The 51,647-nt window shown below is 40.2% G+C and overlaps 1 protein-coding gene across 1 annotated transcript; it reads left to right on the forward strand.

Moving 5' to 3' along the window:
- Nucleotides 1-9,597: 9,597 nt before the first annotated feature.
- On the forward strand, nt 9,598-29,760 carry CCL28 (C-C motif chemokine ligand 28). Its single transcript, XM_070736384.1, has 3 exons — nt 9,598-9,698; nt 27,085-27,211; nt 29,526-29,760. The coding sequence occupies exons 1-3, from the start codon at nt 9,638-9,640 to the stop codon at nt 29,722-29,724; spliced, it is 387 nt and encodes a 128-aa protein (XP_070592485.1). The 5' UTR covers nt 9,598-9,637; the 3' UTR covers nt 29,725-29,760.
- Nucleotides 29,761-51,647: the final 21,887 nt, after the last annotated feature.

Consider the following 51,647-nt stretch of genomic DNA (forward strand, 5'->3'; position numbering starts at 1 on the left):
GGGCCGGCAGGGCAGGACCTTCTCTGTGGGTACTCCGTCTCTTTGGAGCCAGCTACCTCTTGAGATCTGGACCACCCCTACTCTACTGGCCTTCCAAAAAGCCATAAAAACCTGGCTTTTCCAGCAAGCCTAGAGTCTGATTGGATGGCATACCACTTCTATGGGCTCTTATTGGTCGCTGGGAGCTATGTGGTAGGAGGCAGTCTCAAAGATAGTCTGGCCCTAAATCATGTAGGCCTTTAAAGGTGATAACCAACACCTTGAATGTGACCAGGAAAGATATGCATGGCTGTTTTTTAACTCTTTAAAATTGTAAATTGTTGGTTTTATACTGTTCTGTACTGTTTTAAGGGATTTTATACTGTATTTTATGTGTATTTGGTGTAAGCCACCCAGAGTCCTCCATGAATGGGTCCGCATATAAATCCAAATAAATAAATAAACCAGTTTACAATTGTTAAGAAAAATATTCCAAGACTCTTCTTTGCTCTTAATTTATATCAGTATTGGAAGGAAAATCCATCTGGTTTCATTCCCAGCTGGGAGAAAAATTCTGAAAACAACATGGAGGATGATTGGAAAGAGCGGTTTATTGATGAAGCAGAACCACCAATCATGTTTGTTTGTTTGTTTGTTTGTTTGTTTGTTTCATTCATTCAATTTTTTAATGTCGCCCTTCTCCTTTGATTCAGGGCAGCTTACAACATGTTAGCAACAGCACTTTTTAACAGAGCCAGCATATTGCCCCCACAATCTGGGTCCGCATTTTACCCACCTCGGAAGGATGGGTGGGTTTTTATACCTTCTTTGGGCTTTATATTTGAGCTTCCTGTTCCTGTGCAAGAACAAGCCCTTTAATATTCTCTGGGCTGTTGTCAGATTTCTATGGGGTCCGTGTAAGGGCTATGTAGAGGTCATAGCTGGCTTTATTTTTTATTTATTTATTTTATTCTTTGTCCAATATACAATACATATGGAAGAGAGTAGGCATTAAGTAATATATATATAAAGATAGAAGGAAAAAGAGGATATATATGATATAAGAAATAAGGAGAGAATATATATGATATATGTATGTATATATATGTAGATAGATAGATATATGTAGATAGATAGGTAGGTAGGTAGGTAGGTAGGTAGGTAGATGATAGATAGATAGATAGATAGATAGATAGATAGATAGATAGATAGATAGATAGATAGATAGATAAGGGAAGGGAAGACAATTGGACAGGGGACAATAGGCACATCAGTGCACTTATATACGCCCCTTACTGGCCTCTTAGGAACCTGGAGAGGTCAATTGTGGAGAGTTTAAGGGAGAAATGTTGGGGGTTATAGGCAAAAGAGGAAATGCAAATCCTAAATGCTTGTCTGAGCTAATCTAGTTAACCTCTGGCTTATTTTTTACCTGAGATCCCAGGTTCCTGTGGTTTTTTTTAAAATTGTGGCTAATGGCATTCATCCTGTGTGGGATCTTGGGTGAGGGGCTACTTTCTGATGCTACCATTCTGTGAGGAGTTTTAAAACGTCCTGTCCTGAATGGATTTCTGCCAGAAGTATTTGTCTTATCTTATGAATAGAGCTATTCATAAGCAAGACAGATGCTTATGAGGAAGTTGTCTTCGTCTTTCAATAAACTCTTCATCGCTGAAGTGCTGGCATCTGCTGTGGGCTATTAAGAAAGACTTGGGGACTGCTTCCAGCCTCTAAAAACATATTTCTCCACTTTTCCTTTAGAGAAATATAATATTCTGCCTTTTAAACATTTCCCAAAATATTTCATTCTTCTGGGGTGGAGGCTTCCCACATCAGTGAAAGGACTGTCCATCCGAATTTGACACCGTATTCACACATTGTTGACTTTGATCCTGCTGTTTTCAAAACTAGAAACCAGCAATAAAATACAGAGGAAGCAAAAAGGCTCAGGAAGACACATCGCTAGTCCATTATTGCCATAGGAAAAGCTGGGTTTCCCAGATTTTAATTTCAGCCTTATTGTCCCTGTATGAATTTCCTTGGACGATTAATGTTTTTGGAGATGAGCAGTAAAAGAAATATACAGTACTTTATATTTATTTGCATTGCATACATGAATCTGTCGATTTGGATAAAGAATACCTTTGAAGTTCAAGCAAAAAGATCACTGGTTCCTTCCTTCTTGAAAGAAACCCATTTAAGAAATGATTAGATGACTTTCCATTTACTATTAGGGTTTCAAGATGTTCGAGGCAATTTTTCCAATCTCATAACTTCCATTTGTCCCAGTCTGTCTGTTTTTCATTCCTTCTGTAGCTAGTTTTTATTTTTTATTATTTATTAATCAGATTTGTATGCCGCCCCTCTCCGCAGACTCGGGGCGGCTCACAGCAATCGCCATACAATGTAAACAAATCCAATATTTAAATTAATTTTAAAACACCACAAGTTAAAACCAATCATACACACTAGCATACCATACATACATTTTATAAGCCTAGGGGGAAGGAACATGTCAATTCCCCCATGCCTGAATATGAACTGACTATTTTCTACTATGGTATATTTGGACATCAGGTCAGACATGTTTATAGCCTGTTCCAAATTCAACCAGATTGGTGGTACCCTATTTGGCCAGCAGCAGATGATTTTCAGCTATTTGGGGCTTACTTGCCTCCTTCTTGTATGTGTCTAAACAAATATCCCAGTATTCTCTTCCCCAAAAGACAAGAGAACAAATTGCTAGCCTTTCACTATATTTCTCTGCTTGTCGGGGTAGCAAATCTCACTTGCTATCAAAACTGATATTGCTGGCACAATGGCAAATTTAACTATAATTCAAGATCACTGATAAAATTGGAAGCCAGGAACTAGATGATAAGCTGAGTCAACAATCTACTTCAGTGAGTGTAAACACAGGTCTTCAAGCACAGAGGAAAGTGACGTTTCCATTCTGAACATATCAATAGAAAAACAGATTTGTAGCTCAGGACTGAGCCGTGAGATCCTGGGTGCCCTCATTACCCAACTAAATAACATCATTAATGCATCACTGATGGTGTTACATCGTTGGGTAATGAGACATTCTCAACGGCCCCAGGCCAGCCAGCATAGCCAGGTTTTTAAGGCTTTCCAGAAGGCCAGTACAGTGGGGGCAGTATGGATCTCAGGACGTATCTGGCTCTAGAGAGTTGGTGCCACCGCAGAGAAGCCCTCCCCCGCTAACTGTCATTTCTTAGCCGATGGAATCCAGAGAAGGCCAACCCGTGACTCTAAAGTGTGCAATAGGGTTGATATTCCTGGAGGCGTCTGTAATATGGTAAATGATTTAGCTTTACTAGATAAATGGTCAAAGCAATGGAAACTGCAGTTTAATGTTTCCAAATGTAAAATAATGCACTTGGGGAAAAGGAATCCTCAATCTGAGTATTGTATTGGCAGTTCTGTATTAGCAAATACTTCAGAAGAAAAGGATTTAGGGGTAGTGATTTCTGACAGTCTCAAAATGGGTGAACAGTGCAGTCAGGCGGTAGGGAAAGCAAGTAGGATGCTTGGCTGCATAGCTAGAGGTATAACAAGCAGGAAGAGGGAGATTGTGATCCAGCTGTATAGAGCGCTGGTGAGACCCCATTTGGAATACTGTGTTCAGTTCTGGAGACCTCACCTACAAAAAGATATTGACAAAATTGAACGGGTCCAAAGATGGGCTACAAGAATGGTGGAAGGTCTTAAGCATAAAACGTATCAGGAAAGACTTAATGAACTCAATCTGTATAGTGTGGAGGACAGAAGGAAAAGGGGGGACATGATCGAAACATTTAAATATATTAAAGGGTTAAATAAGGTCCAGGAGGGAAGTGTTTTTAATAGGAAAGTGAACACAAGAACAAGGGGACACAATCTGAAGTTAGTTGGGGGAAAGATCAAAAGCAACATGAGAAAATGTTATTTTACTGAAAGAGTAGTAGATCCTTGGAACAAACTTCCAGCAGACGTGGTTGGTAAATCCACAGTAAATGAATTTAAACATGCCTGGGATAAACATATATCCATCCTAAGATAAAATACAGAAAATAGTATAAGGGCAGACTAGATGGACCATGAGGTCTTTTTCTGCCGTCAGACTTCTATGTTTCTATGTTTCTATGTTATTGGTCATTGGGAGTTGTGTGGCAGGAGGCAGTCAGGCCCTAAGCCATATAGGGCTTTCTAATTGCCCAAAGCTCCTTCATTGCATCATCTTAGTTGCACCACTTCCAGCAGTTCAAAGTTCAACCAAACTTAGCTCAGACAAACACTTAAGATTTGTACAAGGTCCCATGGAAGTCTGACAGCAGCTGACAGAATACAGGTTCTTGCACAAAAACAGGAAGTTCAAACACAAAGCCCAAGAAAAGGTATAAATACCCCCCCACTCTCAAGTCCATGTGGTCAGCTGCTCAGAACCACCCAGGTGCTTCTGCTTCATCAATAAATGGACCCCCTTTCCAATCAGTCTTCACCTTCCATTTTGTCTCCAATGTCTTTCTCCCAGATTGGAACTGAACCAGATGGCTATTTCATCCAGCAATACAATAAAGTACGATGTCTTCATTTTCTTTCTTGAAACTGCTCTTTCCACTTTAAAAAAATGTTCAGAGAAAAACGCGACAGAGCAAAAATCAATAGAGTCCAAGCAATAAAAGTACCATGGAACATTTAAAACATACAACAGTGGTACAAAATGATAAACCTTAAAGATCATAAAACAATAAAAACACCAATTAATCCCAGCTTGCTCAAGTGCTGTCCTTCAAGATCTGGGCAAACCTCAAAATCTTGGCATGGCACCAGAAAGGTACTGTAAAATATAAGCATGATTCCTTCGGAAAAGCAACTTTATGTGTGCTGAGCCTTTCTGAAAAGGTTTCTTTGTATTCCACCTGCTTGGTTTCTGAAATGGAAGAAATTGGGGCAGGGGCTCTGATGATGGTGATGTATTTGAAAGAGAACTGGTGTTGGTGTGTGGGTATGGGTGGTCTCAAGCTACACCACATAGGGCAGGGGAAAACAATCAGCAGGCACATTTGTAGTGGATATGGGCACTTCCACTAAACAGTAACTATTTTCTATTTATTTATGAAAACCATAGCCCATCTACCCAGTTGCAAATGGATCCATTGCTATCTGCAATCCCCTTTATCACCCCTTTTGTTCTGCCGGCGTGTTTCAACCGCCTGTAATTACAGGGTAATTAGTCCAGGAAGACACACACCACACGATAAAAGGAAAACCCAAAAGTTTTTATAAACAGAAAAACAGAAACAGCTCCCTTTTTAAATGTCAAAGGGATTTTCTGGTACACACGAGGCACAGGTTAAATGCAATCCAATTGCTCACCCAATAACTGGGAAATTGAGTCAAATTCTAAAGTCCAGAGAGTCCACACACAATCTTGAACAGCACAAAAACCACAATCTTGATGAAACAATGAATCAGATAAACTGCCATGAGGCTAAAACACCAGGTTGCACTTTTATCTGTAGCACTAATTACAACAGCCCCACCCAACCACAGGGGGCCTCGTTTTCTCTTGTAATAATCCTTCAGTTGTTGTCTCCTATGCATCACTCTACGCATGCGTTGATGTGTCATTAATTATTGTTCAGAATCCAAGGATGATACAGATGATTGGTCTCCTCCTGGGCTGTCTGCCAAACTCCCCTCTTCCCTGTCACTCACACTTCCTTGGTCAGAGGAGGCTTCGTCGGCAGATTCCATCGGGAGCAAAACAGGCCTGCGGCATGTGAATGTTTCCCCCACATCCACCTGCACATTCCTTGGGGCAGGAGCTGGGCCAGAGCTAACCACAATACCTTTAATACTGCATTAATACACTGCATTCAGTTTTGGTCGCCATGATGGAAAAAAGGATATTAAGACTCTAGAAAAAGTGCAGAGAACAGTGACAAAGATGATTAGGGGACTGGAAGCTAAAACATATGAAAAGCGATCGCAGGAACTGGGCATGACTAGTTTAATGAAAAGAAAGACCTGGGGAGACATAATAGCAGTGTTCCAATATCTCAGAGGTTGCCACAAAGAAGGAGTCAACCTGTTCTCCAAAGCACCTGCGGGTAGAACAAGAAGTAATGGGTGGAAAATAAACAAGGAGAGAAGTAACTTAGAACTAAGGAGAAATTTCCTGACAGTCAGAACAGTTAATCAATGGAACAGCTTGCCTCCAGAAGTTGTGAATGCCCAACACTGGAAGTTTTTAAGCAGAAGTTGGATAACCATCTGTCTGAAGTAGTGTGGGGTTTCCTACCTAAGCAGGGGGTTGGATTAGAAGACCTCCAAGGTCCCTTCCAACTCTATTGTTGTTGTTGTTGTAATACATAATACATATTTTTATAAGAAGAAAAAAAGTGATAACATAAAGCATAGTCCTTTGGCTTTATAATGTTTTTTTTTCTTAACGGTGGCTGGCCGGTGGCAAGCTGGTTGGGGAATTTTGGCTGGGAAATTCTGGGGGTTAAATTCCACACAGCTTAAAGTTTCCAAGCTTCTTTTTAATTAAAAGGACACCCATCAAAGTGGGGGGCAGGAATGCTGGCCAGGATGCATATAAAATGGGCATTAAAACTTAATATTGAAATTTGTAGTCATGACAGTCAGATTTGAACTCATCTAAGGTAGACAGGTGTTCACTTACTATCTTCTTCCCTATTTTAATATGTTCCTAATCTGTTTTTTGTGATGCTGTTTTTGATAGGTTGGACTGTTTTTTCCCCTTTGTGTAAAGATAGATGCAAAAAATGAGGTAAGTAGTTCTGCTTTATCCCTGTTGCTTGTCACCTTCTTGCCATTTTTTCCCAGCAATGGACCAATTGTCTGTTTGACCTTTTTCTTGTTTTAACATGTTGGAAAAAACTCTTTTTTTGGTTATTTTCTTTAACTTTTGTTGCAAGCCTTTGTTCACTGCGAGCCTTAGCTTTCCTCACTTTATCTTTACAGGCTTGGGCTATTTGCTGATATTCTGCCTTAGCTATTCACCCCTCTTTCTACTTTTTATACTTGTCCTTTTTGTCTTTAAATTTGTCAGAGAGTTCTTTATGCAGCTATGATAGTGTCTTTTGAGAAACTATTTGAGAGCTATTATTTTTCTTCTTCATTGGCATTTTGCTAGACTGGGCTTTTATAATCTCACTTTTCAAAGTTTCCCAAGCTTCTTGAGTTGTTTCCCACTTGAGGATTCTCATCCATGGAATCATTCCCAATCTCTCTCTCAGTTAATTGAAATTAGGTCTCTTAAAGTCCAAGACTCTAGTTTGACTTTGTTCAACCGCTTGTGTTTGCATAATGTTGAATTCCAGTAGTGCGTGATCACTTGCCTCCAAGGTTCCTGTAGCTTCAATACCATCTATCATTGTATCTCTGTTAGTGAGAATTAAGTCCAATATGGCTGATCCCCTTGTTCCCTTCTCTACTTTTTGGGAAACAAAGTTGTCTGCTAGGTTTGTTAGGAACCTGTTGGATCTTTTACTTGGTACAGGGTTTGTCTTGCAGTTGATGTCAGGGTAGTTAAAATCCTCATTACTATTGTGATGTGCTTCCTACATACCTTAGTTAGCTGACTAGCAAAAGGTTCATCTACTTCCTCTGTTTGGTTGAGTGACCTATAGCATAGACCTATGGCAATGTCATCTTTTCCCCTTTAATATTGACCCAAATGCATTCAAGATATTTTTCATCATTGTTGCGCTCTATTTCTGTAGAGATGCAGTTATTTCTTATATACAATATAGTGCAACCCCACCTCCTCTTTCACTTGATCTATTTCTTCTAAATAATTTAAATCTCTCTAGCTGTATCTTCCATTTGTGGGTTTCATCCCATCAAGTTTCCCTAAGGGCAGCAATATCATGTCTGCCCTCATTCTGGGACTGCCTTCTGCCGCACGAATCCCAGCGACCAGTTAGGTCCCACAGAGTGGGCCTTATCCGGGTCCCGTCAACTAAACAATGTCATTTGGCGGGACCCAGGGGAAGAGCCTTCTCTGTGGCGGCCCCAGCCTTCTGGAACCAACTCCCTCCAGAGATTAGAATAGCCCCCCACCCTTCTTGCCTTTTGTAAGCTCCCTAAAACCCACCTCTGTCGCCAGGCATGGGGGAACTGAGATATTCTTTCCCCCTAGGCTTCTACAATTTATGTATGGTATGTTTGTATGTATGATTGGTTTTTAAAATAAGGGTTTTTAGCTGTTTTAGTATGGGATTGTCACATGTTGTTTTTACCACTGTTGTTAGCCGCCCCGAGTCTACGGAGAGGGGCGGCATACAAATCCAATAAATAAATAAATAAATAAATTTGAATTTCTAATTCACCCTGTTTATTCCTCATACTCTGTGCGCTGGTATATAGACATCTGAGTCCTTTTTGATTGACTTTGTGTTTACTGTCTACATCACCTGTGTCTTTGCCTGACTGCCCCTACTTTCTTGTCACTTGTTTGATTAGTGCATTTGGTATGACACTCAATATTAAGTGCTTGGTTTTGCTTGACAGCAAGGTTGATAATCTTACTCCCACAAGCATCTATGTTACATGGACTGATAACCCTATTAATTTTAGATTGCCAGGGACAGAAATGTTCTATATCGATTAATTCTCTGTCCCCACGGCTCAGTTTAAAGGTTTATCCAGAAAATATGTGAATTTAATGCCAAGTAACTCAGTCCCTTTCTTTGATGGATGCAAACCATCTCTTTTGTACAATTTTTTCATTGGACCAGCTGCAGACATCATGACTAATAAAACCAAAACCTTCCCTTTTACACCACTCCTTTAGCCACACATTAAATTCTGCTACATGCTGGCCTTTCCCTTTTCGTTCCTTATATACTGGTAAAAGCTCTGAAAGGATAAGCCTATAACTCAGTGGTTCTCAACCTGGGGGTCAGGACCCTTTTGGGGAGATCAAATGACCATTTCATGGCCTAAGACCACGGAAAAAGACAAATTCCCCATGGTGTTAGGGACTAAAGCTTCTATTTGGGCACCTTGGAACATATTTTTACAGTCTAACCAATCAGGCATTTACAAAGGGGGTGTCCCTCTGACCTTCCTGCCAATCAGCTTAAAGCTCTGTTGGGAGAATTGGCGCTAGATTTAGGGTCACCACAACATGAGGAACTGTATTAAGGGTTCATAGCATTACAAAGGTTGAGAACCACTGCACCTATACTACTAAGTTCATACTCCAAGCTCTGGAAAGTATTCTGTAGTTACCCCAGCAATTTCTACTTTAGATATAAACTGAGCTTTGAAAGAGAGCAACATGATTGAAGTTTGAAATTCCTACCTAGTAGGGCACTTGCTTTGACTTCATAAAAGCATTCAACCCCTAACACCTGTGATTGAAAGGATGATACTAGAAGAAGACTGCTGGTAGGTTACAGAAGGATGCTTTAGATGGACAATGATGTATTGAGGAACATAATCACTTATTTCTTTCCTGCTGAAAACTCCAAAAATCCCTAGTCAGCTCTAGACAATGTTTACACTTTGCTAGGGGTGGGGCAGCAAAGAGTCTTTGTAAGTCTTAAGGAGGTAGCAATAGCCTTTGCAATCCACTCACTATCACTTTCAATACCTCCTGTACTGTATATAAGGAAACATGAATGTTCACCTTATCCTCGTCGCATTTGGGATTGTCCTAGTTGATCATATGTCTGACGGTAAGCATAAAATTCAGATTATTTTTTGCATTTGGGGGCCTTTTTGCAATGCACTTTGCTGCCTTCAGAAAAATAGTTAAGTCATGCAGTAGTCATAATTGTCACCTTTGAATGAATGATTTCATTTTTAAATTTACCAGTGACATATTGGAAGTCCATGTTCTATTCATAAAACCATAAACAGGACAGCCATACTGGAAAATCCTTGAATTTAGAAGTTGGGAGTGGAAAAGTAGCAGTTTATAAAGGAAGCACAAGTGGTCAGTTTATCAATCTGAATATTTATATCAGTACAAATGTGCTTAAAATAAAAGAGTAGATATGTCTTCATTGGCAATTTCATATGCAAAAATATGATGAGTGGAGAAGGAAGTAGAGATCAGACTATTTCTACTATGCAGTAGTTTATTTTAAAAAATGATATTCTATGTCAATTAGATTTAAAAGAAACAGTGAGAGGTAGCAAATGTTAGAAAAGATCAGCTGGGGATGGTTGTTAAATCATTTCTTTTAAAACACATTTTGTAGTTTAAGCCACCTATATTAAAATTTTAAAATTCTTTAAAAGAAGTTATTTTAAGTACAGCCCTTCGTAAGAGATTATATTAGGTAAAATGAACAGATGTAGAAAGTTTTCTTTGAATTAAATCCTTTCTCCCTTACCCACAACATTGTCTAACATGTGTCTGGTTTGGCGGAGTAGACTCGTGAGGCAAACTCCTGCTAACTAGCACTACGTGTCCATGAAGTGAGGTGTGTTCCAAGAGTTTAAAACAAAGTATTTCCTGCTATTGCTTATTGTCCATCTGTGTATTTTATGTGCCCAAATGATTAACCTGTCGTAACATTATAAACAAGACCTGTGCTATAGAGCTGAATGATTTGGGGATGCATCAAGTGAAGACCTGGCGAATCCATATTTCCAAATAAGTTCTTTCTAAGCATGCAGACTAATCAATTTCATATATTGCCCAACTATTAATAATGAGCATGACCTTCAGTGACTTTAACCGGAATTTCCTTTCAAATAAAGGTCGTAAAAATAATTATCCTTAATTAAGGAAATGTGCTGGTGATATAGGTGGTTATTTAATCATTATTGCCTTTTCCTTCAGTGCCTGGTGAATAAGGATGTAGTCCATAATATGCAAATCTTATGCTTTCTTTGCCTGGCAAACCTCTGTTTAGCATAAACTGGTTTCATGAAATATGCAAGAGCCACCTGTTGGCTAATAAGAAAAGAAAATAATTCCTAAAATACTGCAATCTTGACAATTTGGTAGCTTTACTGGCTTGGGATTCTGGTAGTTTACTCTACATCTGGAGACCATTGAGTTGAAGATGGCAAAAACAGGAAGAAAACTTACTTCTGCACTCACAAATATGCCAATTTATTTAATGATGATGATAGCTTTCTCACCTGATACTCATTGATTCTTTTAAATGAAAGGCACAATGGGATTATTGTATTGTTGTTTGCTAAGATTAGATTAGATTAGATTTATTGGATTTATATGCCGCCCCTCTCCGTAGACTCGGGGCGGCTCACAACAATGGTAAACAAAACATAGTAACAAATCTAATATTTCGCAATCTAAATTACAGTTTTAAGTTAAAAAATCCAAAAGAGCCCCAATATATAAAAACAAGCACACAATTGAATCATACACAAAAACTACATGGGCAAGGGGGAGATGTTTCAATTCCCCCATGCCTGACGGCAGAGGTGGGTTTTAAGGAGTTTCCGAAAGGCAAGGAGGGTGGGGGCAATCCTAATCTCTGGGGGGAGCTGGTTCCAGAGGGTCGGAGCCACCACAAAGAAGGCTCTTCCCCTGGGTCCCGCCAGACGATTCTTCTTTTATACATGTGCCTCTTAATTGGGTCTTTGGCACTCCTAATCAAAACCTGGCATGTTTGTCATTCAGAAATGTTCAGGATGTCAACTTAATAATAGGGCTTGTCACAGCTTGACTCCCTAAGATTATCTATCTAAGATTGACTATCTAAGATCAAAATTCTCAACGCTAGAGAATTTGGTTTGGAATTTCACATGTTGTCTTAGAATTCTTTAATGGCCAAGTGTGATTGGACACACAAGGAATTTGTCTTTGGTGCATATGCTCTCAATGTACATAAAAGAAAATATACATTTGTCAAGAATCATGACATTTAACGATAGTCATAGGGGTCAAATAAGCAATCAGGAAACAATCAATATTAATAAAATCTTAAGGATACCAGCAACAAGTTACAGTCATACAGTCATAAGTGGGAGGAAATGGGTGATAGGAATGATGAGGAAAAAAACTAGTAACAGTAGTGCGGACTTAGTAAATAGTTTGACAGTGATGAGGGATTTATTTGTTTAGCAGAGTGCTGTCGTTTGAGAAAAAACTGTTCTTGTGTCTAGTTGTCTTGGTGTGCAGTGCTCTGTAGCGACATTTTGAGGGTAGGAGTTGAAACAGTTTATGTCTAGGATGCGAGGGGTCAGTAAATATTTTCACAGCCTTCTTTTTGACTCGTGCAGTATACAGGTCCTCAATGAAGCCAGGTTGGCAGCAATTGTTTTTTCTGCAGTTCTGATTATCCTCTAAAGCAGGGGTAGGGAACGTTGGCTCTTCTATGACTTGTGGACTTCAACTCCCAGAATTCTCTGAACTAGAATGATTGGCTCAGGAATCCTGGGAGTTGAAGTCCACAAGTCATAGAAGAGCCAACGTTCCCTACCCCTGCTCTAAAGTCTGTGTTGGTCTTGTTGGATTGAAGAACCAAACCAGACAGTTATAGAGGTGCAGATGCCAGACTCAATGATTCCTATATAGAACTGTATCAGAGTTTGTTTAAGAGAGTTACGACCTGCAACAACCATAAGGAGAAATTTCCTGACAGTGAGAACAATTAATAAATGGAAGAGTTTGCCTCCTGGAGTTGTGGGTGCTCCAAAGATTGGTTAGCCATTTCGCCAGGATGGTGAGGATAAGGTGTCTTGCTTTGGGCGAGGGTTTGATTAGAAGACCTTCAAGGCAGTGGTGGCAGTCTGCATTGGTTGCTGATCAGTTTCTGGTCACAATTCAAAGTGTTGGTTATGACTTATAAAGCCCTTCATGGCACTGGGCCAGATGATCTCAGGGACCGCCTTCTGCCGCATGAATCCCAGCGACCAGTTAGGTCCCACAGAGTGGGCCTTCTCCGGGTCCCGTCAACTAAACAATGTCGGTTGGCGGGGCCCAGGGGAAGAGCCTTCTCTGTGGCGGCCCCGGCCCTCTGGAACCAACTCCCCCCAGAGATTAGAATAGCCCCCACCCTCCTTGCCTTTCGTAAGCTCCTCAAAACCCATCTCTGCCATCAGGCATGGGGGAACTAAGATACTCTTTCCCCCTAGGCTTTTACAATTTATGCATGGTATGTTTGTATGTATGATTAGTTTTATAACAAGGGTTTTTAGCTGTTTTAGTATTGGATTTTTACATTCTGTTTTTGTCACTGTTGTTAGCCACCCCGAGTCCATGGAGAGGGGCGGCATACAAATCCAATAAATTAATTAATTAATTAATTTAAAAAACTGTTTACTACCAGTTCTGTGGGTGTGGCTTGATGTGGCATGGCATGGTTTAATGGGCGTGGCAAAGGAAGGATACTGTAAAATCTCAATTCCCTCCCCACTCCAGGGGAAGGTTACTGCAAAATCCCTATATCCCTATTTCCTCCCAATCACCTAGGACTTGGGAGTCTTAAGACTTACAGAAGGCGAGGAGGGTGGGGGCAGTACGAATTTTGGGGGGGAGCTGATTCCAGAGGGCCAGGGCCCCCACAGAGAAGGCTCTTTCCCTTGGCCCCACCAAGTGACATTGTCTGGTTGGCGGGACGTGGAGAAGGCCAACTCTGTGGGACCTAACCGGTCGCTGGGATTCATATGGCAGAAGGCGGTCCCAATCAACCAGTGGAACGGTCTGCCAACGGAGATTGTGAATGCCCCATCACTTGACACATTCAAAGGGAAATTGGACTGCCATCTGGTTGGGGTGGTGTAGGTTTTCCTGCTTGAGCAGGGGATTGGACTTGATGACCTGCATGGTCCCTTTCAACTCTAACAATAAGTAAGTAAGTAAGTAAGTAAGTAAGTAAGTAAGGAAGGAAGGAAGGAAGGAAGGAAGGAAGGAAGGAAGGAAGGAAGGAAGGAAGGAAGGAAGGAAGAAGTAAGTAAGTAAGTAAGTGTAAATAAGAAGTAAGCAAGCAAGCAAGCAAGCAAGCAAGCAAATAAATAAGTAAGGAAAGAAATAAAGAAAGAAAGAAAGAAGGAAGAAAGAAAGAAAGAAAGAAAGAAAGAAAGAAATCTGGCCCAATGTCATGTGGTTTCATTAACTGAAACCAGCTTCATCAATTGAATTTGTCAGAAGCCACAAATTTGCAAATTGTGTCCATATCACTACAAGGTGATGTAGCTGTTGTAAATGATTGCCAATTATCCGAATTGAGATCACATGACCATAGACTGAGGTCATAGCTTGAGGGAAAGGCCATAAATCACTTTTTCCAAACCTATTGTAACTTTGAACTGTTATTAAACAAACTGTCATAAGTCAACAACCACCTGTATGTTACATGCAGCAGCCAAAGACCAATTACATCCTTTTGGAAGACAGTACCAAATCTTATCTCAGCTGTATAGAATTTGGCTCTCTCCCCAACAAATTGAAAAGCAGGAGGAAACAAAGAGGCCTGAGGCAAATTTGTGAAACCTATGGTCTCCTTGTTTATCTCCACATACAATCTCAACCCAATCACCTGTCACTGTGAGAATTAATAACATTAATTCTTTTTCAGAAGGTGTCGTGAAAATTTCAATATTATTTGTTCTTCACTGTTTGGTGATGGCTTGAATCTAACTTTTATTTGAAGAAAACTTAATAGTTTAGAAAAAAAGTATTTGTTTTACTGAGCTTGCAAGGCAGGTCAAGTTGCTTCTGGGGAACTGAAACAAAGGCAGGCTATTTTTACCCATACAGTACTGCTAATCCAGTTATTAGAGATTTTCTCCAATGGCTGTTGAGCAACCTTGTACATTTGACTCACAAAGCCTTTGTAAATGAGCTTATGGATCAGATTACAGCTCAAATCTATAAATTGTTCTGATTTCAGGCTCATGCAGAATATACACGAATCCCAGCGACGGATTAGATCCCACAGAGTGGGCCTTCTCCGGGTCCCGTCAACTAAACAATGTCGGTTGGCGGGCCCCAGGGGAAGAGCCTTCTCTGTGGTGGCCCCGGCCCTCTGGAACCAACTCCCCCCGGAGATTAGAACTGCCCCTACTCTCCTTGCCTTTCGTAAGCTCCTTAAAACCCACCTTTGTCGTCAGGCATGGGGGAACTGAGACATCTCCCCCGGGCATATACAATTTATGAATGGTATGTGTGTATGTATGTTTGTTTAGTAAATGGGGTTTTTAAATATTTTAAACTACAATTTAGATTTGTTATGAATTGTTTTTATTCTGTTGTGAGCCGCCCCGAGTCTGCGGAGAGGGGCGGCATACAAATCTAAATAATAAATAAATAATAAATAAATAAATAAATACTTGGAATAAATGATTTCTTAATGCATCTCACTGTAAAACACATCCTCTTTATTTCTCCTTAACACTTCAACTTGCAAGCAGTTTTCTTCTCTCATCATTTCTATCTCAGCAATTAAGTAGATAAACTTGGCAGCAACATAAAAAACATTCCACGAGTCATTCTAAAATTTATGGCTAATTAGGGCTAGCCAGGAGTCATAAAAAAGCAAGTAATAAATCACATGATAGTTTACGCTTCCGAGTAAGTTCGGAACGCGACCATCTTTAGGTTGCAAGATTGAACGAATTCAGCGTCTCTTCCGTTTTACAACTGGATGCGAGGTAATTTATTAATTAATTCTTCTATAACATCTCCTCCCTTTTTCCTGCAAGCGTTTCTGAAAACATCTGAAATGAGCATCTCTCCATCTGTTCTCTCCTCCATTTGAGTCACCCGAACTCATGTCTATGTCATTAGCTCCGTGGTCTGCACTAACATTGCTAACTGTTGGTAGAAGAGGGGAATTTATGATCTCTAAATCCCACTCATCCTCCGAATCTGAAAATTACACAAGCTGCAAGGGAGTATACATTTTTTAAAAATATATATTTTTATTGGTTTTGCACAGAAGGTTACATGAAACAAACATAAAACTGTGCACAGTGCATGTGCCCATCACCCGACTGACAATGCCCTCCACCACCACCACCAATTGCGGGGGGTTCAAATATTTACTAGATTATGTTCTTTTATTTCCTTAGCTCTAATTTGCATTTGTTTACTATTCAAAGAGTGATTGGAGTTTATTTTTCACATTTTTGTTGCAAATTCTACTCAACATATAATCTTTCACCTTATTCCATCGTACCATCAGCTTCTCCAATTTATTTTCATCAAAATTGTTTAATCTTATTTCCATGATTTCAAAATGAATGTGATCCACCATGTACCAGTACCAGTTCTGTAATGTCCATTTTATAGACTCTTTCCAACCCAATACCACTACCGCTTGAGCGCTTTCCAGTGCTGCAGTTTTTATTTCTTTAAAACCTCTTAGTTCTCTTTGTTTAATTAATATCGCTATTTCTTTTGTAATTATCCAATTAATATTTAGCATTTTATTTATTTTGTTCTGCACTTCCTTCCAAAATTTCTGAACTTCAACACACTCCCAGAAGCTGCAAGGGAGTATACACAACATAAGTGAACTAGGTTTTTAGTACGCATCTTTCTTGTTAGTACCAATTTTAATGAATACTTCAGCATATCTCTCAACGGTTCCAACCAATGAATAGGCCTTGCACGGTGTCATTCTCATTGCTGCAAACTGGAATTTGACCATTTCTTTGATAGTGACAGGAGAGTAAAGGAGGAAACCATAGCACATTTTGTAATCTTCCGCATGCCTACCAATCTGTAAGGTAGTGATTTACCTTTTCCTTTCCTCTTTGGCTCACTATTTTGAACAATGACAATCACTCTTTTAGAAAGAAAGAAAACGTACAAGTTGATGTTTCTTTTCAATCTCCCAGATGATATGCTGGGGATAGCCTCTATTTCAGTATTTTGGAAACTTGGCAATTTTAAAATGTGTGGAATTCAATGCCTAGAATTCCCTAACCATGCTGAAGGATTCTGGGATTTGAAGTCTACACATCTTAAAGATACCAAATTTGAATAGCAATGATCTATTTTAATAAGGTGATAAAAACTTGTGGAACAATTTTTTTTTTCTCCTCTCCCAACTGTTCTCCGTATATACCTAACTTTTATAAGACACAATTCTCTTCTTTCTATAATTCTCTTCTCCGACTGCAGAAAATACGACTTCAGCAACAGGTAATGTATATCTAGAATACATTACCTGACTCTTTGATTTCTTCTTCAAACCCCCAAAAAACTTTAACCTTAGACCTGTCTACAGTAGACCTAACCTCATTCCTAACAGGTCTGTAAGGGGTGTGCATAAGCGCATTATTGTGCCTACCGTCCCTGTCCTACAGTCCTATTGTCCTAATTTACCTGTACCTACTTTGCTAATGTTTATGTCTGTGCCAATACCTGCTATATTGTACATGTTTGACAAACAGAGTATGTGTTCACAGGCCCAGGATTGGACCCCAAACTGGGGTACCAGTTTTTGCAGCTGCATGTACCACTGGAACAGTGAAGGGCTACCAAAATCTTTACTACCACACTGTGGGTGTGACTTATGCATGACGCCCTGCATTTTCTGTCAACATCTTTCAGTGCAAATTGGGTGCTCTAGGGTGGAACTCCATTTTCACTACCCCACTGCGTTTCCCCCCACCCTCCAAATCCGGGCAGTAGCCCACCCCTGCATTGAAACCTCCCTATTCATTGATCATAGTTGTTTGTTTTACAGTAAAAAAAGATGCTTTTATAACTGTACGTTCCTGCAAGCATGATTTCATTGAGGGCCACATCAGAGTTATGTGTGACCTTGGGGGCCAGGGTTGGTGTGGCCAGCTTGACGCCACATTGTTATGAGTTGTTTAAATGAATTTTTTATTATTATTATTATTATTATTATTATTATTATTATTATTTATTAGATTTGTATGCCGCCCCTCTCCGAAAACTCGGGGCGGCTCACAACAGTAATACAAAAACAATATAACAGTGAGACAAATCTAATATTAAAATAAAACATATCTAAAACCCCAACAATTTAAAAACCATACATCACATACATACCAAACATAAAATATAAAAGCCTGGGGGAGGATGTCCCAGTTCCCCCATGCCTGGCGATAAAGGTGGGTCTTGAGTAATTTGCAAAAGACAAGGAGGGTGGGGGCCATTCTAATCTCTGGGGGGAGTTGATTCCAGAGGGGCGGGGCCCAACACAAAGAAGGCTTTTCCCCTGGGGCCCGCCAAACGACATTGTTTGGTCGACGGGACCCGGAGAAGGCCAACTCTGTGGTACCTTATCGGCCGCTGGAATTGCAGCAATTATTAATTTAGTAACATGGTTGTTAAGGAAATCTGGCTTCCCTGTGGAATTTGCTTGTCAGAAGGTTCCAAAAAATAATCACATGGGGTGGGGGGTGGGGACATTGCAATAATCATAAATAATGAGCCAGTTGCTAAGCATCTGAATTTTGATCATGTGATGCCATGGGGTGATAAACAGGGGTGGGCTGCTGCCTGGATTGGGGGGGGGAACGCAATGGGGTAGCAAAAATGGAGCTCCACCCCAGAGCACCCAATTTGCTCTAAAAGATGCTGAAAGAAAATGCCGGGCAGACTGTATTAGCCACATCCACAGTGCAGTAATAAAAATTAGGTAGCCTTTCACTGGTCATAAATGTGAAAAATTGTCATAAATGGTCACTTTTTTCCAATAATTTGTAACATCCAACGATTTCTAAATGAAAGTTTATAAGTTGAGGATTTAAAGGTACAGTACTTTAATTTTCTGTTTGGATTACCTGTTTAAGATTCCAGGCAATTCCCTATGACACTCCTACAAAACTGGATTCTATTCCCATTTTCTAGATTTTTGCCTAATCTCCAGCAGTCAATATGTTTTATTTTGCCACAAAACACACAGAATCCTCTGTTTACAGAGTCTGTTCCTTAGGATTTTTATTTCTTTTTTATTATTATTAACATTTTTGCATAATGACAGTACAAAATAGAGGGGCGGCATACAAATCTAATAAATAAATAAATAATAAATAAAACAAACATAGAACATAAAAGGGGGATTATTTACCTCCCCTCTCTTTGTCAGAAGTTGTTTTCGGAGCTTTAAATCCTATATCAAATGCAGTACTTATACATTTACAACATTTCCAAGACATTCTTTGCATACCATACTTATTTATTTATATTATTGTGTTCCATTCACTTTATTGTTTCAATTTTAGATTACTCTTTCTATTTGTATATAAATTAGTTTCATATACAGAATTGTTTCTTTTTTCTAACCAGTTGTAGAATTTGTCCCATATTATGTAATACTCCGATTCTTCCTGCCCTTTTAACCTTCTTGTCATCATGTCCATCTCTGCACATTTCCAATTAGCACTACTCTGGGGATTATTTCACTTTTCCATTGCTGTGCAAAGGTTATTCTCGCTGTCAATAATATATGTATGATTAAATATTGGATTTCTTTTTTATAATTTTTTAGGGAAAATACCTAATAAAAATAATTCTGGAGTTTTAAAAATCTCATTATTTGTAATTTCTTTCAACCATTTTGGAATTGTACACCAATAATTTTTGGCTTCGGAACATGTCCACTATTGATGGTAGAAGGATTTTTATTTCATCCATTTTTCCTCTGCTTTGGAACACCAAAAACAGAAGAAATGGAAAATATCCCTTTCCAGTGAAGGGCTACCAAAAATTTTACCATCACACTGTGCGCGTGGCTTATACAGGATGCCCTGCATTTTCTTTCAACATCTTTCAGTGCAAATTGGGTGCTCTGGGGTGGAGCTCCATTTTCGCTACCCCACTGCATTCCCCCCCCCCCGGTCCGGGAAGTAGCCCACCCCTGCCCATTTCCCTGAAAATAAAACCTATCCTGATAATGAGACCTAGCATATTTTTAGGTGTGCGCCTAATATAAATCCTACCCCCAAAATAAGCCCTACTTAAGTGTCTGCACAGCTGTCCGCCTGCTCATTCCATTGCTCATAGCGCCGCAACCACGAGGCAAAGCGGGGTGGTGGTGAAGCTGCCCCGTGCACGCATCACTGGCTTATTTCAGGGTCCCTGAAGCCAAGTCATCCATGCCATGACACCTATCTCACAGCGGTGGAAGCACCAGCAGTCATGCGCAGCAGGAGCCTATGTGACCGCCAGCCAATTTGTTCCGCTTGCTCACAGATGCAATCGGAGGCCAAGAGGTGTGTTACTGCTATGGCCACGAAGCAATGCTGATGCCAAGGGGTGGATGGGGGCTCTCAGGTAAGCCGGTGTGGGACGTGTGTGTCAGCTTCACACAGACACACCACCTGCCACAAGCAAATAGAAGAATTGAGCCTGTTGTACAGTGTGGGGGAGACACCCCCCACAAAAAATAAGCCCTAGTGCTTATTTTGAGGCCCAAAAGAAAGTAAGACCCAGTCTTATTTCCAGGAAATAATCTTGTTTAGAATTGTTTTACAGATGCCAGAGAAATAAGATTTTTTCTGGGATTTTTTTTTTGGTAAAGACTACAGAAAGTGCCAAAATACATCCATTGCATTCTCTCTCACTAATCCAAAATTGAACCCCAGCATTTCTAATGATTCCAGATGCATTTTTGAAACTGCTTCCAAAAAATGATCCAGAGAGGGGCGTGGTCAGCATCTCGGTGGAGCGGTATTTCTTTCGCTCCTGCGGGGAAACGCCGATTTCCTGTTGTTTGGGGGTGCCAATTCGGTTTGAGTCAGCCCAGAATCTCCCTGGGTGGGGGGGAGAAGGGGACTTGGTTTGGTCCCATTTTGGGGTCAGCATACCCCACAGTGACTGGACTTGGAGCCTCCACTGACAGCGGTGGGAAGGCGGTCAGCCGCCATTAGCCGAGGAGACTGCATGCTGGAAAGAGTTGTTGCATGCGTGCATATGTGTCCCAGTGTGTTTTTGCTTCTATGCATGTGCAGAAAGAAAAATCTTGTGAGGGGATGCACGTGCGGGATATTTCAGAGATTTTTTTGCTTCTGCGCCTGCACAGGAGAAGCAAAGCTGCGCACGCAGCTCAACTTTTGCTATTGGTGCAGCACCGTTTCCCGTTTCCGTAGCAACTACTACTCTGATGAGAAAACAAGTGACCCCCGGATATTTCTGAACCACTAACTTTCAGAAGCTCAGCCAACATGTCTGACAATGAGGATGCTGCGAGTTGTAGTTTCATAAAAAATATTCTGCATGCAAATAAGTACATCCCAGTTCAGTTCCTCCCACCCCCCTTCTGTTCAATTGTGTGCAGTTCTCAGAGATTGGCTGAACAAATATCTATAGTTTTCTTAGCAAAGCTAATTTCCCCCCCAGAAATGGCTTGCTATTGCTTGCTTCCTAGAATTGAGAGTGACTGGCCAAAGGTCACCCAGCTGGCTTCGTACCTAAGGCAGGACTAGAACTCATAGTCTCTCAGTTTCTACTCTGATGCCTTGATCTCTATACTAAACTGGCTCTCTCAATACAATATACAAAAAAAGGTGCTTTTGCCAAATAGCAACTGGACTTTGTTGCTTTTTCTTTGAAAACATTTCACTTGCCATCTAAAAACCTTCCTGAAAAGCAAAATATTTTTAAAAACAAAGTCCAGTTGCCTTTTGGGGTGGGGAAAAATCACCTTTGGTCCCTGAATAATTGGGACTCTCCATAGACAAAGGTGATAGTGGGAAATATTTGTATATAGAAACTGACTGGTTGTTTGATTATTTGCCATCAAATCACTGTCAGGTCTTACTGACCACAGACATTTTCTCCATGACAAACTGTCCCTAGACTGGTCTTTCAAGTTTTCTAATGTTGCATTGATGTCTACTGTAACTGAATCTCATTGTTACTGCTGTAGTCCTGTTTCCTTCCACTTTTCCCAGCACTGAAGGCTAATCCAGAGAACTATGTAAAGTTAGGTAGTATTTTGAACAAGCAGTGTTTTTCACCTTGGAGTTTGCAGAAATTAATGGATTGTGGAGAAGTAGATTTATCTGAATACAGGCAATATTCTATATCCATGATGGCAAACCTATGGCATGTGGGCTATAGATCAGTGTTTTTCAACCGGTGTGCCGCGAGACATGGTCAGGTGTGCCGCGAAGCTCAGCTTCCGAGACCGGAAGCTGAGCTTTATTCTTCATGCCCAGCTCAAGCTTCCCTGGCGAGGGTGGCAACAAATGTCCTTTGGGGCCCAGCGGGAGGGCACTGGCAGCGGGAACGGGAGGCTGCTGGCTGCAGCGGCCCCGGGCAAGTCACCAGGGGATGGCGGCAGCGAGAGGGAGCTCCAAGGTGGAGGCACCAACAGTGGTGGACATGCTGCTGGACGCTGTACATGCTGGCACTGCGGGCTGGCACTGGCTCGCTGGCTGGGCCGGAGGTGCCAGCCCCGCAGCGCCAGCATGTGCGGCGTCCAGCAGCACGTCCAACTGCCACCATCGGTGCCTCTACCTTGGAGCTCCCTCTCGCCGCCGCCATCCCCCGGCGACTGCCTGGGGCCACTGCAGCCGGCAGCCTCCCGTTCCCGCTGCCATTGCCCTCCCGCCGGGTCCCAAAGGACAAGCAGCACATCCAGCAGCACATCCAGCTGCCGCTGTCAGGGCTCCCGCTCGCAGTCAACCGCTCTGCCGCCACCCCGGCTACTGCCCGATGCCGCTGTTGCCGGTGTGGTGTAACGAGAGAGAAAAAGAGAGAGAGAAAGAAAGAGAGATAGCAAGAGAGAGAGAGAAAGAAAGCAAGAGAGAGACAGAAAGATAGCAAGAGAAAGAGAAAGAGAGATAGCAAGAGAGAGAGAGAGAGATAGCAAGAGAGACACAGAGAGAGAAAGATAGCAAGAGAGAAAGAGAGAGAGATAGCAAGAGAGACAGAGAGAGAAAGAGAGAGAGAAAGAGAAAGCAAGCAAGAGAGAGAGCAAGAGATGGGGGAAGGAGGGAGAGAGAAAGACATAGAGGGAGGGAAGGAGGGAGGGAGAGAGAGGAAGGAAGGAACAGAGAAAGAAAGAGGGATGGACAGAAAGGAAGGAAGAGAGAGAAAGAGGGAGGGAGAGAGAAATAGAGTGAAAGGGAGAAAGAGAGATTTTTTTTGTCCAAACTTTTTTTTAGCCCCCCCCCCTCAATGTTCCCCAGGATTTTGAAAATAAGAAAAATGTGCCGCAGCTCAAAAAAGGTTGGGAAACACTGCTATAGATGGTACACAGAGCCATATGGCAGAGCACACGAGACTTTTTCATGTTTCAGCTCCAGTGCACATGTGCATGCCCGCCATCTCATTTTCAGCCTTAGGAAAGGCCGTTTTGTCCTTTGGACGCTCCAGGGAAGCTGCCCTGAAGCCCTGGAGGTAAAAATAATAATAGTAATCCCCCCACAAACAAACCAGAAGTTTGGAAAAAGGCACTTCCGGTTTTCATCTGCCAGTAGTGGTGGATTCTTGTCAGTGTGGTGTGGAGTGTCACACCAATAAGAACCCACGGATGCAATTTTCGGCAATTTTTTCCCAGCATCTACTCAGAAGGAGCTTCTCAGCTGTGCTTCGGATGAAGACATTAAGACAAGGGCAGGCTGGAGGGCTTCTTCCGACATGGAGACCCCGGAAAAAAATCACTGAAAAATCAGTGGATTCCTACTGGTGCGACACTCCAGACCACACCGATATGAGCCCACCATTGCCTACCAAGACCCACCTCTGCTGGCAGGCATGGAGGCTGTGAGTTATGAGATCGTCTCCAGCCAATATTATGAATGATTGAATTGGATGAATGTGTATCACATTGGTATATGGTGTTTTCAACACTTTTAGTAATTTGTATAATTCTTTTAAAAGTAATTTAGATTTCTTTTATATATTGTTGCATTTATAATATTGTACACCACCCAAAGTCGCCTCGAGAAGGGTGGCATAGAAATCTAATTAATCAATACTGCATTGGCTGCTGATTGGTTTCCGGACCGAATTCAAAGTGTTGGTTATGACCTATAAAGCCCTACATGGTATAGGACCATATTATCTCTGAGACCTCCTTCTGCTGCACAAATCCCAGCGACCGATTAGGTCCCACAGAGTTGGCCTTCTCCGGGTCCCGTCAACTAAACAATGCCATTTGGTGGGACCCAGGGGAACAGCCTTCTCTGTGGCGGCCCCGACCCTCTGGAACTAGCTCCCCCCAGATATTAGAACTGGCCCCCCTCCTCGCCTTTCGTAAACTCCTTAAAACCCACCTTTGTTGTCAGGCATGGGGGAATTGAAACATCTCCCCCAGGCCTATACAGTTATGTATGGTATGCTTGTGTGTATGTCTGCTTTTAATAATGGGGCTTTTAGTGTTTCTTTTAAATTATTAGATTTGTTATATATTGTTTATTATTGCTGTGAGCCGCCCCGAGTCTACGGAGAGGGGCGGCATACAAATCTAATAAATAAATAAAATAAAATAAAATCCCAGCGTCGGGTGAGGTCCCACAAAGTCTCCTTAGGGTCCTGTCAACTAAACAATGCCGGTTGGCGGGACCTAGGGGAAGAGCCTTTCTCTGTGGGGTCCCCGGCCCTCGGGAATCAGCTCCCCCCAGAGATTCGCACTGTCCCCTCCCTCCTTGCCTTCCGAAAAAGTTTAAAAACTCATCTTTGTTGCCAGGCCTGGGGAAATTAGATCTTCCCCCTGACCAACGAGTGTTTTTAGCATAGTTTTTTGGGTGAATGTCAGTGAATGGGGTGTTTAAAAATGTTTTAGAATTTTTTTAAAAAAAATTAATTGTATTAACTGGATTTATTGTATTGTTGTGTTTACTATATATGCTGTGACCCGCCCCGAGTCCTCGGAGAGGGGCGGCATACAAATCCAATTAAAACAAAAACAATTAAAACAAACAATCAATCAATAGGCACACATGCTAGCACACACACATACACACACACACACACACACACACACACACATTTTTAGCACGCAAACTAAAAAAACGTCTCCATCACTGTTCTATATTTACAGCTTTGCCTCTTTATCAAAGGTCCTGGGATTATTACTGTTATGATTTAGTTCCATAGTATAACTCAGTGTTTCTCAACCTTAGCAATGGGTTAGCTTGGGAATTTTGGAGTTTGAAGTCCACACATCTTAAAGTTGCCAAGGTTGAGAAACATTTGTGTAACTTGGTCAGTTCAACAGCACATACGTCAAATGACAGAAATGTTTTTGCAACTTTAAAAACAGGAATGAAGGAGGCCCTACCTGCTCATTAGTTCTCTTATATGAATGTTCGAGAATGAAAGGTTCCTTTCATAGTCGAAAACTTGTGGGAAATTTATTGAAGGTAAAAGTCTGGGGAGATTATCAGTCATAGAATCATAGAGTTGGAAGGGACCTCCAGCGTCATTGGGTCTAACCCCCTGCTCAATGAAGGATTCATTAAACCATCCCAGAAAGATGACTGTCCAGTCTCTGTTTGAAGACCTCCAGTGAAGGCAAGCTCACCACCTCCTGTGGCAAACTCTTCCACTGGTTTATCACCTTTACAGTTAGAAAGTTTTTCTGATATCTGATCTAAATCTAATCCCTTGCAGTTTCATTCCGTTGTTTCTAGTCCTTCCATGTGCTAATGAGAACAATGTGATCCCACTACTCTGTGACAGCCCTTCAGATATTTGTATACAGCTATCAAGTCTCCTCTCAGTCTTCTCCTTTGCAGACTAAACATCCCTAGATCCTTTAACTGTTCCTCGTAGGACATGGTTTCCAGACCACTCATCATCCTTGTAACTCTCTTTTGAACTTGATCTAGTTTATCAATGTCCTTTTTAAATTGGGCCCCCCAGAACTGAACACAGTATTCCAAGTGTGTCGTACCAAAGTACTGTAGAGAGGAATAATTATATGAGCGAGATTCTATGCTCCTCTTGATACATCCCAGGATTGTGTTTGCCTTTTTTGCAGCTGCATCACACTGTTGACTCATGTTTAATCTGTGGTCTACCAATACATCCAGGTCCTTCTCACCTGTGCGGCTGCTCAGACATATTCCTCCCATTCTTATGTGCTATTTTCATTATTTTTGTCCAGATGTAGGATCTTGCATTTCTCTCTGTTAAATACCATTCTGTTAGTTTCAGCCCATTGTTCAAGCTTGTCTAGGTCTTTTTGAATCCCAGTCATCCAGGTCATGGTTGTCCCAAAGGAGATTTTTCAGGAGGCAACTGGAATTTCTTGTTTTTTCTTTGAAGAAAAAACCCCCCACCCTTTATTAAGAGTATTTTCTGGTTTAATTTCTCCTGAGCAAACTGTAGCTGAATCAGAGATGGGTTCCTCCCAGTTTGGATCGGTTGCCCTGAACTGGTAGTAACATGCTGGTGACATCATGATGACATCACTGAACTGGTTCAGTTGGTGCTGGTCCATGGGCCGGTCCATCCTTTAAAAAAAATTAAATTTTTGTTTTATTTTTTCTTCTGAGCATATGCAGAAGCTGAGTTTCTGGCACTGTGCATTGCAAAAATGGGCTATGCAAAGGGTTTGGGAGGCTTGCAGAGTGCTCCTGGGGCTGGGGAAAGGAGAAGACCTCCCCATTTTTGTGAAAAATGGGCCCATTTTTGCAAAAAACCCCAGGGTTCACAGAGGGTTTGGGAGACTTGCAGAATGTTCCTGGGGGACAGGAAGGACAAAAACATTTTTTTCTTACTTACCACTTTGAAATTCTGGTGCATTTTACATACAGGTGTGTCTTTTAGTACAAAAATACAGGACTTCCCCTCCCTTTCTCCTCTTCCCTACATCCCCTCCTGCCCTCAGCTCTATGATCCCATCGTGACATCACCAGCAGGTTGCTACCAGTTCAGGTGATCTGAACTGGGAGGAACCCACCCCTAGATAGCCACTACTATTTCTAACTGGCTTCTGTAATTTAATTTATTCCTTTTTTCTTTAAGAATGAATGCATGCACCTAGCAACTAAGTATCATGATAATTACAAAGCTTGCTCAAGCAAGAACTGTCTTGAGTTCTTGGAAATTTTACTCTAAAGCACTTAGAGAACTTCATGGCAATTCTAGTACCACTTGATTCATAACTGTTAAGTATATATTATCAGTTGAGCAGCCCTTATTTTTAGCCATACCGATTACTGAATTATAATAAAAATAACATTTTCTGTTTCTTCTAGCTATATTTCCTGTCTTCTTTGATTGTTGTACAGAAGTAGCCCAGCACATCCCCAAGAGATTGTTAAGAAGAGTGGTGAAATTTGAGATCCAAAAGACTGGTGATTTTTGCAGAATACCAGCTGTGATGTAAGTGGTACACAACTCACATAATGGTACCCCACATATACATGTACATGATTGAAAATATAAAGTATAAGCATGTGTTTACTATACTGTAACATGTAAAGGTATATGTATTGTTTGGAAAAAAATTAAAACAAATTATTGCAAAAAAAATACATGTACACACATACCCAGCAACAGGATATTCCGACAAAATGTATATTCACGTAACTTCATCAAAAGGTGCCTGACCACTCAACCCAATATAGCAACCAACACAAGTTGTAAAAAGGATAACACTATCATACATCAAATACATTTCAGAAACCACCAATAGACTGTTGCAGTGATGGTGAACCTTTTTTTGCTCGGGTACACACAGGATAGTATTGGTGGGTGTGTCGACACCCATAAGCCAATGCCTTCCCCCCATGCATGTATGCACAAGCCCCGGTGCTGTCCTCCTGGGTATGCATGCAGGCCTCACAGAAGCCTCCAGACTTCCAGTAGGCCCGTTGGGCCATTTTTTGCCCTCCCCAGGCTTCAGGAAAGCCTCTGGAGCCTGTGGATGGCAAAAAATGGGCCCAACGGGCCTACTGGAAGTTTGGAAACAAATTTCTAGTAGGTCCATTGGGTCATTTTTGCCTTCCCTGGACTTCAGGAAAGCTTCCAGAGCCTATGGATGGTGAAAAACAGCCCTATGGGCTTACCAGAAGTTCATTTCCAAACTTCTGATAGGCTCATTGGGCCCGTTTTTCAGCATTCCCAGGCTCAGGAAGCTTTTCTGAAGCCTGGGGATGGCAAAAATGGCCTTTCTCTCCCCAAAAGTCTGAAAATCAGCATGCTATGGATTCGCCATCACAGGACTATTGCAACCACATGGCATCAATATAGTACACAAACAAACTAAAGCCTTCGAAAACATCCTAAGTAAGTCAAATGTCCAAACAGTCCAGAAGAAAAAAACATACAGTGTGTAAAGATCACAACAGCACTAGAAAGGATAAACTGGCAGAAAACTAGTAGAATACATCCATGGCACCATAAGTGTCATAAGACACAATGAAAACTCTTTAATTTCACAACACATGGACAAGCTTACTCATAGTTTCAACTGGGAAACTGTGACTATCCTAAACCAAGCCAAGTCCAAATAGCTAGAGAATTCCTGGAAACCTGGCTCCTTTGACAAATCATCCATCAATAGGCACATAGATATAAACAATATCTATACTGTACATCATTCAAAAGGGACAATCAACAAGCCAAAAAGGGAACAAAAAAGATCAGCAAACATCACCCTGATGAGCATAGATTAACTCCAAAATTAACATCAGACCAATAATCAAGGAGTAAACAATACCTCAATCAAGGATCTGTCAAACAAGCTAACTGTAAACAGTCCAAAGAACCATCAAGACCACTTCCACCAACACTAACAGAGCTAACTACAGTGGTACCTCTACCTACAAACACCTCTACTTACAAACTTTTCAAGATAAGAACTGGGTGTTCAAGATTTTTTTGCCTCTTCTCAAAAACCATTTTCCACTTACAAACCCAAGCCTCCGAAACTGTAACTGGAAAAGGCAGGGAGGAGCCTCCATGGGGCCTCTCTAGGAATCTCCTGGGAGGAAACAGGGCCAGAAAAGGCAGGGAGAAGCCTCCATGGGGCCTCTCTAGGAATCTCCTGGGAGGAAACAGGGCCTCCAACTTCCCTGTGGTTTCCCCAATCGCATGCATTATTTGCTTTTACATTGATTCCTATGGGAAAAATTACTTCTTCTTACAAACATTTCTACATAAGAACCTGGTCACGGAATGAATTAAGTTCGTAAGTAGGGGTACCACTGTACTGGAATATAAATTGAAAGCAAACTGCACTTTTTACTAGCACTGATGGTTTTATCTAATTTGGGTAATGAAACATCAGCAAGGCAAGAAAAAGTACTAAGGATCTTTGTGACTAATACCAAGCATTATCTTTGCTTTTTTTTTTTTTTTTTGCCAAAGTCATTATTCTTCTATCTCTTCTTTTTTTTTTTTTGGATGTTGAGAATTTCTTCAGTTCTCTCTCTTCTTTTCAGCTCTCTCCAGATTCTGCAACATGAGAACTTTTGGGTTTTTTTTTTTAATCGGCAATTGTTAACACTGGGGTATTATATAACAAATGCTTGTCTCTTTGAATTCTAAAGTCAACTAGCACTTTTGATTCTTTATTTTTTCTTTCTTTGTCTGTTTTATGGTCCCATCAATTCTTGACTGTACATAAATTATATTCTTTGCAGATACTGTTATTAGTTCCTTTTAAAATCTCCCCCCCCTCTTATCCCCATAGCCTTCACACCAGGCGCAAAAAGCTTTGCGTAAGTTCATTTAATAAGCATGTGAAGAGATGGATGAAGCAGATGACCAGGTGTTGCCAAAGAAGTGATCCAGAGATCTGGAAGAGAAGGAAACTCAGAAGAAGGATGAAAACTACGCAGAAAGATCACATATTCGCTATGTGCAGGAAAGAAATCTGTACCATGAAATAAATATGACAAAAGTCTCAGAATAACAGATCCCATAAACATTTTGATTTGTCTTTCATTTAAAACTCTGTCCTGAAAAGAATACCATAGCTGAAGGTTTGCAGGTAATGGCCAGGTCCACAAAGCATACCATTGTTCTTAGTTGCATATTCTTTTTAAGTCATGACCTGTGATTGACAAAGCACATTGTGCAGGTTCATGCAGCATACTAACCATCATGTGATCATTGAGTGCCAAGGCTCAACATATGCACTTTGGTGGGAGGGAGAGATACTGATAATGGGGATTGATGGTTGCCAACACAATGTACTATTCACAGCAGTTGAAAGCCTGACGTCATGTTAAATGAGACACAGAGAAACTCAAGCGAAGTGAAACCACAACCAGAAAGTGGCTATCTAAGCCTTGTGAGGCCAATGATCAGCTGAGAGGGGAGGACTTACAGTGCTGGATGATTGTTTGGTGGTGGGGATGATGACGATTTGCGGAGTGGCAGATGCTCTCAGCGTTAACTTTGACCTGAATTGATGCTGGTCTGAGCTCTTACCTGTAGTGTAATTAAAGCTGAAGTCTATACCTTTGAAAGTGTCTTGGTGTCATTAACACACGGGTTTGGCTTGGCCAATCCAAGATTTTGATTTATACAGACAGTCCTTGACTTACAACTGTTGTGAGTATTCCTTGTCAGCCTCGGGAAATATCAGATTCTGAGGAAGAGGAAATAAGAAGCATTAGTTTACCCTGATTTAAGAAGGTTGTCAGAAGGCAGTGGGGACGAGAGCGTAGGATTAAATGATTTAGGTGTTAGCATGGAAAGCAGCTCATCTTCAGAGAATGGGGGTGACAGCCCCTGGGTCAACCCGAGATTTAGGAGGTTTGAAAAAAGAAGGGAGGAGATCACTGGGAAAAAGTTTTGAATCTTCAGGTTAGAATGGTGTAATAGATGAGACCAGTGAAGGGCTACCAAAATTCTTACTACAACACTGTGGGCATAGCTTATAATAATAATAAATATTAATAATGATAATGATAATAATAATAGTGATGATGATGATGATGATGATGATGATTATTATTATTATTATGTCAGTACGACACAGCAAACGAGATCATTATGCTGCATTTCGTATTTCATCACCAGTCGGGCACTTCCCAAGCACCTAGGACTGCGTGATGTAGCGGCAAATTATGTTTGCCGATCCCAGTAAAGCGGCCTTTTGAAATTGACAGATGGAGATTTTGTCAATTCCAATGGTTTTCAAATGTCCGCTGAGATCCTTTGGTACTGCGCCCAGTGTGCCAAGTACCACTGGGACCACTTTCACTGGCTTATGCCAGAGTCGTTGCAGCTCGATTTTTAGATCTTCGTATTTCACTAATTTCTCTAGCTGCTTCTCAATTCTGCTGTCTCCTGGGATTGCAATGTCGATGATCCATACTTCTTCTTCTTCTTCTTCTTCTTCTTCTTCTTCTTCTTATTATTATTATTATTATTATTATTATTATTATTATTATTATTATAAGCTACGCCCAGAGTGTTGTAGAGAGGGGCGGCATACAAATCTAATAAATATTATTATTATTATTATTATTATTATTATTATTATTATTATTATTATTATTTAGATTTGTATGCCGCCCCTCTCCAAAGATTCGGGGTGGCTCACAACATAACAATAGTACAATACATTACAAATCTAATATTAAAATTTAAAAAGTCAATTAAAAACATTAATATAAAATAATTAATATCATAAAATCACAACTACGCACTCGTACACACTCAACCCAATTAATCATACTACAGAGGTCAGAGAAACAACAAAGGGGAGAGGTAATCATCCCCATGCCTGGCGACAGAGGTGAATCTTCAGCATTTTACGGAAGGCGAGGAGGGTGGGGGCGTTTTTTTAATGCATTTTCTTTCAACATCTTTCACTGCAAATTGGGTGCTCTGGGGTGGAGCTCCATTTTCACTACCCCAATGCATTCCTCCCCCCCCCATCTGGACAGTAGCCCACCCCTGGGTGAGACGTAATTTCCGGAGAATATCAGAAAGGAAGCTGCTTTTCTTCAAACTGTGTGTATTCTTCGCTTCCGAAAAGTAAGCCTTTGATATAACATGATCAATTTCTATCAATTTAGATTAGAGAGAACTCTGAGTAAATGCTGATGTGTACTGAAACTCCCTCTACTGATTAGAGAATTTATAGCCTTGCAAATTCAACTCATTAGCTTGGAATGTGACTTTGCATTGCGGCATGTAACTTTGCTATCTATTCCATGGAAAAGAGAATAAAAGATTTATTCGTTTGAAAATCAAAGCTTTGAGAAGAGATTTGCGGTGTTGACTCAGCCAGAACCAGAACAACAACCATTCATTTACTGACAGTTCGAAGTTACAATGGCACTAAAAAAAAAAGATGTATGATCATTGCCACCTGAATTAAAATAACTAGAACATAGATGGCTCACAGAAATCACCAAAGAGAAAATAGAATATACTCCAGAAGGTATGCTCCTACGAATTTGGAAAAAACAATATTCTAAGCCAGTGATTTTCAACCTTTTTTTGAGCCGCGGCACATTTTTTACATTTACAAAACCATGGGGCACATTAAGGGGGGGGGAGGCTAAAAAAAGATTGGACAAAAAAATTCTCTTCCTCCCTTTCGCTCTATTTCTCCCTCTTTCTCTCCCTCTTTTTCTCTCTCTCCATCCTTCTTTCTCTCTTCCTTCTTTCCTCTTTTTTGCTCTCTTTCTCTCTCCCTCCCTCCCTCTATGTCTTTCTCTCTCCCACATTCCCTCCCTCTCTTTCTCTCTCTCTTGCTTACTTTCTCTCTCTTGCCCTCTCTCTTGCTTTCTTTCTTTCTATCTCTTTCTTGCTTTCTCTTGCTTGCTTTCTTGTTTTTTTTCTCTCTTGCTTGCTTTCTCTCTCTTTCTTTCTCTCTCTTTGTCTCTCTCTCTCTCTTCTCTCTCTGAGCTTCGCGGCACACCTGACCATGTTTCGCGGCACACTAGTGTGCCACGGCACACTGGTTGAAAAACACTGTTCTAAGCAAACTCTCTTCCTTGTGACTCATATAAACACCGCAGCTAGAATATCGCTAGCGCAAATGTGGAAAAATGAAAAGATCCCATCAGAAAGCCTAATTATTGACAAAATATATAGATGTGCAGAGATGGATGAAATCACAAATTCAATTAAGGGAACTAAAATCAAAGAATCAAAACGATCATGGTACAAGTGGCATGAATGGATTCAAAAGAAAAACTAAAAATGTTACAATACAAAGTAACAGTATATATAGAAAGAATAGCAAATACCTTATGAATGTCAATAGAAATGAAGAGCAAACATTTTCCCTCTTTCCTTTTATTTTAAAGATGTATTATACCAATGATATATATAATTGAATGTATACTATTAAATAAAAGATATAGAGAAATGGAAGATATACCGGTATACAAAAGGTAACAGAGATGGAATAAAATCTATAAAACCGAAACAAAACATGTGAGAAATATTTTTGAAAACAATAAAGAAATGTAAAATAAAATAAAATAACTAGAACAATAAACTGTATAAACATGACAGGAGCCCTACAGTTACATCAAACACATTAACCCCAAATCAGGGAACAGAGTCCGGGCATAAAGACTTTCTGGACCTACCAGACTGAGACTGGGTATCATCCTTAACTCTGGGGAAGGATGATGTCCTAGAGCCGTGATGGTGAAGCGTGGCAAACACAGTTCGTGGACACCGCCATCTTTAAAAAAAATACCATAATTTTTTTGCATTAAACAAAATCCAGGGTTTTTTTTTCTCCTGCACATTTGCAGAACCTGCGTTTCTGGCACTACGCATCCTGTTTGAGGCTTTTTTATTTTATTTTAATTTTTTCCCCATACTTTTTTGCACTGCCCTTGCCACAAGTGAAGGAGGAAATGAACCAGCCATGAGGTAACTTAGAACCCACTCCTGGTTATGTTGCCATAAAAGGGTTAAAGCTGAAGGAACTCCCTTTGCAACACTCCATGCTTATTGTTTCCAGAGGCTTCAGAAAGTTCTGTCTCCTTTTGGTAGATAGAATATGAATTATTGCTTATTGTCTCTCTTTTTATTTCCTTGCTTTTATCTGCCTTGTAAAGCGTTTTACCAGGTCCCTGCTATTATAGGACTGAGAATGAGTAAACACAAAGCTAGCCATATTGAACGGTGTGTTCATTTGCTCTGATCTGTATATAGACTGGGAATATGTTGGCATAAACACTGGAAATTAGAGAGACTAATGTTCCAATTCAACTAAGAGCAATTAGAGAATAAATTAGTCTATGCTGCTTTTAAAGAAAGGGTTGCTAGGGTGTGCTCATTCTCTCAGTGGCAAATGGCAAAGATGTTTACTTCAAGAACAAAAAAAATGTACTTTATTAAAAATGGAGCCAGTTTGGTCTAGAGTCATTTAGAGTCATTTACGTCAACTAAACAATGTCGTTTGGCAGGACCCAGGGGAAGAGCCTTCTCTGTGGCAGCCCCGGCCCTTTGGAACCAACTCTCCCCAGAGATTAGAATTGCCCTCACCCTCCTCGCCTTTCGTAAACTTCTTAAAACCCACCTCTGCCATCAGGCATGGGGGAACTGAGATATTCTTTCCCCCTAGGCCTTTACAATTTACGCATGGTATGTCTGTATGTATGTTTGGTTTTATAATAAGGTTTTTTTTAGTTATTTTAGTATTGGATTGTTACATGCTGTTTTTATCATTGTTGTTAGCCGCCCCAAGTCTAAGGAGAAGGGGGGCATACAAATACAATAAATAAATAAAATAAATAAATAAGCTAGACCAAGCTATAAGAAACAAGTTGGAATCACTCTATAACATGTAAATAAATATTTCATTCTTGGGTTTAAATGATTTATACAAGAAATACCCCCAGCTGGCGGTGGGGTATGATTGATTGTCTGGTGGTGGGCACAATCACTGAGCACATGTTATATGTTGTGTGTGTGTTTTATATTATAAAAATCAATAAAAATATTAATAAAAAAAGAGTCATTTAAGCTAGAAAGGAGGAGTTCTAGTCTCATCTTAGCCATGAAAGCTACTGGCTGACGTTAGTCCAGTCACTTTCTCTCAGGCTAATGCACTTCACAGGGTTGTCATTGTAGGGAAAATAGGAAGAAGATGTGTTGAGTATGCCAGCATGAGTTAGAACAATTAATTTTTTTAAAAAATGATTGATTGATTGTTAACTGTTAGAACAATTAACCAGTGGAACGACTTGCCTCCAGAAGTTGTGGGTGCCCCATCACCATAGGTCTTCCAGAAGAAACTAGACCACAATTTGTCTGAAATGGTGTAGGGCAGCTGTCCCCAAACTACGGCCCGGGGGCCGCATGCGGCCCGCTGAGGCCATTTACCCAGCCCGCGTGTGAGTCTGTCGGCCTGGAGAAACCCCCGTGGGCTCTGAGCCCTGCCCGGCTTCTCTGGCTGTGTCCGGGGACCATGCCATTGTCCCCTGTAAGGCATGCTGCCACGCACACAAAAAACAACCCCCATGCAGTCAATTTCTCTCAACATACATTCAAACAATACAGAGTACCATCTAATTTTCCATGAATAAAATGCAGTATTTTATTAGTAACTAATATCAATCATCAAAAAGTTGCAAACATTTTTTTTCTAAAGTTGTCATCCAGGTACATACTTTTCTTTTAATTAAATTCCCTCCTTAATGTTCCTTCAAAAAGTACAGCACCAATTATATTTCTAACGTATTAACCATTATGACAAAGTGCTTCCTTCTTTCTTTATACATTTTTCTATGAACCAAGAAAACCTTGTATAGCCAATCAGATGTTAATAAAAGAAAATTAAAAACAAAACAAACTTTTGTGAATTTCAGACTTCCCTCCCCCTCTAAATAGTACATTCCCATTTTATTTTTTACTTTAAAATAAGGTATGTGCAGTGTGCATAGGGATTTGTCCATAGTTTTTTTTTAATAGTCCGGCCCTCGAACAGTCCGAGGGACTGTGAACTGGCCCCCTGTGTAAAAAGTTTGGGGATCCCTGGTGTAGGGTTTCCTACTTGAGCAGAGGGTCGTACTAGAAGATGAGAGTCCTGAGGGAGTTGGACAGCATATAAATTAAACTAATAAACAAACAAACAAACAAACATGACCTCCAAGGTCCCTTCCAGCTCTCTTCTGATTATTTGCAAAAATAATAACAGCATAGGATACAAATAAATAAATCTCAGTCGGAGTAACATACACCACAGCCCAAGATGGCACTTGACACATAATTTATCTCAGCATCTACTGCTGTCCTAGTATTGCAGCACTATTGAGAGTGTCTTGACATACGGCATTCAATGGCGTTTGCCCAGGTTCGCCTGGTGCACCAGTTGTGGCCCTATCTGGACCGGGAGTCACTGTTCACAGTCACTCATGCCCTCATCACCTCGAGGTTTGACTATTGTAAAGCTCTCTACATGGGGCTACTTTGAAGAGTATTCAGAAACTTCAGATCATGCAGAATGCAGCTGCGAGAGCAATCATGGGCTTCCCTAGGTATGCCCATGTCACATCAACACTCCGCAGTCTACATTGGTTGCCTATCAGTTTCCGGTCACAATTCAAAGTGTTGGTTATGACCTATAAAGCCCTTCATGACATCGGACCAGAATATCTCCAAGACCGCCTTCTGCCGCACGAATCCCAGCGACTGATTAGGTCCCACAGAGTTGGCCTTCTCTGGGTCCCGTTGACAAAACAATGCCATCTGACGGGACCCAGGAGAAAAGCCTTCTCTGTGGTGGCCCCGACCCTCTGGAATCAACTCCCCCCCGGAGATTAGGGCTGCCCCCACCCTCCTTGCCTTTCGCAAACTCCTAAAAACCCACCTTTGCTGCCAGGCATGGGGAAATTGATTCCCCTCGACCACTCTGCTTTATGTATGATTTGTTTGGGTTGTATGAGTGTTTTTAAATCAAGGGTTTTTAACTGTTTTGCTTTTTTAATCATTGGATTTGTATTTTGTATTGCTGTTGTGAGCTGCTCCAAGTCTTCGGAGACGGGCGGCATACAAATCTAGCAAATAATAATAATAATAATAATAATAATAATAATAACAACAACAACAACAACAACAACAACAACAATTTTTGCATGGTATGGGAGCAGCTCTGTAGCAGATAAAAAAGCTGTACAGAGAATTATTAAAACTGTCCAGAACATCATTGGGCTCCAGCTATCCATCCTGGATGATATCTTTGCATCTCGCTGTTTTGGGAAGGTGTGTTGCGTTGTTGGTTGAAGGATTCAAAGATAGACAAAGATCATTGCAGGGTGAAAAAAGCCAAAGGCCTTACTTTATTAGTGAAGAGAGCCAAGAAGCCAAAAGCAGCAACTTATCCTAACTTATCCTAACTAAACCTAACTTATCCTAACTTATTTCACGCAGCACCCTTTTATAATAATCTGTTCTCTATGACCTAATGTAGTTAATACATATGTGCAGTTCTACATGATGCTGTAATTCATAAGCATGCCAATATCATAGATAACCTTGCAGGTATGTGATAGGAGTTTACAGTAAACCTGTGAGAAAGCCAGGTAAAAGAATGTGTTTAATGGTGGCAGATAGTACTCCCATCCCTTCTCACGATCTCATACAATACTGTCTGTTCCTGAGAACATGAGCTTTCCCTGAACTTTCCAGGCCTACCCAGAAGTCCATAACTGCAAACCTGAGCAAAACACATGCTAACTTATACTAACAGTATAATGTGAACTAAGCATCCATGTGCGGCTTCAAGTGATATCTGGGCATGCCCATCCATATGACCTTTGACCTACACAAAGAATACTACAAAGGTGCACAACATTCTCAGAGACTCTTCTCATCCTGCTTACAATCTTTTTGAACGGTTGCCTTCTAGCAGAAGATACAGAACAATTAAAACTCGGACCACACATTTCCTGAATAGTTTTTATCCCAGAGCTATACCCGCACTTATCAATGAACTAAAGTGTCACCATCAGTGAACTGTTGGACAGTATTACTTGGTCTGTTGTGTAGATGTTTGGGTGGTTCAGGGTGGGGAATCTGTGGCGGGTGGGGCATGGTTGGGGTTCTGTGCGTTTGAACTGGTCTCTGGGCATCATGTGACTTTTGTTGTATGTGTACACTGTGTATATACATACACTAACAACAAAATATTTATTTATTATTAGTATAATTCATTTTAATGCAATTCATTAGTAAAGGGCTTGGAAAATGTTCACTGCCACAGAATATTCCATGTTTTCTTTATTCACTGTATGTAACAAAAGTAAAACTATAGCACACAAACTAAACCAGTTGCATTTTACAAAAGCATTATAATGCAATGACCATCTTAATCTTTCTCTTTAATCTTATCTCTCTTTCCACACACAGGTTGAACAGTCTTTTGAAATTTCATAAGCCATGACAAAAGTATTGTTTTCCTCCTGAATTATCTCACCACCATTTCAGAGCTATAATATTTTGCCATTATTATTTTTGGGGTGTGGTTAGAGTTGATATGACCCAAGGTAGGTTTGAACATCTGGGGAGATGGAGATTCTATTCCCTCCCTCTGATTATTAGCCAATTCCAGCACCACCAATTTCTCTTGCAGTATTTGCCCCATTCCATTAATGTTTTGTTGCCTGAATTCCTCTCCTATCAATCATCTCCTCCCCTGGCTATTTTTGAGATCAAGTTCTCTACAGGCTTTAAACCAGATAAGGAGAGGGAAGCAGACTTTCACTGTTTTATTTGATGGGAGATAGTGGATTATTTTTAAAAATCAGTATTTCTAAAATGGTAAAAATTGAATTTTTGGAGTTCTTTTTGCTGAAGTTACAAGATACCTTTTCCTTGTTGCAATGGTCTGAATATAATGGCAGACATAATCCTTGGAGTTATTCACTGGTGAGACTCAGCTGTTTCGGACTGGTTTGGACAAATCGGTAGTGGCGATTTTCAGGTGGGTCAGCCCACCTGCCTGGGCACTATCCCGTCTGATATTGCTGTGTTTTTTGATGCTACACAGATACCTTGACTTGGAGCAAATTGCTGTGTTTTGTGCACACGCACACATTCACATTTTCAATTCTGGATGAATCAGTTGATAAATTATGTGAAGCCCCCTCTTGGAGTCATTATTTGTCAATCACACCAACTTACATACAGGAGCTGGCCTGAAGCCAGCCACAACACCTACTCATGATTAGCCCATGTACTTGCCCCAATGGCTAGAACTTTGGTTTTTATTAACTGTACAGATCTAGCTGAAACACGATCATGATCAGCTCTGTCTCCTTTCTCTCTGGAGCCGATTCTGCCTTGATGTCTTTGTCTTTGTCCATGTTGTTCATGTTACAATCTTTCAAACGTTGCTTAATTAATTATGAATTAATTAATAGGTAGATAACAGGTAATCATAAATGTGCACCAGGTTTGTAGGTGCACATTTATGATTAAAAACGACTTTCCCATATGTTTATTTTCCAATATTTTGAATTTGTGGGATGATTAGATGCAGGATTGGAGTCTTCCTGGTTCAGACCAGGAGCGTTAAGAGACCTGCTGGTGATGTGAAAATGGTGTCACGAATCCGGTTTGGGCAGTGCTGATCCGTGGGCACCACCATCTTTTGGGGGGAATTTTCAACACAATTTTACGTCTTTGGATGGCTTCTCTTCTTTCTCTGCTTCAAATAAGCATAGAAACATAGAAGATTGATGACAGAAAAAGACCTCATGGTCCATCTAGTCTGCCCTTACCCTATTTCCTGTATTTTATCTTAGGACTGATATATGTTTATCCCAGGCATGTTTAAATTCACTTACTGTGGATTTACCAACCACATCTGCTGGAAGTTTGTTCCAAGCATCTACTACTCTTTCAGTAAAATATTTTCTCACGTTGCTTCTGATCTTTCCCCCAACTAACCTCAGATTGTGTCCCCTTGTTCTTGTGTTCACTTTCCTATTAAAAACACTTCCCTCCTGAACCTTATTTAACCCTTTAACACATTTAAATGTTTTCACCATGTCCCCCATTTCCCTTCTGTCCTCCAGACCAGTGTTTCCCAACCTTGGCAACTTGAAGATATTTGGACTTCAACTCCCAGAAGTCTGGGAGTTGAAGTCCAAATATCTTCATGTTGCGAATGCTGGCTGGGGAATTCTGGGAGTTGAAGTCCAAATATCTTCACGTTGCCAAGGTTGGGAAACACTGCTCCAGACTATACAGATTGAGTCTTTCCTGATAAGTTTTATGCTTAAGACCTTCCACCATTTTTGTAGCCCATCTTTGGACCCGTTCAATTTTATCAATATCTTTTTGTAGGTGAAGTCTCTAGAACTGAACACAGTATTCCAAATGTGGTGTCACCAGCGCTCTATACAGTGGGATCACATCTCCCTCTTCCTGCTTGTTATACCTCTAGTTATGCAGCCAAGAATTCTATTTGCTTTCCCTACCTCCTGACCGCCCTCCTGCCCATACCCGGGCTAATACTCACTTTTATTACTTCACCCGAAGCATAGCCATTGAGTTCCTCAGCTGTCTTTCAGGCTAAATCCTGCTATGGAGCATGAGCAGAAGTGAATTTTCATTTGAGGGTGGGAATGCGATGCACACAGGTAGTGAAAGGAAGTGGAGCTCACCGCTGATTAGATGGGATGTGTGAAGTGACACAAGGGGAAAAACATTCTTCAGAAGTTCAAGAAAAGTTCCAAAATTGTACAATTATATAATAATACAAGTTTCATCCCATTTATAATGCAGAGACCTTCCTACTTAATGCGTCTCCACTGACGTGTGACATGCTGATGAGGGACAGCAACGAAGTCCACACAGAGAACCAATCACTTTGCTTATAACAAGTGGCACCAGTAATGCCTGATGACTGTCTGGACAAGTCCCTGCAATTTTCTTGGCAAACGGAAGTGTTTTCCCTTTGCCATTGTGACTGGTCCAAAGTCACCCAGCTAGTTTCATGCCTACGGCAAGACTATTACTCACAGTCTTCTTGTTTCTAGCCTGGTGCTTTAACCAATTCAACAACTTGACTCTAATTGGATATTGTGGAAGTTCAAATAAGGTTGGGGAATATTTATTTAGTCCAACTTTCTGACTTCAAAAGTAGCTAGGAATGTGTTTTGTGAATATCAGCAGAGCCAAGGAGCTAAAAGCTCTTTCAGAAAAAAAGGTGTAAAAGAGTCTGATTTCTAGAACTAAAAACATATCAGAAATTCCATTGAAAAAGATTTCCACCATGAAACAGCTTTCATTATGCTAAACTGCTGCAGTCAGGCCAAACAAACAGGCAGAAATAAAATAAAAACTGAAATTTAAATCAAAGAGATTTAGGTTTGGGGAGCTGGAAAATTTTATTTCCTAGTAACTCCACGGATAGTAAGAAAAATGGAGATGGAGGGCTGTGTAGTTCTCTGAAAGAATTAGTGATGGTAACATGATAAGTTGAGAAGAGGAGATAAATTTATTATCAAGATTTGCTTTATTTAGATACAAAAAGATAATGCAAAGGTCCAGTACACCTCAAATCTAAGACAAGACACAAATACTGGTTTAAGGTAGCAGATATAAAACTAAAATCTACATCTACACAAGTAAACTATTGTACACTCTTCCAGCAACTACATAAAATTTGGTGACTTTTTAAAAAGCTGCAGAATTGCCATCCGACAGAGGATAAGCAAAATAAAATTCAACTATTCTATAAAACATTTGAAATATGTTATCATTATATAAATGGTAGAGGAAATATTTACAGTAGTGTAAAGACAATGCAAATACACAAACCACACAAACACAACAGTAGAGGGAATTTTCCCACACTCACCGAACCAGGAGTGATCGACAGCTGGCCACGCCCCCAAACCGATTCTCTTGCTGTGGCGCCATAGGCATCACCATCTTGTTTTTTGCTTCTGCACATGAGCAGAAGCTATTTTTTGCTTCTGCACATGCACAGAAGCTGTTTTTGGTACTGCGCATGTGCGCCCGTACAGCACACCCATGCAGAAATCAATGCATGTGTAATCAATTCACATGCACAAATGTGGTGAAGGGGGAAGCGAACCGGCGGCGAGATAAATTAGAACCCATCCCTGAAACACATCCAATTTCACTTGGACAAAGCTGCTGCCCAAGGGTGATGTTACAGAATCTTCATTTCAACAAAGACATAACTCATTAAAGCTATTCTTTATTTGTTCATAGAGACCTATAGAGATGAGAAACAGATCTTATCTCAGACATCCATTCCATCCTAAGGCATGGGCCATTAGGGCACTAGAAGCTACAACATATGAAGAATGGTTACAGGAACTGGGCATGGTTAGTCTAGTGAAGAGAAGGACCAGGGGTGACATGATAGAAGTGTTCCAATATTTGAGGGGCTGCCAGAGGGTTGCAGGAGGCCATTGTGACAAAAAAAACACAGCACGAGAGCCCGTTTTTGCTGACAGAGCGCTCAGGCCACCACAGGCACTCCCGACACAAGTGATGTCAGGTTGGCCACACCCAAACCAGCCATGCCCCCCCCCACCTCCTGAAATCAAACACAACCCTGATGCAGCCCTCAATGAAATCAAGTTTGACACCCCTTCTATACAACTAAAAGTTCAAACCATAATACTCTTTTGTTTGTTTAATACTACTTCTAAAATGCAATGTTATCTACATGACTGAGAAGATTGCCTGTAAAAACATCAACTGAGCCATTTCAGCCCATCCATAATCTTTATAAGTGAGTGTCTGAGTCCTGCAAATGACTGAACCACTACTTGATTTCATGTATCTTAACTAAAGATTGGATATAACTGTGAAACTGCAAGAATATCTAAACAAGAATTGCAAAACAGCTTTGGATTTCCCCCTAGGGCCTAGGCTTATAGAATTTATACATGGTATGTTTGTTGGTATGATTGGTCTCTTAAATTGTTTTTTATTGTTGTTAGCCGCCCCGAGTCTTCGGAGAGGGGCGGCATACAAATCTAAATAAACTAAACTAAACTAAACAGGCATTTTAGTAAGGTGGAATCTGTGATGGATCAAGAATATTCATACCCCGAATCTCTTTTTATTAAGATAACCTGTTCAAGCTGAGGAGAGAAGTATAAATGATTCAAATAAACAAATATACACATGAAAGTATTTGACATCACATAAAACAGTGTTGCGTATATGACACACAAATGAGTATGCAATAATGAGAGGACTCTATAAAGTCTCTCATTCACACAACATAACAGCAATCCGGGGTGAGGCAAAACAGCAGGAACATTCCAGCATCTCACCAGTATTGTCAGCAACCCACATCTATTTCATGTCAGCAACCCACATCTATTTCATGCAAAAAAAAACATGCAGCCTTGAGAATACCAAAAAATATTTTCACAGGCATTTGTATTATGTATAAGATTCACACGCACATAGAAAAGTAGGAAACAATCACCTATACAAAATGTTCTATCAGTGGCACCTCATTCTGGCAAGACTGGCAAAAATATATCTTGGAGTTTCCCCTAAATGTTGGAAGTGCAAATCAGAATTAGGGACAAATTTTCATAATTGGTAGACCTGTCAGGAGGCCAGGACCTATTGGAAGAAAATTCAAAAATGGTTGAAAGACATTACACAAATTAATTTAGAATGAAGACCAGATATATTCTTACTAGGCTTGATGGACCAAAAATACATAAAGATAATCAATATCTGATTATTCACTTGATAACAGAGGCAAGAATATGTTATGCTCAATCTTGGAAGAAACAAACCGTTCCCACCAACCTACTGGTTATAAATAAAATTTTGGAACTGGCAGAAATGAACAGATTAATGATAAGAATAAAAGAAGAAGAGGATACGGATTATTATAAAATATGGGACAAATGGTATAACTTGTTAGATAAAAACAAGAAAAAAACCCTAAATACATCGCATAGGAGTGATTTAATAAGAGTATATACAGAAAGAGAATTTGAATAGGGAATAAAATATTTGATAGATAGAAAAGACTAGAACTGAGGATGATCTAATATACAAAGGTGAAGGATATTAATTATAATATAAATTATTCAAAATTAATAACTTCTATTAAGGTTATGGAATTGTATTACACCAAATATATGAGATTGTAAATATGTCAAACAATATGAATCACTGCATAAAATATAGTAAGATATAAGTAACAATAAGACAGCAAAGAGAGAACTAGGATATCTCTCGTTTTTAACAATTGTTTGTGGGGGTTTTTTTCTTTTTTCTTCTTTTCCCTTTTTCCCTTTTGTTGTTTCTTGTTGTTATGGTTGTTTATTATTGCTCAGTATGTTCAAATCTGAATGTATACTTGCAAAGATATTGTATATGCTTGTAGTTTTTTTTAAACAATAAACTTTTTCTGAAAAAAAGTAGGAAACAATCAAGCACAATACATGGAATCACTAAAACAGGCCATCATTTCTTAAGTACAGGAACCCAATCAAGTTTTGCCAGTCTATTCCCTTGCTCATACAATACAGTCCTATTTTGAGATACATAGTGCATCAGGCAGGTTGTATAGATTTCCAAGTGAATAATTAATTCTCAGTTGACTAATTATCATAACAAGACAATCTCTTTAAATTGCAGTAAAGGGACACAAAACATTTACAAAAACAAAGGAGCTCTGTCTAAAACAAGTAATCCTGTCCTGTAATCCACTTAACCAAGAGCAAGTGCTACTTCAGTGAACTTTCAGCTTGAGTGGGGAGGCAATTAAGGGTGTCTTACTGCAAAGAGTACATACCAACTAAAAAAAGAAAGCAATAAAGATGTACAGTGCAGTTTAATACACGTGCCTTTCTCATCTGATCCTTACAAATTATGGTTGGATTAGAACTTTGATCTGGAATTAATTGAGTGGCAATTTAGCTTGCTTGGAGACTGCCATAATGAAGAGGGAATCTATACATTTATTTTTAAAGAAAGGAGAAATTAAAGTCTTCTTTAAATCAAAATTGACTCTTTAAAAAAAAATATTAAAAAGTTTTTTATTTATAATACATTTAAAAAACATAACATATACCTAACAATATAACACAATACAGACGGATAACAAAAAAAGAAAGATACATGATGGTCTATTCGGTATATACATTGATTACAGTGGTACCTCAAGATACGAACCCCTCGTCTTACGAACAACTCGTGATACGAACCCGGGGTTCAGAAAAATTTTGCCTCTTCTTACGAACTTTTTTCGAGTTACGAACCGGCGTTCGGAGATTGCTGGGAAGCCGCGCGGCTGTTTTAAAAGATGACAGCCGGGCGGCGGGGCTTCCCAGAAGCCTCCCGAATGCCGGTTCGTAACTCGAACAAAGTTCGTAAGAAGAGGCAAAATTTTTCTGAACCCCGGTTCGGTTCGGGAGGTTGCTGGGAAGCCCCCCAGCCCGGCTGTCACCTTTTAAATCAGCCGCGCCGCTTCCCAGCTGTCTCCCGAAGCCGAACACGGAAGTTCGGCTTTGGCGTTCGGCTTCAGGAGACAGATGGGAAACGGTGTGGCTGTTTTAAAAGGTCGCAGCCGGCCTGGGGGGCTTCCCAGCACCCCCCGAACCCCGAACCCGGGTTCGGGGGGGTGCTGGGAAGCGCCCCAGGCCGGCTGCGACCTTTTAAAAGAGCCGCGCCGCTTCCCAGCTGTCTCCTGAAGCCGAACGTGGAAGTTCGGCTTTGCCGTTCAGCTTCAGGAGACAGATGGGAAGCCCCGCGGCTGTTTTAAAAGGTCGCAGCCGGCCTGGGGGCTTCCCATCACCCCCCGAACCGGGTTCGGGGCGGTGCTGGGAAGCCCCCCAGGCCGGCTGTCACCTTTTAAAACAGCCGCGCGGCTTCCCAGCAGTCGCCGAAAGCCGTTTTTTTGCGGGGGGTTTTTTGGTTGCACGGATTAATTGACTTTACATTGTTTCCTATGGGAAACAATGTTTCGTCTTACGAACCTTTCGTCTTACGAACCTCCTCCTTGCACCAATTAAGTTCGTATCATGAGGTATTACTGTACTCCCTTTTTTTCTCCCCCAATTAATTTTCCAATATCTGTTTAAGTTTAAATTGATTTAGAACTTCTCCATCATACTTTCTAGTCTTTAATCTTGGTTTTCCTTTCTATCCAATTAGATAATTTATATCCGATTTGTCCTTTAACTCGAACATCAGTTTGTCCATCTCTTCACATGTTAGGATTTTGAATAAGATTTCTGCTTCTGTGAGGGCATCTTTAAAATAAAAATGGACTCTTAATGGATTTGTCCAGATGATTTTTGTGACAAGAGTATGGAAGTAGCTTGCTATCCTATTTCTCCAACTTCCCAGACCAGCCCATGGATATTCTCTGGTCTCCTACCGAAGTAATAATCAAGTCCAATCCTGTAAATTTTTGGAGATCAGCCAACCAGATTTACTGAGAAATACCTATTACAGTGTTCATAGTACTCACACCCAAACGAACGTGGGGTTGCAATCTTCTTATCTATCCCTCTGCCAAGCTGTTGTTGTTGTACTTGCAGTATTGCATCTTTCCTACCTTAGTCATCTAGTATACAGAAGACAAATCCTGTAAAAATATTTTACTCAAAATAAAATAAATAACAATAATAATAAATTTCAGATCATTCTGCCAGGCAGAATATCTGTACCAAACATTCACTCCAGTTACTGAAACATGTGATGAGAAGACACTGTTGTTGACTTGTTTAGGAACATCTGACAGCCATCTAGGTTGCTACAGTAAGAACAGTTTTGGCTATTGGCCCAGGCCAGTACTGACACCAACACTTCTCCAGGGAATAAGACAGATGTACTAGTTATTCATTCAAGACACAGTTGGGTTGTTTTTTTTAAATTTCAAGTCATTCCATTAAATCGAGAACTGTTTTATTAACAGTGTATGATTACGTTTGAATAAATATTTATTAGAATGCAGAGAGTAAATAGAAATGATTTGAGGGTACCTGAGGGTAAATTTGTTTCTGCTTACATTACAGATATCATCCTTCTCTAAACTGGTACCTTCAGGTTGCATTGGGTCACAAGTTACGATAGGCGTACTGATTAAGAAAGATAGAAGGTACGTTTGGAAAGTCATCCATTTGGGAAGATTATTGTAAAATATTAGTCTAATAAGTGGCAGTTTTCAATTAGGCACAGAGAAGTAAATATACAAAACAGGAGTTTTGAAAAATAAAACATTCAAAAAAATCTTGACAGATGGGACCACCACTACTAATAACATGGATAGTAATCCAGGACTCACATACACATTTCTAAAGAGTAGCACTTGACACTATAGCATGTAGTTGCAGATCCTTTTTTCAAAATATTCAAATACCGTAACAAATCAGTAAGTACCAGGAGCATGGTTCAGAAAGAAAGTCATACCGCTGGAGTTTTTTGTTAATGATTTTGGAAGACATAATTTTGGAGATAATTTGTGGATAAGACCATTTTACATTTCCAAACCACCCACAAATGCTTGTTAATGAAATTTTTTTTTAAAATCCTGTGAGATTAAAATAAAAATGACCAATAAAGGGATACCTTCTATCTTTGCCATTGATAATTTTGGATCTTGAAATACAGAACAGAGATATAAAACGTAAACAAAGTATTGTGAGAGTGAAGATTTTTTAAAAATGTAAATTAAAGCTTTTGCAGATGATTTAGTTTTGGTTATGGAAGTTCCTTTAGAGAGAATTGAAATATTAATAGAAAATTAAGGTTTTAAGATTAATCATTAGAACACAAAAATGTTTAAAAACATGAAAGTAGAAGATCAAACAGAACTGATTAATAAATTAGCTTTAAGATTGATAATATAACAACATATCAGGGTATCACTATTACAGATGTGTATTGTATGTTATTTCAAAATAATAGCATTAAGATATGGAATGGAGTTAAAAAGAGATGTTAAGAAGAAGAAAAAACTACTGCTGTTGCTAGAGAAAATTTTTGTGATTAATTTATTTAATTTGACTTCTATGCCGCCCAATACCGAAGGACTCAGTGATAACAATGAATATCTTGCCTAGCATTATGTTTGTTTCAGATAATATCTGATGTACCTCAAACATTAGCAGAATCAATATAATTAATTCAGAGGATTTAAAAAGATAATTATACAGTTGAGACTAGTTTTTTTTCTTTTGTGATTGATGAACAAACTTGGAAAAAAGTTACGGAACTTGTTTTCATACATGACAACTGCAGCAAGATTTATTGGATGCACAAAAATGGAAAGATTTGGAACTCCCATAATGGAGGAATGGTTGGTGAAGATGATGGAACTTACTGAGAAGGCTAAATATGACTTTTTTGATCAGATAAAAGACAGATCTATGTTTATTACTGACTGGAAACCCTTGATGGACTTTTTGCATAAAACAGAAAAAAAATGATCTCATGAAGACAAGAGATATGTTGTAACCATAAAAGTATAAATTTATAATTGCACTGTAACTAATATAAAGGTGTTTGGAAGCTTTATATCCTTGTAATTTTCTATTTTCCTTCGCTTCCCCCCACTTATTTGCACTTTCAGCTTTTATTTTGATTTCTTTCCTTTTTTCATTTCTTTTGCTTTATATTAGATTGTGTTATCTTCCTTTTAAAAATATGTAGTCATACCGCACACACATATACAGTACATACCTACATATTGGTCTGTCTATCATACCTCTATTTTCCCTCCTCTTTCCTCCTCTCTCTTTCCCTCCTTCTCCAAACGACAAGGGTTTCTTACCATGATTTTTACCAGTTGGTGTAGTATAAAAATAATTTTTTTCCTGCCTTTTCTCCTACAAAGTTGGGAAGTTTTCTTCTTACTAAAGTACAAATACAAATTTTAAAAAATTGTGCCACCCACAGTTTTCAAAGATTGCTTTTTTATTCACCCCAAGAAAGTTCTGGTCATTTTTTAAAAAAGAAAATCCCAACCAAAATGTGGTCAGAAAGCACAAAGCCAATGTGATTTCCTATTGGATTTTCAATGGGGAACAAACAAAACTTGGTATGCTAAGTAGCAGTGAGCAAAGCCTAAAGAGACAGAAGCTGCAACTTACATCATATCATCCAAAAGTTAGCTGGTGATTGGCCGTCTGGTGAATTGAAGATATCATAGTCTCGCTTACTGTGGCCCTCAGATACATACATACATACACACATACATACATATCAGGGGTGAGTTCCTCTTTCCTATCAGTGTGCATTGCAATGTTTTGCGTGCTATGCTCATGCATGTGTGCGTCCCCTAGCGTGATTTTGCTTCTGTGCATGCACAGAAGGACGATTTTACTTCTGCGCATGCTCAGAGAGCCGAAAAATCACTGACAATGAGGAAAAAAAGATGATGGCACACACAGACCGGCAAAGACAGCACTGGAGCCGTTGTACCAAAATTGCATAAGCTGTGCACTGGACTACATTGGTAGGAACTCACCTCTCATACATACGTACATACATACATACATACATACATACATACACACACACACACACACACACACACACACACACACACATTACAGTGATAAACCAAATCAGAAGGCATTTGATTACTGGTTCAAATCTTTGAAATCAATAAAGTTTATCCTGGAATCAGTGTATTTAGGATAAAAGCCAAAGTACTCAAATTATAGCCGTAATATAACTGGCTTCATCATCTAAGAACTCTTTCTCTGGGGAATTGTAGATCAATTAGAATTGGATTTCATCATAGTATGTGCAAATAAATCGCATGCACCTTTTTGACGCATGTACTATTTCCTAGAAAAAAGACAACTCTTCTGTAATGAATTGAGTCAACTTTGAGCAAATCAGTTTATGTAAACATTTATCAAGGGATTTTTTTAAAAAAACAACCCTTTCTTTTTCCCATTCTTGGCCATGCCATATTCAGAGTTACGTTAAGAACCCGTATCAATCTTTTTGCCTTGCAAAACTTTCGGACTATCATGTCATTCATAAATGGATATATGCATGTCTGTCTACATAACAATATCATGCTAATGGAATTATACCAGGTACTAAATATTTATTATTAGGAATTCCTTGACTAAACTCTATGCCCATGAACGCAAACTAACTGACTGACTAACTAACTAACTAACTGACTAACTAACTAACTAACTAACTAACTAACTAACTAACTAACTAACTAACTAACTGACATACTTGATTGATTGATTGATTGATTGGATTTATATGCTGCCCCTCTCCAAGGACTTGGGGAGGCTCACAACATAGCAAACAATATACAATGTACAAATCTAAAATCCAATTAATTTTACTAGAAAAACTTTAAAGCTCTACTAACATTTAAAATCATTCATTTCCATTCACATCACAAAACATACTATATTTGTCGGACACTTATGACACACATGTTGGAAGTGGCACACAGAGCCATCTCTCCAGGCACGTGAGCCATCTGCCATTGCTCTTCCAGGTTCTGGCATGCTGGCCAGCTGGAAGATCATATTCCTGGCGCGCACATGTGCACCAGATGGCTGTTCTTCCGGTTGCCAGTGTGCACATGGAGACCAGCCAGCTGGTCTTCTTGCATGCATGCATGCCAGAAACCGGAAGATCAGGTGGCCAGGGCTCACGCATGCACTAGAAATCAGAAGAGCAACTGCCTGGTGCACAGGGGTGGGCAGCAGGCAGGACGGGGTGGAACACAGTTCCACTGGCAGAAATGGGTCCAGCTTCAGCTGATGATCCCCCCTTCTATCCTCCTCCTCGGAAAGTGGCAGGAAGACCAGCACCGGCAGGAGTTGAAGGGGCCCCATTTCCCCCCCCTCTTTTCTCAACAGCTGATCGGCACCCGTTCACCTAGCTACCCAGTCTGAGGTAGGGGGCGACCCAGGAAGGAGAGCATGGAAAAGGCGAAGCAAATTGTCACCTGAGCGAGCGACACTGGTGATGTTGTAAGTTGACAACTTAACAGTTCACTTGCACAATGATAAGCCACTCAAGCCACTCCCACCTGTTCACATGGCCAGCAAGCCACTCCTACACAGTCACATGACCATCAAGCCACACCCACAAAATAAGCCACACCCACAGTGTGGAAGTAAAAATTTTGGCTGCCCATTACTGCTGGTGTGCCCTTGCACCAGTGAAGGGTTGGAAAAAATGTTACTACCACACTGTGGGTATGGCTTATTGTCCTGCCAACTATGTGACCAGGTGGGAGTAGCTTGACGATCATGTGACCAGAGGTGGCTTAAAGGTCATGTGACTGACTTAAAGGTGGCCAATGATATCACTCACGTCAAGGGTTTGGGTTAGGGTTAGAGTGCCTGGCCTCTCGTCATCTCAAAGAGATACAATTTCCCTATCTATTTACTATTACTGAACATCCAAAATATACTATTTAATTCTATGTATATATGCCATATATTTGTACATATATTACACACAGGCACACAAAAATATACATTATCTACTATATAAATTGTATGTGCATGCACACACACACATGCACGCACAGCTCTTTTAAAATTATACACATTCAACCTCATTTACTATGAGAGGAAAAAAATTCCCAGAGCACCCAGAAGGGAAAAAAAGAAAAAAATAATAATTTTTTCTACTGGTTCTGCGTACCTGACGGTACCCATAGGAGCCCACCACTGAGAAGGATGTAATGTAAGCAGAACCAAATTTACCCTCAAATCATTTCTATTTACTCTCTGCATTTTAATAAATATTTATTCAAATGTAATCATACGCTGTTAATAAAACACTTCTCGGCTTCTCGCACCTGGCTTATTCCCTGGAAAAGTGTTGATGTCAATGCTGGCCTAGGCCAATAGCCAAAACT

Source organism: Erythrolamprus reginae, chromosome 2 (genome assembly GCF_031021105.1).
Source record: "Erythrolamprus reginae isolate rEryReg1 chromosome 2, rEryReg1.hap1, whole genome shotgun sequence".
NCBI classification, from domain to species: domain Eukaryota; kingdom Metazoa; phylum Chordata; class Lepidosauria; order Squamata; family Dipsadidae; genus Erythrolamprus; species Erythrolamprus reginae.

What these genes read in the sequence shown, in the direction of transcription:
- CCL28 (XM_070736384.1), top strand. Translation starts at nt 9,638, where the DNA reads ATGAATGTTCACCTTATCCTCGTCGCATTTGGGATTGTCCTAGTTGAT. An exon ending in AGTTGATCATATGTCTGACG is followed by an intron (nt 9,699 to 27,084) that starts GTAAGCATAAAA and finishes TGTTTCTTCTAG; the next exon opens with CTATATTTCCTGTCTTCTTT. An exon ending in TGCAGAATACCAGCTGTGAT is followed by an intron (nt 27,212 to 29,525) that starts GTAAGTGGTACA and finishes TTATCCCCATAG; the next exon opens with CCTTCACACCAGGCGCAAAA.